At 44.4% G+C, this 51,258-nt stretch overlaps 1 long non-coding RNA gene and 16 other non-coding genes across 17 annotated transcripts; 8 read left to right on the forward strand and 9 right to left on the reverse strand.

Annotated features, from left to right (window-relative positions):
• Positions 1-6,090: 6,090 nt before the first annotated feature.
• trnag-ucc (transfer RNA glycine (anticodon UCC)) lies at positions 6,091-6,162 on the reverse strand. Its single transcript has one exon. It is a non-coding gene; the product is annotated as a tRNA-Gly (tRNA).
• A 2,246-nt stretch (positions 6,163-8,408) lies between these two features.
• LOC148642378 (U4 spliceosomal RNA) lies at positions 8,409-8,550 on the forward strand. The gene has a single exon (XR_015929452.1). It is a non-coding gene; the product is annotated as a U4 spliceosomal RNA (small nuclear RNA).
• An 11,585-nt stretch (positions 8,551-20,135) lies between these two features.
• Positions 20,136-20,206, forward strand: trnag-gcc (transfer RNA glycine (anticodon GCC)). Its single transcript has one exon. It is a non-coding gene; the product is annotated as a tRNA-Gly (tRNA).
• Positions 20,207-22,070: 1,864 nt separating this feature from the next.
• On the reverse strand, positions 22,071-22,808 carry LOC148642380 (uncharacterized). The gene is made up of 3 exons (XR_015929112.1): positions 22,657-22,808; positions 22,437-22,553; positions 22,071-22,337 (listed from the first exon to the last, which is right to left on the reverse strand). It is a non-coding gene; the product is annotated as an uncharacterized LOC148642380 (long non-coding RNA).
• Positions 22,809-24,795: 1,987 nt separating this feature from the next.
• LOC148642381 (U4 spliceosomal RNA) lies at positions 24,796-24,937 on the reverse strand. Its single transcript, XR_015929390.1, has one exon. It is a non-coding gene; the product is annotated as a U4 spliceosomal RNA (small nuclear RNA).
• Positions 24,938-26,482: 1,545 nt separating this feature from the next.
• trnas-cga (transfer RNA serine (anticodon CGA)) lies at positions 26,483-26,564 on the reverse strand. The gene has a single exon. It is a non-coding gene; the product is annotated as a tRNA-Ser (tRNA).
• Positions 26,565-28,998: 2,434 nt separating this feature from the next.
• On the reverse strand, positions 28,999-29,080 carry trnas-gcu (transfer RNA serine (anticodon GCU)). Its single transcript has one exon. It is a non-coding gene; the product is annotated as a tRNA-Ser (tRNA).
• Positions 29,081-29,459: 379 nt separating this feature from the next.
• On the forward strand, positions 29,460-29,533 carry trnak-cuu (transfer RNA lysine (anticodon CUU)). Its single transcript has one exon. It is a non-coding gene; the product is annotated as a tRNA-Lys (tRNA).
• An 8,409-nt stretch (positions 29,534-37,942) lies between these two features.
• On the forward strand, positions 37,943-38,059 carry LOC148642385 (U5 spliceosomal RNA). Its single transcript, XR_015929329.1, has one exon. It is a non-coding gene; the product is annotated as a U5 spliceosomal RNA (small nuclear RNA).
• Positions 38,060-38,450: 391 nt separating this feature from the next.
• LOC148642386 (U5 spliceosomal RNA) lies at positions 38,451-38,565 on the forward strand. Its single transcript, XR_015929327.1, has one exon. It is a non-coding gene; the product is annotated as a U5 spliceosomal RNA (small nuclear RNA).
• A 393-nt stretch (positions 38,566-38,958) lies between these two features.
• On the forward strand, positions 38,959-39,073 carry LOC148642387 (U5 spliceosomal RNA). Its single transcript, XR_015929326.1, has one exon. It is a non-coding gene; the product is annotated as a U5 spliceosomal RNA (small nuclear RNA).
• Positions 39,074-39,832: 759 nt separating this feature from the next.
• On the reverse strand, positions 39,833-39,974 carry LOC148642388 (U4 spliceosomal RNA). Its single transcript, XR_015929466.1, has one exon. It is a non-coding gene; the product is annotated as a U4 spliceosomal RNA (small nuclear RNA).
• A 233-nt stretch (positions 39,975-40,207) lies between these two features.
• Positions 40,208-40,321, reverse strand: LOC148642389 (U5 spliceosomal RNA). Its single transcript, XR_015929285.1, has one exon. It is a non-coding gene; the product is annotated as a U5 spliceosomal RNA (small nuclear RNA).
• Positions 40,322-43,664: 3,343 nt separating this feature from the next.
• LOC148642390 (U1 spliceosomal RNA) lies at positions 43,665-43,834 on the forward strand. The gene has a single exon (XR_015929141.1). It is a non-coding gene; the product is annotated as a U1 spliceosomal RNA (small nuclear RNA).
• Positions 43,835-44,471: 637 nt separating this feature from the next.
• LOC148642391 (5S ribosomal RNA) lies at positions 44,472-44,590 on the reverse strand. The gene has a single exon (XR_015929200.1). It is a non-coding gene; the product is annotated as a 5S ribosomal RNA (ribosomal RNA).
• Positions 44,591-46,384: 1,794 nt separating this feature from the next.
• LOC148642392 (U1 spliceosomal RNA) lies at positions 46,385-46,548 on the forward strand. Its single transcript, XR_015929350.1, has one exon. It is a non-coding gene; the product is annotated as a U1 spliceosomal RNA (small nuclear RNA).
• Positions 46,549-47,184: 636 nt separating this feature from the next.
• On the reverse strand, positions 47,185-47,303 carry LOC148642393 (5S ribosomal RNA). The gene has a single exon (XR_015929218.1). It is a non-coding gene; the product is annotated as a 5S ribosomal RNA (ribosomal RNA).
• Positions 47,304-51,258: the final 3,955 nt, after the last annotated feature.

A 51,258-nucleotide genomic window follows, 5' to 3' on the forward strand; every position in this document is an offset into this window, starting at 1 on the left:
GACGCTGGGTGCGGTCCTGTGTGCATGCTTTGGAACGGGGCTTAGCCAGCTCAGGAGCCTGTGCTCCTTCGAGCAGGGGGGAATTAACCCTGCTGGCTCTGACGGCAAACACAGTCACTTTAACAGCTTTTTGCTCAGAGCGACTTTGGACATCATACTCCCAGGCTTTCTGCACGAATCTGTATGCATTAAGATCATCTTTCTGACTGACGGGTGGAGATTCGCAATGAATAAACCCTTGAAATGTGTGTTCTCTTCGCAACCCTCATCATTTCGCCCTGCAAAATAAGTTCGTCTAAGTCTCTCGTAATATTCGCGAGGGGACTCTGCTCTCTCGTGCTTAATGTTAAGAGCGGCGGCTATCGCAGCAGTCGGGTCAATAAACGCACTGTATTCTTCAATAAGTGCTTGACAAAGCTTCTCAAAATCATTACAGACTTATTTCATCTGCCTAGCCATCCACTCATGTACAGCTCTGCTGGTAGTTTTCCTGACCAGAAACACTTTCTCCTGTTCTGTGGCGTTTGGCAGATACTGCAGGGTATACCTGAGGTCCTGAATATAACTCTCGATATTATTCTCTGACACTGCGGGGTCAAATCTCTCTATGTCCTTCGCTAGCTCTCTCAGAGAATGGAGATTTATCCTTCTAGCTTCTCCGCTGACGGAGATATGGAAGAGATCGTGGTCAGACCTGTCGCTGCTAGAGAGAGTGCTTAATAGCGACTCGAATTCAGACCTTTTAGCAACCATCGTTAAACTTAAAGAGTATTACTTTTAAGTACGAAATCACAGTTTTACCACAGAAAACCACAAGATCAAGTATGCAATCAACCCGGTAGATCGCAAAAGATCACAAAACAATCAAGCACTGCTTAAAGAGCAAGGGGAACTTTTTTTTCTTTCGGCTTTCAGCACACCGTATTGTTGTGTATGAAACCAGCGGCGTTTTATATTGAATTATTCCGCTTGGTTGACTCATTTCAGTCTTGCCACGCCCACCCAGGGACGCCAAATAATGTAAGAAAACCGGCTCAGGGACGCAAAATATGTAATGTTGCCATAGCAAAATTAAATGTAGTGGCTCTCTGAAGGCACCAGTTCTGTAGGGTTTGGGCATTTACTGAGACAATTATTAATTGTAGCAGTAAATCACAAAGTTGATTCTTTTGATGGCTTTAGAATCCAACCATGCGACATAACTCAAACAACGCGCACACACAGGTACTAATACACGAGGATACATTTATTAATACATAAAATATGCATGTAAACCTAACAGATCTTATCGAGAGGGTTATCAGAATACAAAAGATATATATTCAGTCAGTTACGAAGTGTTACACATATCAAGAGGACATACGTTCAGTATATCATTCATTAAGACCGTTTCGTTAATGAACTTGGTTATAACTTCTACATTAGATACTCAAACAAGTACATAACTCTTAGGAATTAAATTGATATCAACTGGTTGGGATAACAATTGAATTCTTCAGCTGTAATGCATTGAAGTTGAATACTCATCCAATCTTTGGGGATTCAGATCTTCCTGCGGGCACAAAGAAACAGTTGCAGGCTGTTGCTGTCCAATCCGCGCTCTCTGGCTCCGTGCCAGGCTGTGCTGTGCGGCTTGCGACGCTGCGCTGCTGATGCTCACTGACCGGCTAGTTAGTGTTGGCTTTAACTAGCAAAGTTTGTGCACAGGAGAAAAGATGACTGTGGGTCCCAGCAAGTCAGGAAGAGGACCGGTTCGTTTCTGATGAAGAGCTAGTTCTGAATAGTGATTCAGCTGTCCACAGTTCCGACCTGTTCACGAGGCCTGCTGCTGGTGCTAACCTCGGGTGGATCCTCTGGTTATTCTCTGGCAACCTCCGCTCTAGACTCTTAGAACAAAGGAAAGTTCTGGCACTCGGACACACTGGCCGTTCCGTGGTTGTCCGGGCTGAGTCTCAGGATGGTCAGGAGGCGCGCTGCGAGAATGTCCTGCCCTTGGGAGCCTTCTGCTCCTGGGCCGCCCTGCCCTGGAATTCTCCTTTGAATTCCCTTTAGAATTGTCCACAGAATCCTCTGAATCCTCCCTTCTGAATCTTACTGAATCTCACAGGCTCTCTGTGTTGCCTGTTTTTACCTGGAGGAACTTCAGCTCATTGATTGGCTGAAAGTTCCATGGGCATCAGAGTCCCACGTGGGTTACTCGGCCCTACCAGTCCCTGATTGATTGATCAAGGTGAGATATGAGTCACTTAGTCCTGACACTTAGTAATGCAGTCCAGATGTCCAACTGGCACTCCCTAGACAGATAGGCGCCAATGGATGACCATTGATCATGATAGCCAGGCTTAGCTAAGTGCATCCCCCTTTGGGAGCTGTCCTAGGACCTTAAATCACCCTGCATGAATAGTCTCTCTGTGGCTGCACCACAGAGATGAACAGAGAAATGGGGCCTCATTTGGGAAGGCTCAGAACACTTAATTCTGCCTTATTAATAAGCCTCGCCGCTACACACATATATTAATATAATAAATGATTGCTTATGCTTTATAAACAAATCTAATTAAAATAAAAGCTTAAGTTTTGTATTTATCTTGTACCATAGAACATGATTTTCTTTGTATTTCAATCCCACAAAGTGTCCAAATGACGCACTACATGATATAAGGAAGATTATCACATGCATATCGGTATTATCTTTCTTACGAAAATGCATTCCTTTCATTACCTTTTACTTTTTAAAATGAACTCAAATTGTGTATAATGTAATAATTTAAGTAGAATAGATTCTAATAATATAATGATCCAGTGTGTTGCACTACTTCACTGCTTCACTGCTCTATGCCGTCTGGAAATAAATCCTCAGACTGCTTACTGCCCTGGGCATGTACCAATGAATTACAGGAGCACATCTATTTCTCACTGCGTTGAAGCAGGAGACACACAGTCTCTGCAAACACATCCTAGATACAGTGTTCCAGAACCTTTGACCTCATCCAGAACGTATCATTTGTTGAAAGGGATTGCTGTCCGAATGCACATCTGAATCCCAAACAGAATCTCTAGTAAAATACGATCATTTGTGAAACAGGCAAATGACTGTCTCAGGGGCCCATTCCTCATTGTCAGACATATGTATGCAATACTTTCACCGTGCATTGAGCAATAGGGATTAAAAACACAGCAGGTAAGGTTAGATGTCATGTTCTATGATCATTTCTTTCAGCATTAGGGACTAAATATACTAAACGTATGATACTAAAATGTTATTTTCACATATATTAATGTAATAAATGATTGCTTATGCTTTATAAATAAATCTAATTAAAATAAAAGCTTAAGTTTTGTATTTATCTTGTCCCATAGAACATGATTTTCTTTGTATTTCAAGCCCACAAAGTGTCCTTTGATCTCTATTCTGTGGTAATCCACGATGACCCCGTTCTTCAGGTGATTCATCATGTCCTCCCTCGCCTGTTGAGAGGCCACCTGATCTCTTCTGCCGTGGCGTGCTTCATACACGCCCTCTTGAAGTGAGCAGGAAGCTGATCAAAAGTATTCAGGCACATCTTGCACACCAGGGGAATCCTCGCGGGTTTCCTTTGAAAATAAATAATACCATCTGTGTATAGAAACAAGCTAAGACTGATTTCTTAAATTATCCTTAAAATTCTCTCTCATAGTTTGAGCATAATGATTTTATTGCATTTATATAAGAATTGCTCATTGCTCCTAAATAAATAATGGTCTCAGTCACAGACTTTCCAATAGAAGCCATTGTGGAGTTCAGCAACTGCAGGTCCTAGAAGTGGGGAAGGAATTTCAAAAGAGAAATTGAATTACAATACAGAAGGAATGGCTGAGGGTTCACTGAAATGTATAAATATACAAATTCCAAAGACTGAGTCCATATAGAAACAACTACTTTTCATTTTCAGTATAAGAAAAAAAAACTATCTTCCAAAGCATCATAAAATTGTCCCTTCTTCCAGACCCTACTTCTCTCTTGTAGTAGTACAGCAGACCTTTCCAGGTGAGCAGATCACAGAGTCCGAAATGAGCTTCCTCCATCAAGCAAAGTACCTGAACATGACTCTGTCTTCATAAAAGCGCCCCTGTAATAAAGAAATTAAATCCAAAATCAAGAGGGCAGTTGCCTACTGAAATACAAGAAGTCATCAATTTTAACCTAGCAACACATTAAAGGCTGCATCTATACAAGTGCGATTCTAGAAATGCTCACCAGATTACGTTTTAAGAAGGAACTGCGCCTCAGGTTCCGCCGAGATCTTAACTCGGATGGCAGGATTCAGAGTCCGGAGTGTGGACTGATGGCGAACGGAGGGTCCACATACTGTGGATCCCTCAGTGATCTTCCGCGTATTCAATCCGCCAGCGTGTGACTCCCCTGTCCCTGTGACCTCATTGCTCTGCTCTCTCCTCTGTGCAGCCGAGCCCGACTCACGGTAAAGTGAAAAAAAAGATGCCCTCAACGTGAGATTTACTCTGGAGCGAGGATAGATGTTACCTTTTTATCATTTAACAGGATGTATGTGATGTGGCGACTAGGTTCAATTTTGTATCCTCTTTAAAAGATTAAGGACTGGGGTGAGCGTGATTTACCACCCTTTCAGCTAAGAACCCGACTTGCGCACCGTTTAAGCTGCATAGACTCGGTCGTTTAACTCTTCTCCGTTAGCAGGGTTAAGGTTAAAGAAAAAAAAATAGCTGACTCCTTTTTTTTGCCAGCCGCTAGCGCTGATTAGCAAGGCTTGTATTTCATGTTTTGCAAGTTGCATCCATTTTAAGAAAAACAAGTCGCGTTAAAGACAGGAAATGAATACTTGCATTTAATTAAGTCTAGCCATAGGCGGGGATCTCCTATTTACTAGACAGGCGCTTTAACCAACTAAGCCACGGCGCCCCGGGAGTGTTGTCCTTTTGCAGCCACTTGGACACACCACTCAGACACATCTGCATTCGGTGTGTGCTCCGCCTGCTCGCTGAGCAAGTTGCCACCTTTACATACAATAGCAACATCGACACCAAGAGAAAGGATGACAAATGGCTTTTATCTGGAACTTTTCATGTCCAAGGAGCTCAATGTGCTTTCTGTGTACAACAGGGCCACTGAACTCCACACTGGCCACTGAACCACAGCAGTGGCTTGCTGGCTTGACATCTCCCAAGGAAAATGTTGAAATCACATGTGGAACAGGAAAATGACCCTCGAGTACGTGGGGAAAAAAAGAAAAAGATCATCTGGAGCGCGCCAACCCATGTCCGGACAGCCCAGTTTCGTCGACAAGGTGGCTGAGTGGTTAAGGTGATGGACTGCTAATCCATTGTGCTCTGCAGGCATGGGTTCGAATCCCATTCTCATCGCTCTCCATGTCTGACACGTGTGCCTGTTCGACATCGGCCCTCCTGTTGTTTGCTCTGGTGCTAGAGCCGTACATTTTCTAGCAGTGGCTGAACATGGTATAGTAGGCCAACGTCGGTATCGAGCAGTGACAGTAACAGTACTTACTGCGCCCCATAAGAAATCGTTTGTCCCTGTTCAAAAGAGATTGTGCGATGTCCTGCGGCGTTCGTAAAGCAAACCTTTGACAGTTTGAAAAGAGGAATTTATTCTGCTTCCTGTGCGTGCAGTAGTTACAAAGTTGAACGTCTTTACACGATCTGCTGCAGTTTTCAGTGGGCGGGCTTTGTCAGATGGCTTGAAAAAACTCACTGTGTTTCGGCTCGGGAAACATCATGAGCAGTGTCCTGCATGTTTTCTGTGTATAGCTGTCTTTTAACGCATACAGAATTCATTCGAAATCATTGATTTCTCCAATTAACAAGGGTCCCTTTTTGAACCTGCGAGAAGCATTCTTTCAATGTAACAGATTTACTCCGGGGAAAGCCAGCATGACATTGAGAGTAGCTCAAGCTTTCAGCACCCGTATCGGACTGCGTGTATGCAGACACCGCTCAGAATCCCCTGTAAGATTCTCCCTCAATTCCGTTTTTCAGTGCTTTAGCTCTTTCAAAAGGCTTCGCTTTGCTAGTCACAATCCAAGGCTCATGACAGCATTTGAAAACATTCGCCACTGCGTTGGCCGGGAATCGAACCCGGGTCAACTGCTTGGAAGACAGCTATGCTCACCACTATACCATCAACGCACACCCACAGGAAGCCTGCAGGACACCACCAGAGAATGCTTTTTTTAATTTTTTTTTTATTAAACATAGAATTTACAAATACAAATACAACAAGAGGATCAGAGTCATGTACAAGAGAAAAAAAACGCAGCAGAAAAAAGCATTTAACTACCAGAGGTAATTAAGTAATTATGTGATCAAATTGTATATTTTACACATATCATATTTTCCTTGCTTTAATATTTCTCAATTATTTATAAACTTTAGTTTCAACATGCATGCGTTTCCTGTAAAAAATAAAACTCAGCACACAGTTTTTCTTTTAACAACATTTCGAGTACCTCTGGCATTCATGAAAAAGACATACACAAAAGCAAATAACTAACTCTAAGACTGTCTAAACTATTGAGTTTTTCAAAGAACCAGAACTATAACAGTCCTTAACACTTAACTACACCATTCCAAACTAACACTAAAGAAACACTAGTATATAGTGGTATAACAAATATAACCAAACATAATCATTAACTGAGCAGTCACTGGGAGCAAATCTCCTTCCCGTCCACAAAGGCCCTCGCTCCCACAAAGTAGGCTCTCCTCCCCTCTCTTCTGGCAGCTTCAACCTGGGGCCACAGCTGGTTCCTGGTACTCCTGTCCGCGGCAGACAGGTCCTCTGCAAACCTCAGTTTGTTCCCATTCAAATACTCATTCCCCCTCGCCGCTCGCCACAGCATGTCCCTCGCCGTCCTCTTGGTGAACTGTATTATAATCGATCTGGGGCGCACTTGCCCAGACATGTTCGCTCTCCCGAGCCTGTGAACAAAGTCAATGGCCGATATTACGTCCTCCTGGTCCGGCAGGGTCCTTTTACAGATACCCTTCACTATTGCAACAAGGTCCTTATCACGTTCCTCTTTAACTCCAAATAATTTTAAATTCCATCATCGACGGTATCTATCTACATCGTTCACTTTCAATTCAAGTTCTTTAATATGCTTTTCTTGTTTGGTATTTACTTGTTTAAGAACTTTTACTTCACTCTTTAAGTCTTCAACCTCTTTAAACACACAGTCCATGGACTTTTTAAGACTTTCGATTGCAACTGTATTAGATCAAATCATTTCCTTCAGCTCACCCATGCTCTGTGCCATCATGTTGAAGATGTTGGTCTGGAGCTCCTCCAGCGTCAGGTCGCCCCTTCCTCTCTTGGCTGCCGGGGTTTTCACAGGTGTGCTGGGCAGGGACTCCGGCTCTTCCTCTGGCAGCTGAGTCTCACTTGGGCTGCGAACGCTCGCGTACGAGCGCATCTCCAGCACTCTTTCCACGTCCCCTCCAGCTGCTTCACTTTTCCCTTTAGTTGCCATCAATTTTCTTGTAGTGCTATACATATACGATTGAGGTTTCTTAGACTTCTCCTTCGAAGACCCAGCACTCTCTTTTCTTTTCCCAGTGTTACTCATATCGAAATTCTTAAACCTAAAAAAAAACGTTTTTTTTTCTTTCAATTATAACTGAAGTTTAAACAAGTAGTGTTAAGTCCTTATTTTTCTGTAGTCAAAAAAAGCAAAAATTAACATTCAGGTCATGAAAAACTCAAAAAAAATCCTCAACCACTAAACTTTACCTCCCACCTGAGCGCCATCTTGAACGCCCCTACCACCAGAGAATGCTCACGATTTCGGAAGCTGTCTCCGGGACGTGCTGATTCCACACATCCTGAATAAATCATGATATTGTTAGTTGCTGTAGCTAGACGTTCAAATCAGTTTCATGGCCAGATGGACTGTTTCCTCCAGCGGTATAGTATTGCAGTGAGACAGCACGATGCCTGCAAGACTATGTCACGCTAAACGCCACAGATTGTGTTTGTCCGTTCATGTCAGTCATCCTGCAGCCACGGGAAGTGGGACACAAACATGCCGCAATGCTTTCAAGACGTTAGGATTTGTTTGTGCAACATCCGAGAAGAGTACTTGTGGCTTGAATGTGAACTGTACGTGCCCGCCCCCTTTCCTCTGTAGTGCATGAGTTCCTCCCGGCATGCCCTTCGTCATTGTTCTGTCATCTTGTATTTAAAGGGTTGTATTTCTGCTGCTGAAAAGAATCAACGGGTTTCTTTGTTCCCAACGGAGCCCTTGTCTGTCATGAAATTCTTCAAAACCTCAAGCTAGAAGAAGACGACAAATATGAAGCGTTACAGCAACGACATGCCATGAGACGATTGATAACGATTTCCATAGGATCCCCGCGGTTGCCTGGCAACCGTCAGCTTTGCGCAGTGGCACTATCGTAGCCTGTGAGGTTTAGCCGAGGCGGGATTATTGCTAGTTGAAAACTTTTCCCAATACCCCGCTTCCGCCGGTTTGCAATACAATCGGCGAAAGCAATTTTTGACAGTCTCGTTAGAGACTGAGCAAGGTGTTTAAAGACAGATTTGGTCATGGTGACATCATGGTAGAAAGAAGCGAGCTTGTTCCCAGTGGGCATTGATTCGTCGAATATACGTATATTTACGGCGAAATTACGGCTATACGTATATATACGTCGCCTCGAAGTATAATCAACGTCGAATTGCAACCGTAAAATTGACGACATTAACAAACGCATATATAACGTCGAAAACACATCTAACACAGTGCCTGAGGCTTTTTACTGTACAGATGCAGCCATTCAAAATGGGTGAGGTATTTCGCGGCATACCGCGACACGCCCACCGGGGTATCACGCGGTTCACGTGTGTCACGTGACTAACTATCCGGCGTCGCCTTGTAAAACCGCCAGGGGGAGCTTAACCTCTCATGTACAGCATTTGAGCCTTTAATTTTGAACTGTGTATTACAGCATGTTAATCATCAGTCATTAAAATGTTGGTATATTTTATGAAAGCAAGATTGCTCAGTTGGACAAAAGTACACAACCTAACTTTATCAGAAATATTTATGCATCAAAGCCTTTACTGAAGATATTACTAATTGTATTAATAATGGATGACTTTGGACAAGCTGTATACTCAAAGTATAATTTCTTTAGCACATTTGTACAAGCACTTGGAATCTGTCCAAGCCATACTTTGTCAGGCATTTCGTTTTACTTCAACGGGCATAAAAACTTCCTTGCTTTTAACAGGGCGTTTCATAATTTCTAACTACGAAAATGATTTAAAATGCGACACCTATCATGAAAAGAAAAAAATACACACCAGTATTCCATTTCTCCCTAAACATTGTAAGCTTCGAAGTCTTTAACTAACGTGATACCGGAGTCAACAAGCATACTTTTAGAATTTGATTTAAAGGGAATATAATATGGAATCGTTAACAAGATGTTAACAGTGAAAAAGGTATTTAGAAATGAGTTATTTCAAGATGAAAAAGAAAACATACACGAAACATGGTTTCATTACGACCAGAATCGGTCTTGAGATATTTTTAACTTGATTTACAGTATTTGAGAGGTATGTCTTAACACCGATACTACAGTGCTTAAGTACTGCTCACGTATATGTTTCTAGGTTTATATTATGCATTTCATACGGTCAAATTACTTTTGAGCAACTAATAAGAAGCGCGAAACGGTATGCGTTTTAGTTTCGTTTTGTGCTGGAACCCGTGGATTGATTAGAGATATCAAGTACATACAAGTCATTTTTTAAATGTTGTAGTTCGTCTTGAAAAAATGTTACGAGTACATCATCTATCAACAATTACACAGGTTCTGTTTCCATATTGCGGATTTTGGTTAGGTACAGTATTATCAAATCCAGTGGCGCTGTGTGTTACTTTACTGATTCCCAATCTGTGATTGAAACCTGTAAAACCGGTTTAATTCGTCACAGCCAGCACTCTTCAGGTGTGAGGGTCTTCTGCTCAGAATGAAACGCTAAAATGTTTGTGTATATTCTAATGGTAGTGGGGGCAGGGTGTGTGGGAACAGGTTTGTTCTTCACACCTGAAACATTTTCTCTGAAAGGATTTTCTTAGCAGTTTAACCGATCTTGTTACAGCATGTTACAGTTTACTATTATTAACCATATTAATTTTAAGTGCTTAATGTAAAATCTTGTAAAAATATATTTTCATTGTTCAAATATACATTAAGTCTGACTATCATATAATAAGTTAAATACAAAACTAAAGAAAAAATAGGGTTAAATATAATTCAAAATATTTTGCTAACAATGTTAACTGTTTATGAATAATAAAATGTATTAACTAAGGAGTAGGATGGCACAGTTGTTAGCATGTTTTTTGTTTTGTTTCTTTTTCATAAATACAACAGTAGTACCTGATGTCTCAGCGCCTTTCAAAATTAAATTATGCATGCAAACCTGTGAACTAGAAAGATAACTAAGATATCCATCCATTTATAATGGTGGCAAAGTGGTTAGCATTGCTATCTTGGAGCACTGGGGTCCTAGATTCAATTCCTGCCATCCTGTGTGTGTGGGGTTTGCATGTTCTCTCTGGGTTACATGGTTTTTCTCCGTATGTGTGATATGACTCCCTCTCGCACTCCAAAACATACTGGTAAGTTAATTGGTTTATGGGAAAACTGGCCCTGGTGTGTGTGTGTTTGTGTCTGTCTGTCCTGTGATGGACTGGCGCTATGTCCAGGGTGTATTCTGCCTTGTGTCCGTTGCTTACTGGGATAGGCTCCAAATCCTCAGTACTGGATAAAGAGATTAGAAATAGATGGACTATACACAGTGTTAGAAACCCACTATGAAATGGCAGCATCTCACTGAGAATAAAATATTTTATAGTGCTGGCCTTTCCACCTCTCTTGCACATCAGTATCCATACCTAGTTATTTAAACAAATTACCTCTAATTATAAACATCTTAATATGCTGGCTCTGTGGATCCGCATCAGCTATGTTTGCCCATTCCTTCAATTCATGTGCATCCAACACAAAGTTCAATACTAGTAACTGCACAAAATCTAAAATACAATCCTCATTTCAGTATCTATGTAAACATATAGTCTGTTAACTTCATCATCTTCATCAAAAGTATGCCTAACCCCATTAGGAAGTGTTCTTGTTATCAGTGTATTCCTTAGCTTTCCCAAAATTATCTTTTTCTTACCAACATCTCTAGTCTTTTATCCTGCAATAACTCAGCCAACACTTAAATCCCCAAAAGCTGCTTGTGTTCATTTCTTTAAATCACAAATATCATGTGTAAATACTGGCCATTTAATACTCTGCATTGTGGGATAATAGTTTATTTTAAAGGGAACTAGAGAAACTAAGAACTAGAGAAATTAAGAAAGGCTTTTTTTCCTAGAATTAATAAATGCACATCCTGTTCACTGGGGAAATTAAATCCACACTGAGCAATCTTCAATATGTTCAGAATATGACAGCGAGAATCCTATCAGGGATGCATTACACCTGTTTTCAAGTCCTTGCACTGGTTACCTATCAGGTTTCGAGTCAACTTCAAATTCCTCATCCTCATTCTGTACCTACAGTATATGGCTTATTATCCGTCTACTCCCCCACCTTTGTCTGTCTGACTCTGGTCTTCTAGCTGTCCTCAAGAACATCTACATTCTGTGGGTGACAGGGTCTTCTCCAGCTGCACCCCAGAGCTCTCAATTTGTATTCCCAGTGATATCAGTCACGTACCCTGAGTGCATTTAAATCTAACCTCAGAACCTTTCTTTTCAGAAGACTTAGTGTCTGTATCTGCTTCATTTTCTAATTTTGGTCGCACCTCTAACTGCTTGTCTTTCTTATATGTATTTACTTTGTAATCTGTGGTCCTTTTATCTGTTTTTACATCTACCATATTGCTTTAAGATGCCACCTTTAATGGTAATATATAAAATAAAGTTTTTTATTATTGTTATAGGGAAACATGATCAGATTTTCCCTGGTTCAGAAAAAAAGATCTAAAGTATACTAGTTTGTCACTCTTCTCATTCCCTTTGCTAAATGACTTTTCATACTAATCTGATCAATCTAACTGCCAGTTTTCTGTGCTTTCTCTATCCTGCTAGATTTGCAATTATTCTGAAAAATTTCATCTTGAAATAACTCATTTCTAAATACCCTTTTCACTGTTAACATCTTGCAGCAACCCTGTGACAAAATATACACTTAGCTCAACCTGACAGTTCATCCTGCTACCAACATTAAATAAAACAAATCTTAAGATTTCTATATTTATGTCTTTATTTAGTGGTTTCATTAGTGACAAACGCTAAACTTTCTTGGAAAAATGTCTTTTATGTGTTGCGGAAAAAACTGACTTGCTTTAACAAAATATGTTTACAAGTCCTTTCACCTGGCAGTTTACCTAAATGCCCAACTATCTGAGAAGCCCTCCATGAAACCATAGTTGCTATTAATTCATTTAGGGCTCACTGACAGAATTGCTGTTTTTTATGCATGCTAATTTCTGATTCCTCACTCTGTTTCATGTTTATAGATAAGACTATTGATCGCGAAGGGAAATTGATGTACATGTTTACATGTTCTTTTGTAACATAGACCTTTTTGTGATTTTTTTGTATATCTAAGCAAGTGTTCCTGCATCCCTCTTCTGCACTATAGCCATGGCTTTTATTCTGTTTGCTCCATTTCTAAAACGTTTTGCTCATGTGCATTTTTGTATTTTTTTACACCTCTAGCACTTTAACGTCCTGAATTTTCATTTGCCTTAATTTGTAGAATGAATTTGAGTTTTAGCCTTAAAAATCTTAAGTTTTCACTATCTTTTGTTTCTTGTCCTACAACTGTTATTATTGATCACCATGACTTCATTCAGCCTTTCCTGAACGTCTATGACAGGCAGAGAGAGTGCTGTTTCTGGTGCGATCTTTTGCAGCTGACATTTCACTGTTTTAAACGAACAAGAAATTAGATTGCTCATAAATCACTTATTCTATATAAATACAGCGTAATTGCCCTCCGAAAATCCTCTTTTTCTTGTTCGTTTTAGAGACCTTGATCGAAACTGATTTTAGATGTCAGAAAGGATTTATTTTCTCTGTATTTCCTACATTGCTTTGTCGAGATTTTAACTTTATTTTTAGGCTCAGATTTCAACTATAAATCATACACTAATTAATAGCAGTAAATACTGATGTTTTGCTCCCTCTTACCACAAAAATATATATGTTTTGTAGCTGGGATGAACTTTATTTCGTACGCGTAGCTACTGCGATTTGGACACGAAGCGGTTAAAGATGGCGGCAAATCAGGCACCCAGAGGGGGGGGGGGGGGCGTCTTCTCGCCTCCATAACTAAAATGCCAAATAGGAGTGGCTTAAGCGACATACACAGTCGTGTAACTGACAGTTTGAGGTAGCCTATCGTGTAAATTTCGCTTTGTTGCTGATAGGTTAAGCTTTCGAAACTCTGCCCCAAAGTCATGTGACTGATTTTTCGCCCTGTTTCGTTGGTTAAACGCAATGATCACAAGCACCACCATGGTTACTGGGATGTGTAGTTTTTAATTCCGTTTGAATTATAACTGTACGTACTGTCTTCAAAATTGGCCAGGGCTTTAAAGAGAAGGCGCGCCAAAAAATTTCGGTGCCGTCGTCTCCGCTTTAAAGGTACCCCCGTGCTGGAAGAATTTGACCTCGGAACGTTTGCCCAGCGTACTTAAACTTAATATGGTCAGTAACGGTAAACAGTAACATGGTAAGAAGGAGCACGTACAAACGTTTTCGAAATAACCACATGTAAGACTCTGATCCTAAAAATGTTTAGGGAGAAAGTGGAATACTGGTGTGTATTTTTTCTTTAAACTACCAATACCAGCCATATACAGTCTGTAACGTAGGGATTTCTATATGTCTTTATTTAGTGTTTACATTAGCGACAAAGGCTAAACTTTTAGCTTCAGTAACGTGTACATATCTCCCCTTTTTATAAAACGACTTGGTTGAAAACTGTTCCCGAGCCACTGTTGTTTCATCAGTGAAAAGTACATCATGAAATGCCTCTCCCTGTTCAATCCACTGGAAAAAGAAAAGGAGCATAAAGCTTCTGATGGTCATAAACGATATTCATTTAGGAGCAGCATCAGAGGTATGTTTTTAACTGCACTGCATTGAAGAGAATACCATAGTGTGTTTTTTTTTTTTACTCCCTGGCGGAAACTGGCTTCCAGAAAAATCAGTATGGCTCAGAGATTAAATAAAACTTCACAGACATTAACGAAGAGCATAACGCGTGTACTGTATACACTGCAAGTACAACCCAACTCTCTGCAGGAGTGCTGGCTGTGACGAATTGAACCGGTTTCACGGGTATTTTCAAAGTAGGAGGCGAGATTTCCAGCGAAAGACACCCCCCCCCTCAAAAACCCAGTAAATACAGTACTTACTAGTCAAAGGCTAGGCTCCCGACTACGGCGAAAGGAACCCTTCTTTCATTAGAAGACAATGAACATATTTTAGCCCTGAATGAATTAATAGCAAACATGGTTTACATAAAAGACATTTTTCCAAGAAAGTTTAGCCTTTGTCACTAATGAAACCACTAAATAAAGACATATATAGAAAAATCTTAAGATTTTTAAAATACATGACTTTGCTAAAATTTATTTGAAAATAAAAACAATTACAACCGCCAGGGGAGAGAGAGAACAGGGGAGGGATGTTGGTTTTGCATAAGGGGCGGGGCTATGGAAAGTAGGTATGTTTGGGAATGTGTAGTTACATGTTCTGGCTGTTTGTGAATTATCGTTGTTGAGTATGGAGTGTTGAGGTATTGATTTTGTGTAATGCTTTATGTTGAAAATTGAGGTGGATTTTGTTTATGATAAACAGGATAAACTGGGATGGGAGGAAGGTTTGGTTTTGCATAAGGGGCGGGATTATGATAATTGGAGGACTTGCGAGTGTAAAATGGTTTGATTATTTGATTTTGTATTGTGGTTGTTATCTATGTTTTTGGTTGGTATTATGTTTATATGGTTGTTTTTGTTGGTTGGTTGTTATTATGGTTATTAATAATACGATCTATAGTTGAAATCTGAGCCTAAATAAAAAGAAAAAGCAAGTGATTAGGTTTATGAGCAATCTAATTACTTATTCGTTTAAAAAGCTATATAAAATAAAGTTTATTATTAATTTGCTGGACAGAGCGGTGAACATTATTATGCATAAGACAAAGATAACGATCCTGATCAGTTTAGAAATCTGTGTACGCTGTAAGGTTTTTATTTCTTAAACTTTTAAAATACACGTTTAGAATTGAAAGAAATCCTCTTCCTGGTATAGCAAACCAGCACGTCTTTTTTCTCCAATCAGAGGGGTGTCAGATGGTGTCAGCCAATCACCATTCTGCGTTGGGTAGCAACGGGTGACTGTTCTCAGGCGGAAGATGTAAACAGCTTAATGTTCGTGTTAAATATTTTTTTTTAATTAAAATTCATTCTATACAGCAATCGCATATTTGGGTACCGTTTCATAAAACTTTCATGCTTAAAATGTTTAGGGAGAAATGGAAGACTGGTGTGTATTTTTTCTTTAAACTACCAAGACCAGCCATACACAGTACAGTTTACATACATACAGTAATGTTTTAAATTAATATCGTTTATGACCTTCAGATGCGTTATGCTCCTCTTCTTTTTATGCTCAGCTACTAAAATTTCCCTTTAGTGGTAAAATCCATATAAATATTCAAAACTAAGCGGATTAAAATGTGCACAGTAAAGACATTAAATGATTAAATCTTTGCACTACCAACCAATGCACCACGAGTGCCCCTGTCGGTCATTTTGGCCAGCCAATCACTTGCCCTGCGGTATGCTCCGGTGCCCCGCGGTGGCTTGTGGGTAGGTTACCGTACCGCGGGTTTTTACCGTGCATTTTGAATGGCTGCATCTGTATGTATCGTGTGTGCCGCAACTAGGAGTATACGGCACTCTGCACAGTGTACGAAGTAAATTATTTTCGCAGCAATTAATTTACACGTGTATAATAAATATAGTAAAAATAATAAATTAATTACTGCGAAAATAATTTACTTCGTACACTGTGCAGAGTGCCGTATACTCCTAGTTGCGGCACACACGATACATACAGTAAAAAGCCTCAGGCACTGTGTTAGATGTGTTTTCGACGTTATATATGCGTTTATTCATGTCGTCGATTTTACGGTTGCAATTCGACGTTGATTATACGTCGAGGCCACGTATATATACGTATAGCCGTAATTTCGCCGTAAATATACGTATATTCGACGAATCAATGCCCACAGCTTGGCAAACAAGGGTTTTGCTGAGGGGGTCTTGCCACCTGCCTGAAAAAAAACAGTAAAATGTTTGAGTGCCTAAAGAGTTTCTATTTTTATTTTCTTGACAAAAGTCCCCCATCAGTGCGCGGTGCCCGAGGAAAAATCTGTAGGGGGGCGTCTGAAATTCTGAGGGGGGAGTGATATTTCGGTTGAAACGGAGCTGTACGGTGCAGCTACCCAAATGAAATCTCGCAGCTATGCCATTGATTAGTGCTTCATGATAGAAGATAACGACTAGCAATCTGGTATTTGCGATGAAGTTCAGTTTCACATTTTTCGTCACTCTCAAGGTTTGTACTGCCTGGAGCGAAAAGTACCATAAGCGTTCATTTTTGCAGCTACATGGACGTTCTGAATCGTTAAGAAAAAAATGTTGTAAAACCAACAGAAAGCACAGACTGCTATAACTAGTCCTAGTTATATAACGATTTTAAGTATAATGATAAACTACTGCAAGGAATCGGTCCACCTGAGCAAACAGGATCGTAATGTTGACACTCAATAATATGTGCAGTTCCTGGACGGATAGCCCTCCTGCCCATCAAACAGACTGAGTGACTGTTCGTGTCATTTAGTGTTGTCTGACCATTGACAAAGTACAACTATTTTTTTAGGGTGCAAATTAAGTTAGGTAAAACTTTTTGCCCAAAACTGAAGGGGCGGCATTCCCCCCTCCCCCCGTGATGCCAGGCCTGTCCCCATCCTATTCCATAATGTCATTATATATAATACCATACAACAGTGACCGATCCTTACTTATTGCATGCGTTAAAATTGCACATCAGCTCATAGCAGCGATGTATTATCAATGTTAAATTTCAACCATAATATCGACAACATTAATAAACGCATACGTTGAGAAAATATCGAACCCAGCATATTTTCCGGTTATATACCACAATGCATTGCTAGTATTCGTTGGTCACCATTTTGGACACGTTTTTCAAACGTAGAAGTATATCCGCAAATATCTCAGCAATCCTCTTTTGACGAATAAGTATGAACAATAATAATACTATCTGAATACATACAGATCTTTCTTAATATTATTTTGATTAAAATAGTATGTGAATAAGCAAAAAAATGGCACATAAAATAGTGTGAATGGGGAAGATGACACAAAATCGTTTTGCCGTTTCTCTTATTCTTATTCTATGTTGTACTTTCAAACTTTGGGTACTCTTTAATTAGGACAGACTTTATTGCTCAACTGCTATGATGCAAGCCAAATTTTATACATTTATTTCAGCTTTGAGCTTAGTAAACCGTTCATTTTTCAGATTATACTAAAGAAGATATTAATCATCATTAATTTGGGAAGTAATATTATATAATTTTCTCCTAGCTGCGGTGCTGAAGTCCCGCCCTACATCAACAGAAAAAGAAATAAAGGAGCACGCAATGTGTTACTTGAAGAATGCATATGCAAGGCAGGGGGCCAGGAGATCTGGACACTGAAAATACTAGGTTTTTGGTTCTAACTGTTAGGACAATTAGACAGGGTTTGCAAATAGTGGACAAAAATCGTCTTAACTTCCATTGTAATATTTTTTTTCTTGGAAATATAGAAGTTGTACATTTTAAAATGTATATTTGAATCAAAATGTGGTTTTGAGTTAGTGTGTTAATGTAATTAGTTTGTGTTTGCCGTTACTATACTGTATATTGCCATATTACCAGAATTTGTAGCTGAAGTTTAAGACTAGTTGTGTTTTTTATGATTATTGCCCATATGTTGATTGTTGATTGATTGTATACAATGTATAATTTGAAATACATATTTTTCAGGTGTGAATGTGTATTTTCAGAATACATTTCTAAACCTAATCATTGGCTTGTTTTACTTGTTTCTACACCTATAAAATCTATCTTTGATGTATAATAGACCTCTACCCATATACGTATAATAGACCTCTAATGTTATCCGTATAATAGACCTCTAACCATATACGTATAATAGACCTCTAAAGTTATACGTATAATAGACCTCTAACCATATACGTATAATAGACCTCTAAAGTTATCCGGAACTCCAACCATATATGTATAATAGTCCTCTAAATTTATCCGTATAATAGAACTCCAACCATTTATGTATAATGAACGTCTAAATATAGACGTATAATTGACGTTTAACTTTAGACGTATATTAGAATTTCATTCTAGACGAATTGTAGACCACATTTAGACGTCTAAGATATGCGTTTAATAGACGTATATTATACGTCTTTTGCCCAATGGGTTACGTCTCAACAAAAACGCTCTTTAGCTCTTTCAGCGTTATGCAGAGAACATCGTCTGTCGAGATCACTTTTGAGTCAGCGCGAAACGCCGTGTGCTGTCAGTTTGATTTCATATTGCTCGTAGCGGCGCCCGGCTTTTGTCTGTCAAACGTTAGGTTGCGCTTCTTCATGCTGCATCGTCGGCATGAGTGGAGCTTTATAAACGTCTGTACTTACTGCGCCCCATAAGAAATCGTTTGTCCCCGTTCAAAAGAGATTGTGCGATGTCCTGCAGCAAACCTTTGACAGTTTGAAAAGAGGAATTTATTCTGCTTCCTGTGCGTGCAGTAGTTACAAAGTTGAACGCCTTTACACGACCTGCTGCAGTTTTCAGTGGGCGGGCTTTGTCAAATGGCTTGGAAAAACGCACTGTGTTTCGGCTCGAGAAACATCATGAGCAGTGTCCTGCATGTTTTCTGTGTATAGCTGTCTTTTAACGCATACAGAATTCATTCGAAATCATTGATTTCTCCAATTAACAAGGGTCCCTTAAAGGATGAGTCAAAGTAACGTCTAATCGGATTAGTTTCCTTAGAGCTGGTTCAGAGTTTGCTCAAGAGTTTACCTTTCACAGATGCGCAAAGAAGAATGTTGGGGGTGCACGCTTCAAGGCGCCTTACAGCTGTAGGGAGTGATTCGAGACGATTCGTGGTGTGTGCTCGTTCCCATATACCGTACGACCCGGGGTGTAGTGCTAGGATGACGTACAATACCGCTTGGGCACGTAACAGCGTTATATGCAAGTGCGGGACGTGAGGGTTTTCGTTTGTTCGTTTTGTTTTGCTCTGCTTTGCTTTGTTTTGCTTTCCATCGCGTTGGTAAGAGCGTAAATAAAAAGGCGATTCCTGTGTCTACCACTAATGTAAGAGCTATTTCAAGTGCGACGTGGTGCGGCTTTTCAAATGCTTGTGGGCATTTCTCTGTTGTTGATTCTTTTTTTGTGTGTAACAAAGTGGCATTTTCATGTCCGGACGGGGAGACTTTATCATTCCGACATGAAGCCACCCTTAAGTCCTCTGAGGCGTGTCTGTCTGCAAGGCTTGTATTTTGGAAATGTTTTTTTGAAACGGAGAACGACTTTGAAATAGGCTTCCGCCGGCGCCTCGCGATCCAGGTAAGATTGTAGCAAGAACGCAGCGGCAGTGGGGCTTGCTGTAGTCGTGGCCGAGTGGTTAAGGCCATGGACTAGAAATCCATTGGGGTCTCCCCGCACAGCTTCCAATCCTGCCGACTACGTTGTCCGCCTTCAGTCGGTGTGTTTCGGCACAAGCAAAGAAGCGCGCCTCTTTGCTGTTCCTGGTGGTTTTAAAACGCCCAATCGCTTGTACTCGCTGCCTTGGAAATAAGTTCCTCAGGGTCCGCAAATGGCATTTTGCAGCTGGAAGCAGATGTCGACGCGTTTTGCACAGAGCACCAAAAAAGCGTCTTTTTTGAAGGCCGAGGAACTGAGCATTGGTGGTTCAGTGGTAGAATTCTCGCCTGCCACGCGGGAGGCTCGGGTTTGATTCCCGGCCAATGCGGTGGCTTTTGCAGCGAGCACCATCACTTGCATCCCCTTGCAACTTGCAACTGAAAACCCACTGAAGCTAAGCAGGTGTGAGCCAGGTCAGTACCTGGATGAGGATGAGCTACAGGGAAAAACAAAGCTTCCAGCTGGAAGCGGTGTTAATGGTGCCGGCGGGGGGGCGCTCACCCTGAGGTCTGTGCGGGTCCCAATGCCCCAGTATAGTGACGGAGATGCTGTGTTGTAAAAGGGCGCTGTCTTTTGGATGAGATGTAAAACCGAGGTCACAGCGCTCTGTGGTCATTCAAAATGACCACCAAAACCTTTGACAAAAGCTCTTGGTAATTGATGGTCTTCAATAATGCTTCTCCTTTAGGTACATTTTAAATCAGCTGAAAAATGCTGTGAAATGGGGGGGCACTTCAGGCCAGTGTAGGATTTGGGTTACAAGAACCATGAAACTGCACGAGAAAGCCCGTACACTGAATTACACGGTTTTCTATTCAAAGGAGGACAAAAGAAATTCCCTGAGTTTGATTTTTTGCAGCACAGAGAGGAGCACTGTCGTGAGGCCGGTTAGCTCAGTTGGTTAGAGCGTGGTGCTAATAACGCCAAGGTCGCGGGTTTGAGCCCTGTACGGGCCAGGTCTAGGTCCAGGTCCAGGTCCCTGTTTGTGAAACAGGCAAATGACTGTCTCAGGGGCCCATTCCTCATTGTCAGACACATGTATGGAATGCTTTCACCGTGCATTGAGCAATAGGGATTAAAAACACCGCAGGTAAGGTTAGATGTCATGTTCTATGATCATTTCTTTCAGCATTAGGGACTAAATATACTAAACGTATGATGCTAAAATGTTATTTTCACATATATTAATGTAATAAATGATTGCTTATGCTTTATAAACAAATCTAATTAAAATAAAAGCTTAAGTTTTGTATTTATCTTGTACCATAGAACATGATTTGCTTTGTATTTCAAGCCCACAAAGTGTCCAAATGTTCTATGATCATTTCTTTCAGCATTAGGGACTAAATATACCAAACGTATGATGCTAAAATCCTGAAAAAAGGATGTGCTCCATCTCGTTAGTAGATTGGATTCCAAAACTGATTTGGGTCAATATACATTACCTTTGAAATTAAAGTACAGTCTACTGTAGGGAACCATCAACTTAGAAAGCATTGGCCTTCCCTGGGGGTCAGGTAGGTGCAAAAGATAAACCTTTATCCTATCTTTATCTTAAGATAAGTGGCCAAGCAGTATTTTTCCAAGTTTCACCAAGCACATCATGTTGCCATAGTAGACAAAGTTCTATAAAATGTTAAATAACTTTTAAAAAAAGCATCTTGGTCTTACAGTACTGTACAAGATGAATTAAACTGTCCCTGGTAATAAAAAGTAATTAGAAGCATCTCAGAAACTTTATCTCTAGAAACATTAGCTGTTTTATATCATGTAATTTAGTGTGATGTTGTCAGAATTCAAGGACATAATCACACACAGAAATTGGTTCAGTTAAATCTAAAAAACACAGCTAAACATGGGTTTAAATGTAACAGAAGTCTTACCTCTTGTCAAAAGATTTAATTCAAGAAGCGATGTAATAAATGATTGCTTATGCTTTATAAAGAAATCTAATTAAAATAAAAGCTTAAGTTTTGTATTTATCTTGTACCATAGAACATGATTTTCTTTGTATTTGAAGCCCACAAAGTGTCCAAATGATGCACTACATGATATAAGGAAGATTATCACATGCATATCGGTATTATCTTTCTTATGAAAATGCATTCCTTTCATTACCTTTTACTTTTTAAAATGAACTCAAATTGTGTATAATGTAATAATTTAAGTAGAATAGATTCAGGTAGGAAATATAGAGTCATGATGTTTATGGCTGACATCATTTCACATGGGTGAATTTTAAGCTAAGAAATAAAAACATTTACAATGAAGATACCATTGCTTAATTTTAAATGCCTTTAAAAAATAAATACCTCCTGAGAATAATTTGCCACTCCCAGATCCTTGGTAAGGTACTGTTTGAATCCAATCAGGAGAGGAGCATCCAGGGAGTGCTTTCTATAGAGTCCAGCTTGGGCCACTCTCTTCCGGCCTGCTGATACTTTTTAACTACTCAGGGCCTGTAAGGATATAAAACACCGGTTTAAACATTTTATACCTATAAGACAAATTAGAATTTTAGTAAAAAATAGATACATCTGAAAAATAAAAAGTCTTACTGCTGATAGAGTTCTTCAGAGCTCACATCTTCCCCTTCCTTATCCGCTTCTGTTTCAGTTTCTAGAGCAGCCTCTGGCATCTCTTCCTCCTGGACAGCGGCCTCTTGCTCAGGGCCGCTGGAATGCAGGTAGATTCTTTTCAACATGCTTTTACATAATATGTTGTAACAATGATTTCAAAAAGAAACTACAGAAGCCTTACAGATTAAAAATATCTCACCTTGCCAATGTGTCTTCAGGCTTCCCATGTACAAAAAGGCCCAAGGACTCTAGCAGTCTTACAACCACTATCCTGTTTGCCTCACCAGACACGATCTCTATTCTGTGGTAATCCACGATGACCCCGTTCTTCAGGTGATTCATCATGTCCTCCCTCGCCTGTTGAGAGGCCATCCTGATCTTTTCTGCCGTGGCGTGCTTCATACACGCCCTCTTCAAGTGAGCAGGAAGCTGATCAAGAGTATTCAGGCACATCTTGCACACCAGGGGAATCCTCGCGGGTTTCCTTTGAAAATAAATAATACCATCTGTGTATAGAAACAAGCTAAGACTGATTTCTTAAATTATCCTTAATTTTCTCTCTCATAGTTTGAGCATAATGATTTTATTGCATTTATATAAGAATTGCTCATTGCTCCTAAATAAATAATGGTTTCATAAAAAAGTGAACACTTACTTGGTCTCAGTCACAGACTTTCCAATAGAAGCCATTGTGGAGTTCAGCAACTGCAGGTCCTAGAAGTGGGGAAGGAATTTTAAAAGAGAAATTGAATTACAATACAGAAGGAATGGCTGAGGGTTCACTGAAATATATAAATATACAAATTCCAAAGACTGAGTCCATATAGAAACAACTACCTTTCATTTTCAGTATAAGAAAAAAAAACATTATCTTCCAAAGCATCATAAAATTGTCCCTTCTTCCAGACTCTACTTCTCTCTTGTAGTAGTATAGCAGACCTTTCCAGGTGAGCAGATCACAGAGTCCGAAATGAGCTTCCTCCATCAAGCAAAGTACCTGAACATGACTCTGTCTTCATAAAAGCGCCCCTGTAATAAAGAAATTAAATCCGAAATCAAGAGGGCAGTTGCCTACTGAAATACAAGAAGTCATCAATTTTAACCTAGCAACACATTAAAGGCTGCACCTATACAAGTACGATTCTAGAAATGCTCACCAGATTACGTTTTAAGAAGGAACTGCGCCTCAGGTTCCGCCGAGATCTTAACTCGGATGGCAGGATTCAGAGTCCGGAGTGCGGACTGATGGCGCACGGAGGGTCCATATACTGAGGATCCCTCAGTGATCTTCCGCGTATTCAAACCGCCAGCGTGTGACTCCCCTGTCCCCGTGACCTCATTGCTCTGCTCTCTCCTCTGTGCAGCTGAGCCCGACTCACGGTAAAATGGAAAAAAATATGCCCTCGACGTGAGATTTATTCTGGAGCGAGCCAGTGTTGCGCATAGCTGCCTTCAAAGCAGTTAACCCAGGTTTGAATCCCGGCCAACGCAGTTGCGAATGTTTTCAAATGCTGTCATGAGCCTTGGATTGTGACTAGCAAAGCGAAGCCTTTTGAAAGAGCTAAAGCACTGCAAAACGGAATTGAAGGAGAATCTTACAGGGGATTCTGAGCAGTGTCTGCATACATGCAGTCAGATAAAGGTGCTGAAAGCTTGAGCTACTCTCAATGTCATGCTGCCCTTCCCCGGAGTAAATCTGTTACATTGAAAGAATGCTTCTGGCAGGTTCAAAAAGGGACCCTTGTTAATTGGAGAAATCAATGATTTCGAATGAATTCTGTATGCGTTAAAAGACAGCTATACACAGAAAACATGCAGGACACTGCTCATGATGTTTCCCGAGCCGAAACACAGTGCGTTTTTCCAAGCCATTTGACAAAGCCCACCCACTGAAAACTGCAGCAGATCGTGTAAAGACGTTCAACTTTGTAACTACTGCACGCACAGGAAGCAGAATAAATTCCTCTTTTCAAACTGTCAAAGGTTTGCTTTGCGAACGCTGCAGGACATCGCACAATCTCTTTTGAATGGGGACAAACGATTTCTTATGGGGCGCAGTAAGTACAGACGTTTAAAATGCTCCACTCATGCCGACGATGCAGCATGAAGAAGCGCAACCTAACGTTTGACAGACAAAAGCCAGGCGCCGCTATGAGCAATATGAAATCATACTGACAGCACACGGCGTTTCGCGCTGACACAAAAGTAATCTCGACAGACGCTGTTCTCTGCATAAAGCTGAAAGAGCTAAAGAGCGTTTCTGTTGACAAGTAACAAGCTCGTTTCTTTCTACCATGATATCACCGTGACCAAATCTGTCTTTAAACACCTTGCTCAGTCTCTGACGAGACTGTCAAAAATTGCTTTCGCCGATTGTATTGCAAACCGGCGGAAGCGGGGTATTGGGAAAAGTTTTCAACTAGCAATAATCGCGCCTCGGCTAAACCTCACAGGCTACGATACTGCCACTGCGCAAAGCTGACGGTTGCCAGGCAACCGCGGGGATCCTATGGAAATCGTTATCGATCGTCTCATGGCATGTCGTTGCTATAACGCTTCATATTTGTCGTCTTCTTCTTCTTCTAGCTTGAGGTTTTGAAGAATTTCATGACAGACAAGGGCTCCGTTGGGAACAAAGGGCGTTGTGAGAAAACCGTTGCTTATTTTCAGCAGCAGAGATACAACCCTTTAAATACAAGATGACAGAACAATGACGAAGGGCATGCCGGGAGGAACTCATGCACTACAGCGGAAAGGGGGCGGGCACGTACAGTTCACATTCAAGCCACAAGTACTCTTCTTGGATGTTGCACAAACAAATCCTAACGTCTTGAAAGCATTGCAGCATGTTTGTGTCCCACTTCCCGTGGCTGCAGGACGACTGACACGAACGGACAAACACAATCTGTGGCGTTTAGCGTGACATAGTCTTGCAGGCATCGTGCTGTCTCACTGCAATACTATACCGCTGGAGGAAACAGTCCATCTGGCCATGAAACTCATTTGAACGTCTAGCTACAGCAACTAACAATATCATGATTTATTCAGGATGTGTGGAATCAGCACGTCCCGGAGACAGCTTCCGAAATCGTGAGCATTCTCTGGTGGTAGGGGCGTTCAAGATGGCGCTCAGGTGGGAGGTAAAGTTTAGTGGTTGGGGAGTTTTTTTGAGTTTTTCATGACCTGAATGTTAATTTTTGCTTTTTTTGACTACAGAAAAATAAGGACTTAACACTAGTTGTTTAAACTTCAGTTATAATTGAAAGAAAAAAAAACGATTTTTTTTTAGGTTTAAAAAGTCCGATATGAGTAACACTGGGAAAAGAAAAGAGAGTGCTGTCTCTTGTTTGTATAGAACTGAATGTCCCTGACAATGTACTGTTAGTTTTAATTGAAGAAAGGCATTTGTGTTCAAATATATCAGACAAGTTTACGTAACTGCTCATGCGACACTCAGTTGTAATTAGTCAAGAAATAAAGTCGAACAACAGCTGCGGGTTTGATTCTGAACGTATCAGATTGCAGCACCTTTTACTTCCATTGACAAATGATAGAGATTCGAAGAGAGATCCTTCAGACCAGCAAGCAAACCCACGGCTATTTCGGTTTTCTATCTAGGCAACGTTGGTGTCTGCAATAGCATACATGAAAGCGTGATGCAATTTCTGTGGCTAAATTTGTTGCACGTCATGCACAGTAAGAGTGTTTCTAACACCAAATAAAAAGTCAACAATTAGCGATTACGCCTTCTCCTCAGTTAACCCACTGAAACCCTTGCTGTTAACAGTTCTTTAATGCATGCTTTACGAGCACCTACATATTGTGTCGGTTCTTTCAGTTTTATTCATTAGGTTTTCAAAGGCATAAGTAGAACACCAGAGGTGCGAACGCAAGATGTGTGGTTATTTGAAGAACTCATTTCCATGGCAGCGGGGCCAAGCTATTTAGTGTTTTTATAGTACCAGGGAAGGAGAAGCGGCACTTCACCTTTGCCGCGCAGGCACAAGGAGACGTGCGGCAGACGCCGTAGTCGGCAAGATTTGAACCTGCATGGGGAGTCCCCAACGGATTTCGAGTCCATCGCCTTAACCACTCGGCCACGACTACAGCGAGTTCACCATCGCCGCATTCCTCCTTTAATCTAACACGGAGTGCGACGTGGCTGCGGAAACCTTTTCAAAGTCGCTCTCCGTTAAAAAAAAATAATACCTTTGACAAAATACGTGCCGGCAGACAGACACGCCTCAGAGGGTTTAAGGCTGGCTTCATGTCGGAATGATAAAGTCTCCCCGTCCGGACATGAAAATGCCACTTTGTTACACACAAAAAAAGAATCAACAACAGAGAAATGCCCACAAGCATTTGAAAAGCCGCACCACGTCGCACTTGAAATAGCTCTTACATTAGTGGTAGACACAGGAATCGCATTTTTATTTACGCTCTTACCAACGCGATGGAAAGCAAAACAAAGCAAAGCAGAGCAAAACAAAACGAACAAACGAAAACCCTGCACATAACGCCGTTACGTGCCCAAGTGGTATTGTACGTCATCCTAGCACTGCACCCCGGGGCGTACGGTACATGGGAACGAGCACACGCCACGAATCGTCTCGAATCACTCCCTACAGCTGTAAGGCACCTTGAAGCGTGCACCCCCAACATTCTTCTTTGCGCATCTGTGAAAGGTAAACTCTTGAGCAAACTCTGAACCAGCTCTAAGGAAACTAATCCGATTAGACGTTACTTTGACTCATCTTCTTACGCTCAGTGCCGGATTGCTCAAACTCCAGCTAGGGTTAGGGTTAGCATTCCCACGCTACTTAGACACTTTGTTTACGCTCAGTGCTGGATTTTGGGAACTTCAGGACGAGTGGGAATTTTCTCCTATCTGTCCATTCTGTTTTGTTTTGGAGACTCTTGGCTGCCTATGTTGTACAGTGCAGCGTGAAGGAAACATTTTCCAAAACTGTGTCAGCTCAAGAGTTGTAAGAAAACCTCTCCAGCTGCTACAACTCTCTTCATTTTTGTCATTTAATGTGACACTCGATGTATAACTGGAGCCTCACATATGCAAATGGTGCGGCTCCAGTTCGACACCCAGTTCGACACCACTTTACAGTATATGACAAAAGCATGGCAAACTGTGCCGGACCAGCAGATAACTTCCGCTTATTTTGACCATATTAAACATTGGAAATCTTCCCACTTGCATTTGTGACACTTGATTTTGGCTCCACCTAAGAAACTCTTAAATCTTCTAACACTTTTCTCTTCTCCCGCAACACACTTGTCTGTCGGCACTATGTGGAAGCGTTGCATGACAACCCATCTCACCACGGAAAGGAACCTAACAGCTTTGGTAAGAGAGTAGAATTACCTGAAGAACTGCTTTCCATGGAAGCAGGACCAAGCGATGTAGCATTTTTATAGTACCAGGAAAGGAGAAGCGGCACTTCGCCTTTGCCACACAGGCACAAGGCGACGTGCAGCAGACGCCGTAGTCAGCAGGATTCGAACCTGAGCAGGGAGTCCTCAATGGATTTCAAGTCCATCGCCTTAACTCTTCGGCCACAACTACAGTGAGCTCGCCGCCGCCGCATTCCTCCTCCGGAGTGCGAGGTGTCTGCGGAAACCTTTTTAAAGTCGCTCTCCGTTAAAAAAAAAATACCTTTCACAAGATACATGCCGGCAGACAGACACGCCTCAGAGGGTTTAAGGCTGGCTTCACGTTCAAATGATAAAGTCTCACCGTCCGGATGTCAAAATGCAACTTTGGCAGACAGAAAAAAAACATCAACAAACCACAAATGTGGACAAGGATTTTACAAGCTGCACCACACTGCACTTTCAAAAGCATTTACATTCGTGTTAGACGCAGGAATTGTCCTTGTTTTGCGCGCTTACGAACGCCATACAAATAAAACAGGTCTACGGGTCTGAAACCTGCTCCACGGAAAACAGTTCTGTTGCGCTTTTGATCAAAGGGAGATTCTCTGTTCTTACTTTTTCATGACATAACACCCAAAGGGGCTTCTTTGGAGCTGGATTCCAACCAGCATCCTAAAGTTTCTTGGTCGTATCCTTTACAGTCCTCTGTTCGGTCGACATGGAACAGAAGGGGGCAGCTTTCCTCACACATACAGTGCAGTTCTGCATCAGACCTCTAACTCGTTTCCTTAGCTTGGATTTAAGCCACGAAGCAGGCTTCTACTGTATAAACGTCTAGAGGAATCACAAACTATTTGAGAGGCCATCATCCCAGGGGGAACTGACAAAGTCTATCCCTAAACACCTAGCGCAGTCTCTCGAGAGACTGTCAAAAATCGCTTTCTCCGTTTGTGCTGCAAGTAAGTGAAAATGCGGTCTCAACCCAGAGCCACTTGGCAGCAGCGGCACGTAAATACTGTTACTGCCACTGCTCGATACCGACGTTAGCCTACTATACCATGTTCAGCCACCGCTAGAAAATGTACAGCTCTAGTACTGGAGCAAACAGAAGGAGGGCCAACATCTAACAGGCACACGTGTCAGACATAGAGAGCGCCGAGGATGGGATTCGAACCCATGCGTGCAGAGCACAATGGATTAGCAGTCCATCGCCTTAACCACTCGGCCACCTCGTCAATGAAACTGGGCTGTCCAGACACGGGTTGGCACGCTCCAGATGATCTTTTTCTTTTTTTTCCCTCGTACTCGAGGGTCCTTTTCCTGTTCCACATGCGATTTCAACATTTTCCTTGGGAGATGTCAAGCCAGCAAGCCACTGCTGTGGTTCAGTGGCCAGTGTGGAGTTCAGTGGCCCTGTTGTACACAGAAAGCACATTGAGCTCCTTGGACATGAAAAGTTCCAGATAAAAGCCATTTGTCATCCTTTCTCTTGGTGTCGATGTTGCTATTGTATGTAAAGGTGGCAACTTGCTCAGCGAGCAGGCGGAGCACACACCGAATGCAGATGTGTCTGAGTGGTGTGTCCAAGTGGCTGCAAAAGGACAACACTCCCGGGGCGCCGTGGCTTAGTTGGTTAAAGCGCTTGTCTCTTAAACAGGAGATCCTGGGTCCGAATCCCAGTGGTGCCTTCTTTGTTCTGTCTTCTCGAACAGAACTGGTCCTTACAGACAACTGCCTACGGCTAAACTTAATTAAATGCAAGTATTCATTTCCTGTCTTGAACGACTTGTTTTTCTTAAAATTGATGGAACTTGCAAAACATGAAATACAAACATTGTTAATCAGCGCTAGCGGCTGGCAAAAAAAAGAAGTCAGCAATGTTTTTTTTCTTTAACCTTAACCCTGCTAATGGAGAAGAGTTAAACGACCGAGTCTATGCAGCTTAAACGGTGCTCACGTCGGGTTCTTAGCTGAAAGGGTGATAAATCACGCTCACCCCAGTCCTTAATCTTTTAAAAGGATACAAAATTGAACCTAGTCGCCACATCACATACATCCTGTTCAACGATAAAAAGGTGACATCTATCCTTGATCCAGAGTAAATCCCACGTTGAGGGCATATTTTTTTCCACGTTACCATGAGTCGGGCTCAGCTGCACAGAGGTGAGAGCAGAGCAATGAGGTCACGGGGACAGGAGAGCCACACGCTGGCGGTTTAAACACGCGGAAGAAAACTGAGGGATCCACAGTATGTGGACCCTCCGTGCGCCATCAGTCCGAACTCCAGACTCTGAATCCTGCCATCCGAGTTAAGATCTCGGCGGAACCTGAGGCGCAGTTCTTTCTTAAAACGTAATCTGGTGAGCATTTCTAGAATCGTACTTGTATAGATGCAGCCTTTAATGTGTTGCTAGGTTAAAATTGATGACTTCTTGAACTTCAGTAGGCAACTGCCCTCTTGATTTTGGATTTAATTTCTTTATTACAGGGGCGCTTTTATGAAGACCGAGTCATGTTCAGGTACTTTGCTTGATGGAGGAAGCATATTTCGGACTCTGTGATCTGCTCACCTGGAAAGGTCTGCTGTACTACTACAAGAGAGAAGTAGAGTCTGGAAGAATGGACAATTTTATGATGCTTTGGAAGATAATGTTTTTTTTTTCTTTGAAATTGAAATGAATCAGAATATCAGTGCAAAAGACAAACTCTTGGTTTGGTTTAAAGAGATATGGTTTTAAAACAGACAAAATGTAGAAAACAGGTGTTTCTCACTTTTGGAAGAGAATGGACCGGGGGTAATATTTTACTAGTTATATAATAGTAAAATATTATATAATAGGGGTAATAGTCGCGAGGGGCTTCAGCTTTTTCGTGCTTAATATGGTGCGCTGTGGCCACGGCAGATATGGGATCTATAAAAGCCGAAAATTCTCCGATCATTGCCTGACACAGCTCCTCTAAGCTATTACAGACCTCAGGTCCTTGTCTAGACATCCACTCGTGGAACGCTCGGCTGGTAGTTTTCCTTACTAACATAGCCTTTTCCTGTTCGGACGCTTCGGGCATAAACTGCAAAGTATATCTCAGCTCATCAATGTAGGTCTCCACATTATTCCCTGACACTGTCGGGTCAAACCTTTCTACATCTTTGGCTAACTGCCTCAGGGAGTGGAGGTTAATTTTTACGGTTTCTCCGCGGGCAGGGAGACGGCCGTGATCAGGAGCAGGGGGTCTATGCCTGAATTGAATCGCCCTTGCGTCTCGCGCAGGACTCGGCGATCTCCCCCATGCCGATCCGACCACAGACCCTGGCCGGGAGAAACCTCCTGGGTGAGCGCTCCGGGCTGCTAGGTGGGCTGGCATGCAAGTGGGATCTAGCCTGTTTTGCTTCCAGTACGGCAGCATCTAACTCCTTTTGCCTTTCCTGGCTGAGCTCATTTAAACTCTCAATTTCTTTTTCTTTTTCTTTCAAGCTCGCTTCTAGGTCTCTCCTAGCTACCTCAGCCGCAGTTTCTCTAGCAGACAGGTCATCTAATTTACCTAAAACTTCCCTGAGTCTGTCTTCACTTTCCTCACTTTTCACTCTCTTTTCTCTGATTATATCCAACAACTCAACTCGCTCCGCCTTATATCTTTCTAGCTTTCCCTGAAGCGTTTGAAACTTTGTCAGCTCGGACAAAGACAGTTCCAGCTGTTTAGCTAGATTTAAGGCGAAACTAGATAGGACCTGAACTGCGTTCACAGACCCTCCTGTGTTAAGCTGGTTCGCTACCTTAGCTACTAAATCTACTTGCAGCTTCTCAATATCATCAAAGTTCAACTTTTCGATACCGCTCCAGTAACCAGGATTGTCGTCGCTAGAAATAGTACTTATAAGCGACTCCACTTCAGACATTTTAGCAGCCATTGTCATTACGTCAGAGAAACTTTAAGAGTATTACTTTTTTTCCTTTTACCAAAATACAGTATGGAATCTAAACACCCGAGCAGATGGATTTCCAATCAGCACACGTTACACTAAACGCTAGAAAACAGGGGGATTTCTTTACGCAGTTATCAGCACACCCGGTATTCGTGTATAAAAGCCGCGGTGCTGTGCTGAACTTGAACTCACAGCAACATCAGTTATTCTGTGCAATTGAGTCTCATTTCATTCTAAACTCGCCCACCCAGGGACGCCATTAAATGTAGTGGTTTGATGGGTTTACTGAGACAATTATTAATTGTAGCAGTAATCACGAGGTTGTTCCTTGGGGCTTTTAGAAAATCAATCGCCAGAACAACTAACAACGCACACACACGGGTTCAATACACGAGATACATTTATTAATATAAATTGTGCACCAAACATATACTAGTCTGCCTGGATACGAGCGGCAGACCTTACTGTGAGGGTTATCAATATACAAGATATATAATCTCGAAGAGATGCAAACACAAAGAGATACACAACAGAGAATATATGTCAATATATATCGTTCGGTTACCAAATCGCTAATCAGTGTTATTACCCATTGTTACTCTAAACTCGGAAGTAAATACATTACTCATGAATTAAATTGATAACAACTTGTGTTGAGGTACAATTGAATTCTCGAGACGCAATGTAGAACATGGGGTTAACTTATCCACTGTGTATGGATTTGGAATTTCCCGGCACGAACACCAAACCAGCTGACAAGCTCTGTTGCAGCCTCTGTTCCAGCGGTTGTCCAATGGGCGTTGTGTCGGCGTCCTCTGGCTACCGGCCAACCAGTCAAGGTGCAGCTCGGAGTAGGACGGGCGGAGGAATCTGACTGCGGCGCGCAGGGCAGTCGTTGCTCCAAGGGGATCTACCAGCAGTCCGGCTGGCTAGTAGAAAGTCTCTATGCACAGAGTGTGACCGCGAGTCCTCACAAGTCACTCTTTTGCCTGGGAAGAAACTGGTTCGTTCCCGGTCCAGCGCTGCTTCTGAATAAGCTATTCAGGTTGTCGACGAGGGTCCAACTGTAGGCTGCCGTTGATCAAACGGAGCATTCACGTTAGTAGAATTCTGAGTACGTACGGGATGCTTGGCCTCGCCCTTAGAACAAAGTCCAAGTCCCTATGCAGACAACAGCAGTTGTCACGTGATTGTCTCTGAGGATGCGCGAAAATGGCCAAGGAGAGCCCCGATCTGAGCTTGCGCTCCCTTTTTGACCAAGACACAGATGTGTGCTGATTGGTTGAGAGTTTGGCGGGCATTGGAGACCCACGTGGTATTACCACGCCCTGCCAGTCCCTGATTGGTTGGTCAAGGTGAGATATACGTCACTTACTCTTGACACTTAAGAATGCAGTCCAGATGTCCATTCGGCACTCCCTAGACAGATAGGCGCCAATGGATGACCATTGATCATGATAGCCAGGCTTAGCTAAGTGCATCCCTGTCTGGGAGCTGTTCCTTATCAAAAGAAAACAACTTAAATCAGTCTGCATGAATACTTTCTCTGTGGCTGCACCACAGAGATGGGGGGTGAGATGGGGCTTCATTTAGGACAGCATACCAACGCTTAATTCTGTCTTATTAACAAGCATTGCCGCTACACTTGCATCCCAACTTTTGCAACTCGCAACTGAAAACCCACTGAAGCTAAGCAGGTGTGAGCCAGGTCAGTACCTGGATGAGGGTGAGCTACAGGGAAAAACAAAGCTTCCAGCTGGAAGTGGTGTTAATGGGCGCTCACTCTGAGGTCTGTACGGGTCCCAATGTCCCAATATAGTGACGGAGAAGCTGTGTTGTAAAAGGGCGCTGTCTTTTGGATGAGATGTAAAACCGAGGTCATAGTGCTCTGTGGTCATTAAAAATGACCACCAAAACCTTTGACAAAAGCTCTTGGTAATTGATGGTCTTCAATAATGCTTCTCCTTTAGGTACATTTTAAATCAGCTGAAAAATGCTGTGAAATGGGGGGGCACTTCAGGACAGTGTAGGATTTGGGTTACAAGAACCATGAAACTGCACGAGAAAGCCCGTACACTGAATTACACGGCTTTCTATTCAAAGGACAAAAGAAATTCCCTGAGTTTGATTTTTTGCAGCACAGAGAGGACCACTGTTGTGAGGCCGGTTAGCTCAGTTGGTTAGATGGTGGTGCTAGTAACGCCAAGGTTGCGGGTTTGAGCCGCGTACGGGCCAGGTCCTTTTCTCCTCTCTTACCAAAGCTGTTAGGTTCCTTTCCGTGGTGAGATGGGTTGTCATGCAACGCTGCCACATAGCGCCGACAGACAAGAGTGTTGCGGGAGAAGAGAAATGTGTTTGAAGATTTAAGAGTGTCTTAGGTGCAGCCAAAATCAAGTGTCACAAATGCAAGTGGTTGGATTTCCATTGTTTAATATGGTAAAAATAAGCGGAAGTAATCTGCCGGTCCGGCACAGTCTGCCATGCTTTTGTCATTTACTGTAAAGTGGTGTTGAACTGGGTGTCGAACTGGAGCCTCACCATTTGCATATGTGAGGCTCCAGTTATACATCGAGTGTCACATTAAATGACAAAAATGAAGAGAGTTAAAGCAGCTGGAGAGGTTTTCTTACAACTTTTGAGCTGACACAGTTTTGGAAAATGTTTCCTTCACGCTGCACTGTACAACATAGGCAGCCAAGAGTCTCCAAAACAAAACAGAATTGACAGATAGGAGAAAATTCCCACTCGTCCTGAAGTTCCCAAAATCAAGCACCGAGCGTAAACAAAGTGTCTAAGTAGCGTGGGAATGCTAACCCTAACCCTAGCTGGAGTTTGAGCAATCCAGCACTGAGCATAAAAAGATGAGTCAAAGTAACGTCTAATCGGATTAGTTTCCTTAGAGCTGGTTCAGAGTTTGCTGAAGAGTTTACCCAGTGGGCACTGATTCGTCGAATATACGTATATTCACGGCGAAAATACGGCTATACGTATATATACGTCGCCTCGACGTAAACTCAACGTCGAATTGCAACCGTAAAATCGACGACATTAATAAACGCATATATAACGTCGAAAACACATCTAACACAGTGCCTGAGGCTTTTTACTGTATGTATCGTGTGTGCCGCAACTAGGAGTATACGGCACTCTGCACAGTGTACGAAGTAAATTATTTTCGCAGTAATTAATTTACACGTGTATAATAAATATAGTAAATATAATAAATTAATTACTGCGAAAATTACTTCGTACACTGTGCAGAGTGCCGTATACTCCTAGGTAAGTTAGGTACATCTTTTTGCCCAAAACTGAAGGGGCGACATTCCTCCCTCCCCCCGTGATGCCAGGCCTGTCCCCATCCTATTCCATAATGTCATTATACTGTATATAATACCATACAACAGTGACCGATCCTTACTAACTGCATGCGTTAAAATTGCACATCAGCTCATAGCAGGGGGCACATAGCCGCGATGTATTATCAATGTTAAATTTCAACCATAATATCGACAACATTAATAAACGCATACGTTGAGAAAATATCGAACCCAGCATATTTTCCGGTTATATACCACAATGCATTGCTAGTATTCGTTGGTCACCATTTTGGACACGTTTTTCAAACGTAGAAGTATATCCACAAATATCTCAGCAATCCTCTTTTGACGAGTAAGTATGAACAATAATAATACTATCTGAATACATACAGATCTTTCTTAATATTATTTTGATTAAAATAGTAAGTGAATAAGCAAAAAATGGCACATAAAAATAGTGGAGCTTTTTAAACGTCTGTACTTACTGCGCCCCATAAGAAATCGTTTGTCCCCGTTCAAAAGAGGTTGTGCGATGTCCTGCAGCGTTCGCAAAGCAAACCTTTGACAGTTTGAAAAGAGGAATTTATTCTGCTTCCTGTGCGTGCAGTAGTTACAAAGTTGAACGCCTTTACACGATCTGCTGCAGTTTTCAGTGGGCGGGCGTTGTCAAATGGCTTGGAAAAACGCACTGTGTTTCGGCTCGGCAAACATCGTGAGCAGTGTCCTGCATGTTTTCTGTGTATAGCTGTCTTTTAACGCATACAGAATTCATTCGAAATGGGGAATGGTGTGAATGGGGAAGATGACACTAAATCGTTTTGCCGTTTCTCTATTCTTATTCTATGTTGTACTTTCAAACTTTGGGTACTCTTTAATTAGGACAGACTTTATTGCTCAACTTCTATGATGCAAGCCAAATTTTATACATTTATTTCAGCTTTGAGCTTAGTAAACCGTTCATTTTTTAGATTATACTAAAGAAGATATTAATCATCATTAATTTGGGAAGTAATATTATATAATTTTCTCCTAGCTGCGGTGCTGAAGTCCCGCCCTAAATCAGCAGAAAAAGAAATAAAGGAGCACGCAATGTGTTACTTGAAGAATGCATATGCAAGGCAGGGGGCCAGGAGATCTGGACACTGAAAATACTAGGTTTTTGGTTCTAACTGTTAGGACAATTACACAGGGTTTGCAAATAGTGGACAAAAATTGTCTTAACTTCCATTGTAATATTTTTTTTTCTTGGAAATATAGAAGTTGTACATTTTAAAATGTATATTTGAATCAAAATGTGGTTTTGAGTTAGTGTGTTAATGTAATTAGTTTGTGTTTGCCGTTACTATACTGTATATTGCCATATTACCAGAATTTGTAGCTGAAGTTTAAGACTAGTTGTGTTTTTTATGATTATTGCCCATATGTTGATTGTTGATTGATTGTATACAATGTATAATTTGAAATACATATTTTTCAGGTGTGAATGTGTATTTTCAGAATAAATTTCTAAACCAAATCATTGGGTTGATTTACTAGTTTCTACACCTGTAAAACCTAACTTTGATGTATAATAGACCTCTACCCATATACGTATAATAGACCTCTAAAGTTATCCGTATAATAGACCTCTAACCATATACATATAATAGACCTCTAAAGTTATCCGTATAATAGACCTCTACCCATATACGTATAATAGACCTCTAAAGTTATCCGTATAATAGACCTCCAACCATATACGTAGAATAGTCCTCTAAAGTTATCCGGAACTCCTACCATATATGTATAATAGTCCTCTAAATTTATCCGTATAATAGAACTCCAACCATTTACGTATAATGAACATCTAATCATAGACGTATAATTGACGTATAACAATAGACGTATATTAGAATTTCATTCTAGACGAATTGCAGACCACATTTAGACGTCTAAGGTATGCGTTTAATAGACGTATATTATACGTCTTTTGCCCACTGGGTTACGTCTCAACAGAAACGCTCTTTAGCTCTTTCAGTGTTATGCAGAGAAAAGCGTCTGTCGAGATCACTTTTGAGTCAGCGCGAAACGCCGTGTGCTGTCAGTTTGATTTCATATTGCTCGTAGCGGCGCCCGGCTTTTGTCTGTCAAACGTTAGGTTGCGCTTCTTCATGCTGCATCGTCGGCATGAGTGGAGCTTTTTAAACGTCTGTACTTACTGCGCCCCATAAGAAATCTTTTGTCCCCGTTCAAAAGAGATTTTGCGATGTCCTGCAGCGTTCGCAAAGCAAACCTTTGACAGTTTGAAAAGAGGAATTTATTCTGCTTCCTGTGCGTGCAGTAGTTACAAAGTTGAACGTCTTTACACGATCTGCTGCAGTTTTCAGTGGGCGGGCTTTGTCAGATGGCTTGGAAAAACGCACTGTGTTTCGGCTTGGGAAACATCATGAGCAGTGTCCTGCATGTTTTCTGTGTATAGCTGTCTTTTGACGCATACAGAATTCATTCGAAATCATTGATTTCTCCAATTATCAAGGATCCCTTAAAGGATGAGTCAAAGTAACGTCTAATCGGATTAGTTTCCTTAGAGCTGGTTCAGAGTTTGCTCAAGAGTTTACCTTTCACAGATGTGCAAAGAAGAATGTTGGGGGTGCACGCTTCAAGGTGCCTTACAGTGCGTCGTTTCCGACACAGTGTGGCCGGGTGTTTTCCGAGTTATCGCACGGATTGGGCACGCCCACAAGCCGAGAGCCGCAGGCGATGAGCCCGGGGGTGAACGGGCCCCACTGGCTAGTTTGTAAGGCCAGGTGCATTGCCAACCACGACCGGCAGCGCAGAGGTTTTGAAGGCGGTCTGGGCTCCTGCAGCTGTGCAGCCACGCACTCTGGTTTCTCTTCATCTCGTACAAATCTTTCGCCTTTTATTAAAGATTTCCGTGGAGAGGAGCATGAATAAGTTCCATGCAATTTTTGTGCTTCCCTGCCTTCGGGTGGGGCGCAGCCTGGCTGGTCAAAGAGAGAAAACAAAAACGTTCGCAATCACTCTTGTTATGGCAATTGTGGCCGTCTGCTCCGCGAGTCCTCGGTCTCCGGCTGTCTGATTGGCGCTCATTTCTTTGGGGGGCGGGAAGTGTCCGGCCGCAGGGGATCTTGGGACCTCGCTTTGCATAGCGGCTTCCCAGAGTGCGTCGTTTCCGGCACAGTGTGGCCGGGTGTTTTCCGAGTTATCGCACGGATTGGGCACGCTCGCAAGCCGTGAGCCGCAGGCGATGAGCCCGGAGCTGAACGGGCCCCACTGGCTCGTTTGTAAGGCCAGGTGCATTGCAAACCACGACCGGCAGCGCAGAGGCTTTGAAGGCGGCCTGGGCTCCTGCAGCTGTGCAGCCACGCACTCTGGTTTCTCTTCATTTCGTACAAATCTTTCGCCTTTTACTAAAGATTCCCGCGGAGAGAAGCATGAATGAGTTCCCTGCAATTTTTGTGCTTCCCTGCTTTCGGGTGGCGGGCAGCTGGGCTGGTCAAAGAGAGAAAACAAGCGCGTTCGCAATCGGTCTTGTTATGGTGATTGTGGCCGTCTGCTCCGCGAGTTCTCGGTCTCCGGCCGTCTGATTGGCGCTCTTTTCTTTGGGGGGCGGGAAGTGTCCGGCCGCAGGGGATCTTGGGACCTCGCTTTGCATAGCGGCTTCCCAGAGTGCGTCGTTTCCGGCACAGTGTGGCCGGGTGTTTTCCGAGTTATCGCATGGATTGGGCACGCTCGCAAGCCGTGAGCCGCAGGCGATGAGCCCGGAGCTGAACGGGCCCCACTGGCTCGTTTTTAAGGCCAGGTGCATTGCCAACCACGACAGGCAGCGCAGAGGCTTTGAAGGCGGCCTGGGCTCCTGCAGCTGTGCAGCCATGCACTCTGGTTTCTTTTCATTTCGTACAACTCTTTCGCCTTTTACTAAAGATTTCCGTGGAGAGGAGCATGAATGAGTTCCCTGCAATTTTTGTGATTTCCTGCTTTCGGGTGGCGGGCAGCTGGGCTGGTCAAAGAGAGAAAACAAGCACGTTCGCAATCGCTCTTGTAATGGTGATTGTGGCCGTCTGCTCCGCGTGTCCTCGGTCTCCGGCCGTCTGATTGGCGCTCTTTTCTTTGGGGGGCGGGAAGTGTCCGGCCGCAGGGGATCTTGGGACCTCGCTTTGCATAGCGGCTTCCCAGAGTGCGTCGTTTCCGGCACAGTGTGGCCGGGTGTTTTCCGAGTTATCGCACGGATTGGGCACGCTTGCAAGCCGTGAGCCGCAGGCGATGAGCCCCGAGCTGAACGGGCCCCACTGGCTCGTTTGTAAGATCTGCAGAAGATCGTGTAAAGACGTTCAACTTTGTAACTACTGCACGCACAGGAAGCAGAATAAATTCCTCTTTCAAACTGTCAAAGGTTTGCTTTGCGAATGCTGCAGGACATCGCACAATCTGTTTTGAACGGGGACAAACGATTTCTTATGAGGCGCAGTAAGTACAGACGTTTAAAAAGCTCCACTCATGCCGACGATGCAGCATGAAGAAGCGCAACCTAACGTTTGACAGACAAAAGCCGGGCGCCGCTACGAGCAATATGAAATCAAACTGACAGCACACGGCGTTTCGCGCTGACTCAAAAGTGATCTCGACAGACGCTGTTCTCTGCATAACGCTGAAAGAGCTAAAGAGTGTTTCTGTTGAGACGTAACAAGCTTGTTTCTTTCTACCATGATGTTACCATGACAAAATCTGTCTTTAAACACCTTGCTCAGTCTCTGACGAGACTGTCAAGAATTGCTTTCGCCGATTGTATTGCAAACCGGCGGAAGCGGGGTATTGGGAAAAGTTTTCAACTAGCAATAATCGCGCATCGGCTAAACCTCACAGGCTACGATACTGCCACTGCGCAAAGCTGACGGTTGCCAGACAACCGCGTGGATCCTATGGAAATTGTTATCAATCGTCTCATGGCATGTCGTTGCTGTAACGCTTCATATTTGCGGCCGGACACTTCCCGCCCCCCAAAGAAAAGAGCGCCAATCAGACAGGCGGAGACCGAGGACTCGCAGAGCAGGCGGCCACAGTCGCAGTAATAAGAGTGATTGTGAGCGGTTTTGTTTTCTCTCTTTGACCAGCCCAGCTGCGCCCCACCCGAAGGCAGGAAAGCACAAAAATTGTATGGAACTCATTCATGCTCCTCTTCATGGAAATCTTTAGTAAAAGGCAAAAGATTTGTACGAGATGAAGAGAAACCAGAGTGCGTGGCTGGACAGCTGCAGGAGCCCAGGCTGCCTTCAAGGCCTCTGCCCTGCCGGTCGTGGTTGGCAATGCACCTGGCCTTACAAACGAGCCAGTGGGGCCCGTTCAGCTCCGGGCTCATCGCCTGCGGCTCTCGGCTTACCTGGCAGGGGAGATACCTTGATCAGCCTGTAGTTGGAGTAGTTGGATTGTTTTCTTGTTTTGTGGAAGCAGTGTTTGTTTTGCAGTTTGAGATGGCAACCTTTGGATCCCGCAAGAATGCTGTACGTTTTGAGCTTTTGGATGACCTCTTCATGGATCGTATGCAGTTCAGCAGAAAAGTGTTACAGAAGGAACTTGGCTTTGAACCTCGGCACTTGGATTTCATCTTTGCTCTCCCAGGTCAGAAAGCATTTGAGGTTGTATTTGCTACCTATCCTCTGTTTGAACAATGCGTGGATGTGTTTGAGGCAAAAAGAGGGAAAGTTCCTGCACTTGAGAAGATCAACTTGCAGCCTCTGACACAGAGAGAGAGGAAAACGGTGCATGTTGTTATGTTCTCGGAACTGGCAAAGACGGAGGACATTCACACCTGGCTTAACCAGTACTGCACCGTCCACCATGGAACTTGAGGTTAGAGATGTTGACGGTATAAAAACAGGAGCAAGGAAATTCGAGGTTCGCTTACTACCGGACAATGTAAATGGAGGCTTAAGGCACCTGCCCTCTACAATCCGGCTGGGCGCCTGCAATGGCTATGTTTTTTATGTGGGACAACCAAAGGTGTGTCGGCGCTGTGGTGCTGTGGGACACCTGGCATCTTCCTGCACTGTGAAATTCTGCAAGACCTGTGGCAAACAGGGACATTTAGCCTCTGACTGTTCAATGCTGCCAAAGTGCAATTTATGTGGCTCGGAAGGACACGTTTTTAAGAACTGCCCTCACGCCTACGCCAATAAACTCAAAATGAGAAAGGATGAGGCAGTGCTTGTTTCAGCCAAACCGGCCCGAAAAGCCAAAGCAAACAACAAGTCAAACAAAGAACCCTTGTTGGACAAAGAGTCTCAGCCTCCAGCCAGGATCAGTCCTGCTGTGGCTCCGGGGCCGGTGGAAGAGAAATCCACTACGCTCCCACAACCGCAGACTGCACCAGACAAGCACGAGGGTTTGAAAACCCCCGAGAACAGCGAGGACCCCTCCCCCACTCCTGCTCCTCAGAACGAGGGCCAGTGTGGGGCCCCCCGGTGGAGCGGGTCCAGCGACGATACCCAGGATTCAGCGGAGCTGCTTTTCTCAGACTCTGCAAGTGCTACAGATGCCCTCCTCTCCTCCATCCAGTCCATCACGGAGGATCTGCAACAGCTGGTGGGTGAGGGGGAAGAGGAGACTGGTGCATCGGCTGCACCCCTTTCCCCTCAGTGCTCCCAGGAGCTGGACTTGAGGAAAAGGAAAAATGACTCTGTTTTCTCCCCGAGCGAGGAGGAAGGAGAGCATGGCGATGGGGACAGCTGGAACCCCTCCACCCCTCTTTCTACCCCCTTCCTTGAAATGGACTCCGTGAACGCTTTTACTGCTGCCACCCTGATGAAGGCTCATTCAGAGGATGGCTGGCAGGAAATTGGTAAGAAGAAAAAGAAAAAGAAAAAGGTAACAGGTGAGACCGAAGAGAAATTTGTTTTGTAAAGACTGGTTCCACTTTCTTATGTAATATGGCTCTAAACATAATTTCTCTTAACACCAGAGGTATCAATGACAGAGTTAAATGCCAGTCTGTCTTTGATTACCTCCAGCAGAGAGAGGGAGATGTGTTGATGTTGCAGGAGTGTGCTTTAGCCTATCAAGAGAGGTATAAAAGCTTTGAAGATAGGTGGGATAAAGGGCCTTCTGTTTGGTCAGGGGACAATAACAACAGAGCCTCTGGCGTGGCCATTCTTTTCAAAGGATGGGCTTTCAAATTGAAAAGTATTCAGAGATTTTTTATCAGAACTGGAGGGAGCCAAAAGAAGGACATGATCTCAGGCTGCAAGAGAAGAGAATTAAGGTCCTGGGGGTGTATTTTGGAGAAGAGATGGGAACAGTAAATTGGCAGAACAAATTGCCAATCTTAAACAAAAAACTGATGCAATGGAAGGACCGAGACCTCACCATGATAGGAAGCTGCTGGTCATCAAAGCCGAGCTCTTGCCTGTCTTGAATTTTCTGGCTTCTACCTTCCCAATCCCACACCGTGTTGCGGCGGTGATGAGGAGATTGATGTTTCAATTTCTATGGGGTGGGAAGCAGGAAAGACTCAGAAGGGAAATAATGTACAGGCCGCTACCCTCAGGGGGGAAGTCTGTCCCAGATATTGCTACGAAGCTGCTGTGCATTTTCCTGGCCTCTGTGCTGAGAGGCTTTGCAACAGCACCTGCAGCGCGTACCTGGACTTATTTTTCCAGGCTCTGGGTAGGTAGGGAGGTGTTCAGAGTGTGGGGTGTCAGACCCAAGCTGGACGTCCCACTCTCTGACACATGCCCTGCAATTTATGGGACAGTTAAAAGTTTTCTAAGATCTCACCCAATTGGCCATATTCCCCCCCGAGATGTCAGCGTCCAAAAACTGGAAGATTTCGTTGCACCCCAGAACAATAGGCAGACCCCTGTGGGCATTTTAACATCAGCCCAAACAAGGAAGGTGTGGAAACACACATCCTCTAAATTTCTGTGCAACATTCACAGAGATTTAGCCTGGAGTGTCGTCCACCAGTGCTTACCGGTACGAACTTTCTTGTACCGTAGGGACCTCACCCCCAGCCCTCGCTGCGTTAGGGTGGGCTGCGGCGAGGAGGAGACTGTATCCCATCTCCTGTGGTCCTGCTTTTTTGCTAAGGCCTTCTGGGCACAGTTTGAAGATTGGTTGCTGGCTCTCTCGCCCCAATTTACCCTGACCGCTGCTTTCGTCATATACGGCATCTCTCCTGTCAAACTTCCTCCTGACGTGTTTGACAGGATCTGGGCCGTGGTGAACAGTGGGAAAGTTGCCCTGTGGAGAGTGAGGAACATGGGGCTGTTCAAAGGCATCAAGATCCCAGTCAAGGCAGCAGGTAGCCTGGCCCTGTTCATCACCCGAGAGAACTATTACCTCAGAGATCTGTGGAGAGAAGGGAGGGAGGAAGCAGAAAATCTGTGGGAAATAGAGAGCATAAGTCAATATCTCAAGAAACTGTGAAAAACATTATCAAGTTTAAGTAAAGAATGTGATTTGCACCAGAAAAAAAGAAAATTGTTGCTATGTAACTGTTACCGTGTCAAAATGTAATGAGATGTGATCATATATACTGTTTTAAGTATGTATATTAATGTAAAGCTTTCTGATTTGTGATGTCCTGTATTTTTTTGTGAAAAGAAAATAAAGTTCTTAAAAATCGAAATCGGTTCACCCAGGGCGAGGCTCGGCCATTGCACTCCGGCTGTGCTGACCCCTGCGAATTCCCCAAATGTGGGAATCTCGACTGCATAATTTCTGGTAGTGGGGGACTGCGTTCGCGCTCTCCCCTGATGTGCTTGGTCCAAAATCAGATACGGGAGGGTTAGGACACCACGAGCTGCGTGGCTGCGGAAGGATCCCGGTTCGAAAGGAGTCGACGCCGCTGCTGGTTCTCGCTGGCTTTTAGTTAGGGGTCCGGAGAAGCATCTCAAGCTAGTTCCACTACTCCTTCCGGACGTTCATTCCCTTTTCAAAGTCAGTCGTTTTGCTGTAGTCTGCGTTCTTTAGGCTGATTATCGAGGTTAGCCTTTATTTGGTCATGGGGGGCCTCGGTACTGTATGCTGAGTCTAAAGACAGTTTCACCCGTTTTCTGATTGCTCAGTTCTGTACCAGTGCAGACATGTCAAACAGTGAATGGCTGTACCTCTATTGTATCCGTGCTCAATGAATGAAATCGGTAACAAATGAATATATGTCTAGTTATACGAAAAACGAGTGGTTTATCGACTCATCTTCATTTGCAGATTTAGAGGCAGCTTCGATATTCGTTTTACAGATGGGTTTTTTTTTTTTGAATATGGGTCACACACATGCCACAGCAACAAAACATCTCTAGAGATGAGGCTATAGATCACCTTTCCATCCTGCAGGTTTTCCTCCCAAAGCCTACGGCACCAACGGCGACCCCTGCTGGCCGGGAGAGCAAAAGCTTACAGCACCTGGTATTCCCAGGCAGTCTCCCATCCAAGTACTAACCAGGCCCGACGCTGCTTAGCTTCCGAGATCAAACGAGATCGGGCGTGTTCAGGGTGGTGTGGCCGTAAGCGAAAGCCCCGGCGCCTGACTCGCTACTTGAAGCTGTGTGTGGCGGGGGTTCCGTGCCCCCCGAGCGGGACTGAAGGATCGTTCGTGTGCCACTCTTTGGAAAGGAGCTGCTTTCCAAATCGCATTGCGTGCCTGGATGTTGGCGAATGCGCTCCCTTGTGTTGGCTCGTCCCGCACTGGAGGAGGACAAACAATCTGCACGGAGGAGCACCAGGCAAGTCTTCACCAGACAAAAACCTCCAGTGCACAGCACTCTGGAAACATTTCGGGGCTTTCGCGTGTTTATTTCAGCACGTAAAGCGCACCGGTCCAACACGTCGGCCGGGCGCGCGGCGCCTCCGCCCTCTTGTGGCCTTGCGGCGTCAGAGCAAGAGGCTCCTTCTCGCTGCCCTTCCGCTGTGTTGCAGGACCCGGAGCGCGCACTTTGTGGGGGGCGGGGGACCGCGTTCGCGCTCTGCCCCCGGTCTCTTGCGCGAGTACTAAATCTCACGGACAGGGGGGCCTCGTCATTGATTGTTACAGGTGAGACGGGGATTAGGAGGAGACCCCGACTGATGGGTAAAGGGGAGCACTAACACCAGAGGGACACCCCCGGCGTCTCTTTTTGAGAGACGCCCTGGGGTTTCCTAATGGCCAAGGAGGGTCGGGACCTCGGTTTGACGCCTCCCCCGAAGGACGGCGCCTGTTTGTGCAGCAGAGTGTCGCCATCAGGAGGCTGGGGCGTAAGAGAGCCACACAGCCCGCAGGGTGAGCGCTCCCTACTGGTCCCAGTCACACCTCTTGCAGGAGCAGCAGCAACCGGAGCTTTTCCGGGGTGGAATCTCCCATCCGGGTGCCGGCCAGGCTCACACCTGCTGGGCTGCCCCGGGGGTGAGCCCAGTCGAGAGTCGCAGGGCCAGATCTAGTCACCGGGGAGAAACGATACAAGTGAAGGATTGCTCGGCTCTCGGCACTTGAAAAGACCGACAAATGTCTCGTTCCCGCCGGAGCTGAATGTACCCGCATGTGTGGTGTCGTCTTCTTCCCCCGCCCCGCTGTGTTTGCTGTATTGTCTCTGAAGCCGGCCCCCCCGAGACGAGACGGGCTGTTCCTGTGCCCCAATTAACACTTTACAGGTGCCATTCCCCGGCATTGTGGCCATTGTCGGTGCTCACACGCGATAAGATAAGGCGGAGGAGAGCGGGGCATGCCCAGCGGCAGACATTCAAGGAGGGGGCAGTGCGAGGTGAGGTGAGGTGCGACACGCCGGAGCCCCGACGCAGCTAATGCGGAGCACTTGTTGGACTGGCATCGAAAGGACGTGTGCGCACGGAGCGAGCCTTCCCTGCGGCGGAGCGCGGGAACTTTCTCCCCCCCTCCCGCTGCAGGAGTTGTGTGCGCTGCAGCGGTGCCGAGAGAAAAGCACAGAAGGCAGCAGGCTCTGGAGAGCAGGTAAGAGACGGAGCCTTGTGGGCAGGCGAGCAGGCCCGTTTTTTGGAAATTGCTGAAAAGGTTTGTTCGGTGTGTGGCAGGCGCACGTCGCGAGCTTGCGTGGCGATCTGCCGGTCTGGAGTTATGCAAATGAGGCCGAATTGCATCCCGGGACATGCTGCGAATGCGCAACGGCGACTGCAGATGTGTAGGAAACGGCGCGCTCGTTTTCTCGTTTTGCCCACACTTTTGAGTGTTAGTGTGGCGTGTGAGTGTGTGAAAGAGTGGGCCCAGCAGGAGGCGGTGGCGTGCGGGGCGAGGAGGTGGCCTAGGCTGCGCGATTTGTGCTGTGGGTGCGGGCCGCTTGCAGGGGCCTGTTTAACTCATACTTACCTGGCAGGGGAGATACCTTGATCAAGAAGGAGGTTCACCCAGGGCGAGGCTCGGCCATTGCACTCCGGCTGTGCTGACCCCTGCGAATTCCCCAAATGTGGGAATCTCGACTGCATAATTTCTGGTAGTGGGGGACTGCGTTCGCGCTCTCCCCTGATGTGCTTGGTCCAAAATCAGATACAGGAGGGTTAGGACACTACGAGCTGCGTGGCTGCGGAAGGATCCCGGTTCGACAGGAGTGGACGCCGCTGCTGGTTCTCGCTGGCTTTTAGTTAGGGGTCCGGTGAAGCATCTCAAGCTAGTTCCACTACTCCTTCCGGACGTTCATTCCCTTTTCAAAGTCAGTTGTTTTGCTGAAGTCTGCGTTCTTTAGGCTGATTATCGAGGTTAGCCTTTATTTGGTCATGGGGGGCCTCGGTACTGTATGCTGAGTCTAAAGACAGTTTCACCCGTTTTCTGATTGCTCGGTTCTGTACCAGTGCAGACATGTCAAACAGTGAATGGCTGTACCTATATTGTATCCGTGCTCAATGAATGAAATCGGTAACAAATGAATATATGTCTAGTTATACGAAAAACGAGTGGTTTATCGACTCATCTTCAGTTGCAGATTTAGAGGCAGCTTCGATATTCGTTTTACAGACGGGTTTTTTTTTTTGAATATGGGTCACACACATGCCACAGCAACAAAACATCTCTAGAGATGAGGCTATAGATCACCTTTCCATCCTGCAGGTTTTCCTCCCAAAGCCTACGGCACCAACGGCGACCCCTGCTGGCCGGGAGAGCAAAAGCTTACAGCACCTGGTATTCCCAGGCAGTCTCCCATCCAAGTACTAACCAGGCCCAACGCTGCTTAGCTTCCGAGATCAGACAAGATCGGGCGTGTTCAGGGTGGTTTGGCCGTAAGCGAAAACCCCGCCGCCTGACTCGCTACTTGAAGCTGTGTGTGGTGGGGGTTCCGTGCCCCCCGAGCGGGACTGAAGGATCGTTCGTGTGCAACTCTTTGGAAAGGAGCTGCTTTCCAAATCGCATTGCGTGCCTGGATGTTGGCGAATGCGCTCCCTTGTGTTGGCTCGTCCCGCACTGGAGGAGGACAAACAATCTGCACGGAGGAGCACCAGGCAAGTCTTCACCAGACAAAAACCTCCAGTGCACAGCACTCTGGAAACATTTCGGGGCTTTCGCGTGTTTATTTCAGCACTTAAAGCGCACTGGTCCAACACGTCGGCCGGGCGCGCGGCGCCTCCGCCCTCTTGTGGCCTTGCGGCGTCAGAGCAAGAGGCTCCTTCTCGCTGCCCTTCCGCTGTGTTGCAGGGCCCCGAGAGGGAACCCGGAGCGCGCACTTTGTGGGGGGCGGGGGACCGCGTTCGCGCTCTGCCCCCGGTCTCTTGCGCGAGTACTAAATCTCACGGACAGGGGGGCCTCGTCATTGATTGTTACAGGTGAGACGTGGATTAGGAGGAGACCCCGACTGATGGGTAAAGGGGAGCACTAACACCAGAGGGACACCCCCGGCGTCTCTTTTTGAGAGACGCCCTGGGGTTTCCTAATGGCCAAGGAGGGTCGGGACCTCGGTTTGACGCCTCCCCCGAAGGACGGCGCCTGTTTGTGCAGCAGAGTGTCGCCATCAGGAGGCTGGGGCGTAAGAGAGCCACACAGCCCGCAGGGTGAGCGCTCCCTACTGGTCCCAGTCACACCTCTTGCAGGAGCAGCAGCAACCGGAGCTTTTCCGGGGTGGAATCTCCCATCCGGGTGCCGGCCAGGCTCACACCTGCTGGGCTGCCCCGGGGGTGAGCCCAGTCGAGAGTCGCAGGGCCAGATCTAGTCACCGGGGAGAAACGATACAAGTGAAGGATTGCTCGGCTCTCGGCACTTGAAAAGACCGACAAATGTCTCGTTCCCGCCGGAGCTGAATGTACCCGCATGTGTGGTGTCGTCTTCTTCCCCCGCCCCGCTGTGTTTGCTGTATTGTCTCTGAAGCCGCCCCCCCCGAGACGAGACGGGCTGTTCCTGTGCCCCAATTAACACTTTACAGGTGCCATTCCCCGGCATTGTGGCCATTGTCGGTGCTCACACGCGATAAGATAAGGCGGAGGAGAGCGGGGCATGCCCAGCGGCAGACATTCAAGGAAGGGGGAGTGCGAGGTGAGGTGAGGTGCGACACGCCGGAGCCCCGACGCAGCTAATGCGGAGCACTTGTTGGACTGGCATCGAAAGGACGTGTGCGCACGGAGCGAGCCTTCCCTGCGGCGGAGCGCGGGAACTTTCTCCCCCCCTCCCGCTGCAGGAGTTGTGTGCGCTGCAGCGGTGCCGAGAGAAAAGCACAGAAGGCAGCAGGCTCTGGAGAGCAGGTAAGAGACGGAGCCTTGTGGGCAGGCGAGCAGGCCCGTTTTTTGGAAATTGCTGAAAAGGTTTGTTCAGTGTGTGGCAGGCGCACGTCGCGAGCTTGCGTGGCGATCTGCCGGTCTGGAGTTATGCAAATGAGGCCGAATTGCATCCCGGGACATGCTGCGAATGCGCAACGGCGACTGCAGGCTTCTCCTTTCCCGGTACTATAAAAACGCTAAATCGCTTGGACCCGCTGCCATGGAAAGCAGTTCTTCAGATTACCATACATTCTGCGTTCGCACCTCTGGTGCTCTACTTATGCCTTTGAAAACCTAATGAATAAAGCTGAAAGAACCGACACGATATGTAGGTGCTCGTAAAGCACGCAGTAAAGAACTGTTAACAGCAAGGGTTTCAGTGGGTTAACTGAGGAGAAGGCGTGATCGCTAATTGTTGACTTTTTATTTGGTGTTAGAAACACTCTTACTGTGCATGACGTGCAACAAATGTAGCCACAGAAATTGCATCACGCTTTCATGTATGCTATTGCAGACACCAACGTTGCCTAGATAGAAAACCGAAATAGCCGTGGGTTTGCTTGCTGGTCTGAAGGATCTCTCTTCGAATCTCTATCATTTGTCAATTGAAGTAAAAGGCGCTGCAATCTGATACGTTCAGAATCAAACCCGCAGCTGTTGTTCGACTTTATTTCTTGACTAATTACAACTGAGTGTCGCATGAGCAGTTACGTAAACTTGTCTGATATATTTGAACACAAATGCCGTTCTTCAATTAAAACTAACAGTACATTGTCAGGGACATTCAGTTCTATACAAACAAGAGACAGACAAGAGAATATTTCTACCTTTCATGTGGACTACGTGTTGACTTAATGATCGGAATAATTGAAAAGTTCGGGTTCATAGCCGATGCAGTGCGTGCTAATTAGAACAACAGCAACGCTGAGCTCTCAGCACCGTACTGAGCCCAGGTGATTTTCTAAAGCTGTCAGGTGCAGTTCATTTACATGAAGGAAATCTCTTACTGAGTACGATTACAATGCAGTAAGTAGCACAGACTACTTAGGGGAGTAGCCCGATGCGTTTAAAAACGACCCGAGCCAGGCAGGAGTCAAACTTACAATCTCCTGATCCATAGTCAAACGCGTTATCCATTGCGGGACTGCAACCCGGTGAGCTCAGCACTGCAACTAGTAAACTATTACCCCCGGTCCATTCTTTTCCAAAAGTGAGAAACACCTGTTTTCTACATTTTGTCTGTTTTAAAACCATATCTCTTTAAACCAAACCAAGAGTTTGTCTTTTGCACTGATATTCTGATTCATTTCAATTTCAAAGAAAAAAAAAACATTATCTTCCAAAGCATCATAAAATTGTCCATTCTTCCAGACTCTACTTCTATCTTGTAGTAGTACAGCAGACCTTTCCAGGTGAGCAGATCACAGAGTCCGAAATGAGCTTCCTCCATCAAGCAAAGTACCTGAACATGACTCTGTCTTCATAAAAGCGCCCCTGTAATAAAGAAATTAAATCTGAAATCAAGAGGGCAGTTGCCTACTGAAATACAAGAAGTCATCAATTTTAACCTAGCAACACATTAAAGGCTGCATCTATACAAGTACGATTCTAGAAATGCTCACCAGATTACGTTTTAAGAAGGAACTGCGCCTCAGGTTCCGCCGAGATCTTAACTTGGATGGCAGGATTCAGAGTCCGGAGTGCGGACTGATGGCGCACGGAGGGTCCATATACTGTGGATCCCTCAGTGATCTTCCGCGTATTCAAACCGCCAGCGTGTGACTCCCCTGTCCCCGTGACCTCATTGCTCTGCTCTCTCCTCTGTGCAGCCGAGCTCGATTCACGGTAAAGTGAAAAAATAAGGTGCCCTCAACGTGAGATTTACTCTGGAGCGAGGATAGATGTTACCTTTTTATTATTTAACAGGATGTATGTGATGTGGCGACTAGGTTCAATTTTGTATCCTTTTAAAAGATTAAGGACTGGGGTGAGCGTGATTTACCACCCTTTCAGCTAAGAACCCGACGTGCGCACCGTTTAAGCTGCATAGACTCGGTCGTTTAACTCTTCTCTATTAGCAGGGTTAAGGTTAAAGAAAAAAAACATTGCTGACTTCTTTTTTTTTGCCAGCCGCTAGCGCTGATTAGCAAGGTTTGTATTTCATGTTTTGCAAGTTGCATCCATTTTAAGAAGAACAAGTCGCGTTAAAGACAGGAAATGAATACTTGCATTTAATTAAGTCTAGCTGTAGGCGGTTGTCCATAATGACCAGTTCTGTTCAAGAACACAGAACAAAAAAGGCACCGCTGGGATTCGGACCCAGGATTTCCTGTTTACTAGACAGGCACTTTAACCAACTAAGCCACGGCGCCCTGGGAGTGCTGTCGTTTTGCAGCCACTTGGACACACCACTCAGACACATCTGCATTCGGTGTGTGCTCCGCCTGTTCGCTGAGCAAGTTGCCACCTTTACATACAATAGCAACATCGACACCAA

The sequence above is a fragment of the Lepisosteus platostomus genome, chromosome 22, assembly GCF_059453375.1.
Source record: "Lepisosteus platostomus isolate fLepPlt1 chromosome 22, fLepPlt1.hap1, whole genome shotgun sequence".
Classification (NCBI taxonomy): Eukaryota; Metazoa; Chordata; class Actinopteri; order Semionotiformes; family Lepisosteidae; genus Lepisosteus; species Lepisosteus platostomus.